The sequence below is a fragment of the Anguilla anguilla genome, chromosome 7 (assembly GCF_013347855.1).
Source record: "Anguilla anguilla isolate fAngAng1 chromosome 7, fAngAng1.pri, whole genome shotgun sequence".
In the NCBI taxonomy this organism is placed as follows: Eukaryota; Metazoa; Chordata; class Actinopteri; order Anguilliformes; family Anguillidae; genus Anguilla; species Anguilla anguilla.
Window position 1 is genome coordinate 5,984,108 of NC_049207.1, and position 72,089 is coordinate 6,056,196.

Consider the following 72,089-nt stretch of genomic DNA (forward strand, 5'->3'; position numbering starts at 1 on the left):
AAAATGAGGTGTGTTGGGAGGGCGCTGGACACGATTTGGGAAACTGATTAGTGCAGAACGAGAGAGAGAGAGAGAGAGAGAGAGAGAGGCCCCGTCAGAGAGAGAGAGAGAGAGAGAGATGAAGAAGAGGGCACCTGCCTTTGTGATACATCTGAGGACGGACCAAAGAGCGAAACGATTGCCGGTCAATCGCGTGCAGTAAAAAGAAAACACACCGCTAAAGAAGCGGTAAAATAAATAGGTGAGCGTGATTTATGAGGTGGTCTCCGTGGAGACCATAAGAAAGGAGGATTTGTGCGCGCCGAGATTAACTGATGATTAGGACATCGTTACGGCACCGAGCTGTCGATGTACACCAGGTTGTTCATTAACCAGTTGGGCACCTGTGATAACAGGCTGCCTCTGGGGGGGAATCAGGAATAAATTGAGAATTAAGGCCCCCCCCCCCTCCAGAGTTTAAAAAAACAGCCCAAGTGAGAGGCGGAAGAAATTGAATCATGTTATTTTTCTCAGTCATTATGGTAAGATAACACCGGCAGCCTTACGCCTTATTAAAGTGATATGAATTAAAACTCATCATGAATATCAGCATGGCGGGTGGGGTGGGGGGGGGGGGGGTGTTGTTGAGCACGACGGTAACCAGAAACTCCCCAGACATAAAATTTGTGATAAAACTCAACGTTCTTGTACAACTCTGGAATGACATTTGTACATTTTGTTTTACATGCCAGATGGGAACAAGGAGTATGAACATAAAAATGAAAGTGTGTTGACAGATTGGGAAAATGTTAACTGGCCCAAATGTAGTAAGGCTCATTCGCAAACTCAATATTTGCACAATTATCGACATTGCATCAAAAAATCTACAATTCTTATCTATGAATGACTAGTGATGTCATCACTGAACATACTGTACATGAGGGGGCTTGCTGGACCTCAACTATTTTTGTCATAAAACTAGTTTAAAAATAAAAAAAGTCAAACTTAACAAGCATTTTTGTTTTTCTATTTAAATTTAAAATTTGCCAATCGGGCACTTTTCAAACAACAGGTGATATTTTCTTTTTGAGAGAGGAAAAACGTTTTTAAGACTCTTTACAAGACTAAAACACTTGTTGAGATGGACTTTTTATGAATTTAAACTAAAAAAAGACTATAAAAGACTAAACCGGGTGAAACCATTAGTCTATTTATTTATTTATTTATTTATTTGGAGAGGAGCCAAAATGGCAGCTGGTTGATCAATCTGACGTGTCAGTGACAGTTGAGCCAATTTAGCAGAAGAGACACAGTTGGCAGCAGTGACCTATACCGGGTAGCAGCCTTTCTGCCGCGATGCATCCCAGAAATAGAACCACGTCCCAGTCGGGCCACATGAATGGTGCTCGCATCTTTAACCAATCAGCTCTCGTTTTTTTTCCAGAAAGAGTAACGATTAACGTTCGTTTATGTTTTTGAATATACTCATGTGATGGATTGTTACTCCTAAATTTCTGAGTCCTTTAGCTTATGTTTCCCCTCTCTGATTCTAAGGTCACACACCTTATACATAGTGTAGGAATTCATCAAAGATGGATTGTTACCCCCTTACATGCCATTTTGATGGTGCTCTTTTGAGCTAAAGCAAAAGCATATCATAAATAAGACATAGCATCTGTTACAACAGGTGTGACAGTGTCTTACAGCTTGAGACTCATAACATATCAACGTCAAAACGCCTGCCGTGATGCATGCTATGATGCACATTGACATCATGGCTTATGTTACATCCTGAGTTATGCTAACTATGATAAAAGTACCGAGCGTCACCTGTCACTTGGAGAGAAGAATACAGTCGCATCTGAGCGACCTCAAAACAACAATAAATCGACAGGAGAGAGAATCAATTTTTGGGGGGGGGGGGGGAAATCACAAAGTGGTCTTCATGCTACTTTCATCACCTACATTGAGAAAATACAGATCTGCTGAAAGTACAACTTGTGCCGAGATCAAACGGGATGGTGTGCAGACATCAAACGGGACGTCAGGACACCTGAGCACCTTTCCTCTCAGGTCTCTCAGGCTCAAAGTGCCTCTCAACGATGCGGCGAAACACTCCACTATTTCACGGTCAGACACAACCGCGGCTTCAGTAGTTTCAATTTGTAAGTAGTCTGACTAACATTGTGTACGCAAGAACGCAGTCAAGCACTCGGACTTATCCTTTGACAGCCTGCTGAAAGATTGTGTGTGGCAGCCAGATAGATAATGTGATGACATCATTGTGAGATGATCATAATCGGCTTGTGTGAGTCTTGCCTAGTGGGCATTTTGTTCACATTTTGCCAGACTGGAGCAAACAGAATCGCACGTGGGTTTCCAAAGAGAGGGGAGAGCAGACAGTTAAGGGAAGTGTAAGAAAGAAAGAAAGCACAAAAGCAGAATTAAAATGGATTCTTCATGGCCATAGGGAAAAAGTGGCATCAGTCAGCAGTTTTCGGCTAATTTGATAACAACAGATATTGATAAATAGGTATTGATTTCAAGGTTCATTAAGAAGGCTAAAGCTGAATGTATGATGTTAATTCCAAATGCATAGGCAGGTGCCTCAGCTAATTAATTTATCTCGCTTTGTACCGCACTGCTGAAACCGTTCCTTAATCACTCCTTAATTATTTGATCTGTTCAATGGGGGAACAAGCTGTAGATATGGAACCATTTCGCAATTAAGTCTCCATCTCGCGCTCTCGGTTTCAAGACCTCTTGAAATAAATGTGGCCTGGAGCTTGGTCTCAGTACTCTGTCTTACCCACAGATTCAATAATACTGATTTAGGTAGTTGAAGGTCATATGCAATTAACTGAAACCAGACTTTTTTTCTCATTCAACCAAACACAAATTAAAGCTCTTTTGAAAAATCCAAGAAACAGCAAAATGAGGCCTGAAAATTGTGGTGTCCTTGGCTGGAAGCGGAAAGTTTAAAAAAAAAAATTTTTATAGGAGGAAGTGAACTTACTATTTGGATACAGAGAATCTGATTGCCCGTCTCCAGTTTCACAATCATCACTGTTTTAATGCAGTTAATAAAATGTATCAAAGCATGAAACATAATTTAGTGACTAGGGGAATAGCAGGTACCTACAGGCTATCAATCATTGTCAGCAAGAAGTACAGTACGCCTCTACGAACCACTCAGTCACTGCCCATCTTTCACCATGGTCTGAAGACCCATCTCTTCAGACTATATCTGGACTAACTAACTATCACCACACTGCAGGGCACTCCCAATATGGGATCATTTTATTGCTTAAATCCCTCTACTTTGTTCCTATATGACCTCCAGTACGCACTTATTGTACGTCGCTTCGGAGAAAAGCGTCTGCCAAATAAATGTAATGTAATGTAATGCCTCTCCTCCGATTGGCCCAAGCTCTCATGCTGCATCATGTTGCGTTTTGAGTGTGAAATAGTCACTGGTGCTGTATACCAGTGTAACTTGGGCTGCAGTGCTCCTAACGTGAGTGCAGATGACGTGAGCGAATGAGACGTTGAGGAGAGGGGCACTGCAGTACCTTTCACATTTAATAAAGGGTGTACATTTTCATTACGGTTCATGCAATAACGATTATATACAGTACATCCTATAACGCAGGGGAGCAGGCGGAATTGTCACAGTCGTGTTTTAATTTTTTTTGAATCGCCATAATGAACGCAAACGGAAAGCAGAGGCGGTTCCGGGTACGATTTGTCCCGGTTACGCTGAGACAGCCCTGGTAGCAATACCCTCATGAAAACGGTTTAAGGATGTTGTCAGCGCGTATCGGCTCGATGGTGACATTTATGAATTCTCATCTTCAATTTCAATTTCATTTCACTTTCCTATTTATCTGCGGCGTGAGTTCTATATCCTGGGTAATAAAAGCGCACTGAATTGCGAGCCGTCACGCTTATCTCTGTGTCCCCCGTGTGTTTCGGTAACTGGCGACAATTCAAAATTCAAAAGTGTGCGTGTCGCGCCTCTGAAAACACAAAGTGGGTTGATTTGTTCCCGGGGTTGAGTCTGTGACCTCGGAAACCAGCCACCTCATTGGTTAGCCAGTACAGAGCGTCTACTTCCTGAAGACGACAGCAGTCAAAACAATACACAACAGACCAAAGGCTTCTTCATTCTGACGGATGTTTCTCATTCCAATTTCTGGTGCCAGAAGTATTCTTTAATGCCTTGAGGCACTAAACAGACTAATAAAAGTCGCTTGCCTTGTTTCTATTTAGCGTTAAAGCACGGACAGCCGCAAGTCAATGAGTGGACATTACTAGAATGTTGATATATGATTTAACAGCGTTTTGGTGTTTTTTTTCATACGTTAATAATATTGTGTATTTCCAAATCAACAACCTCATTTGTATGAGCCGAGGTACAGGCCTTTTGTTTACAATAGCTTGCTGGAGGTAGCCTAAAGGAACCTGTTCATGCAACTGCATGAACAATGGAGTCAAAATACAAATTTTTGTGTCTCTAAGCCATGGTAGTAAACACATTAGACTTCATTTATAAGGAACACAATTGACTTTGCCCTGGTGTTTTGTTTATATAATAAAGTGAAACCAATAAAACAAAATTAATTCATTAACTCCACATTTTCTTTTAACTAGTGGAAAGTCATATTTTCCCATGGTTTTGTATGTTTCTGTGCTATGGTGAACACTGAAATGAATTTAGCAACCTTGAAAATGTGCAACTCAAACAGACCTTTTGGCATAAGTGGTCTGACCAATGCATCATAACCATGAACGCTAATAATTTAATGAGACCTAATATTCATTGGCACTGACCTTTTACAGCCACCGTGGCATGTAATCAATCAACATTTGTTTCTATCTTTTACTATTAAATGCAACTTTTAACCGTTTTTTTCCCCCGCAAACTCAATTTGAGTTTGTTTTAGTGATCGCTGGACTCACCAAACTGTATGTGCATGGGGAAAAAAATATTTTCAACGTAAGTTAAAGGCAAATGTTGGCTGAATCCCAACCCTTATCTCAATACGGGAAGCCAAAGCCATCTTCAAAGAGATAAGGGATTCATCCAGCGGCTTTGATCGAGTTGCATATGCCCTTAACCCATCCAATACTGTCAATAAAAATATACAGTAAATGTAGCCCGCAAACAAAATGGTGAAAGCATTGACTGGCAGAGATGCCGCTTGAGAAAAAACTGTAATAAAACTGTATATGTCCTGTTATTTTATTGGATGGCCCATATTTCCATTTTTCTACATGGCTTTGATCATGTTTTGAAAAAACAATGACATGGCGTACATTGCCAAGCAGTCTAGGTTTCAATGGTACAGAGCGCATCAGAAAGAAAAGCACTTAACAACACAACTGCAGCCTGGATTGGCTCGCCAATTAATGTGGTCAAGAACGCGTACAGGGCTAAAAGTAATCCTACCGCAAACAATGGATTCTGTGGATTATTTCAATATAACATTTAATCAACGGGTTTAAAAGATGATTAAGCTACCAATTAATTCTGTTTCTGTGTTAGCAAGCTAATAATCTGCCATTTTGATTTCAAGGACCAGTGAGAACATTCGCTATGAAGTCTGGAAAAAAATTTTTTTAAATCACACTTGCAAAACAATGGCTTTCTTCCTCCTCTTTTTTTAATATGACTAAACGTTTGTGAACTTCGCACTGAAATAGTCAGAAATCAATGACACTTTCATGAAAACATTCAAAGGCAGGGTTTTTATTTCAAATGATGAGAGTGCCACAGCGAGGTGTTTAATTGGACTGGTTACAGGCGAGCCCGCCAGGCCCGTTCTCTTTGTCCCCACTCAGGTGGACTCACACTGAGGACCCCCCGTTGCTGTTTTCATCACGGCATTAAAGCCAGCTAAAGGTCAATTATTACGCGGCGGATTGAGATCTGAGCTTGTCACACTCCACAGATTAATAAGAGTAAGACCTCCCATCATGCACTCCTTTCATAAGAAACCCCAGCCCGCAGCCCACCTGATCTATTATGGACCCATGGTAACTGCTCTCTGTTAAGACACACTCAAACATACTGGGGTCAACATTGCACAGGTCTCAAAAACACAGGTGTCAATTTTATTGGCACCCCTAAAGATTCTTTAAAATAAAATCTAACAAAAGAAATTAGCAATAAAACTCTGGTAAATCAAGCATTATTCAGTGTTTCAGCAAACCTTTCTCTTGACAGTAAACATCACAGCTAAATACAAATATAATCTTACTCAACCTAATATACATTATTTGGAAAGAAATATTTATCTATGCTTACCCCTATCTAATGGAACCCTCCAAATACCGGCCAATGCGATCAGCAGTTGCCCGTCGCCCTATGGAGGCACAATCCAGCATTTGAACAATTCCAGCTGGATTCGAACCGAGACTGTGCACAGTAAAACGTCCAGTGTTAATGCAACTCTAACAGATAACATTTGGTCCCACGCTGACCAGAGTCATTATCTGGTACAGTTTTGAATTAACACTGTTAAGTGTTGAATTAACACTGGACATTTCACTGTGTCGGGCTCATCCATACACCGCAGCACAGGGGCATGACCGAATGAGTTACCCAGCAGCCCTCTTATCTATGCTTTCTAATGCATTTTCTCCCTTGCAGTCTCAGTATGGCAGCAGGTTGCAGTGCTCATGGAAACAGCACATTCTTTTTCTCTGCACTCCCAGTGCTCCAGGCTACAATGATGTGGGGAGCTATCTTTCAGCTAACAGGCTTGCAACTTGTCATTTTGGCGCCGAATCCTTTTTTCTCCCCCCCTCTTCTTTTCCTTCTTTCTTTCCACAAACCAAAACGAGCAGGCTGTACGGGAAGAAAAGGAAAAGCAACGGATAAATATAGCACTGAGGACTGAGATGGTTCCGTGGCGAAGACAAGATTGAACATGCACAAAAGAGCCCCCTTCAAAGACCTGAGTACAGCACCATAACCTGAAGGCAACAACCGAACAGCAAAAGGAAGCTTAATATAAAACAACGATTTCTAAAACGAGAACTGAACAGGGCACAGTTCAGTGGCTTCGAATGCACTGCTGGCCTTTTTACTACCATCAGCTAAAATTAGGGTAGCCTATCGCCATTCATAGCCTCTCCAGTCAGTCCCTGGCCCAAACCACCATTTCAGGGTTCCAGTTATAGTAAGAAAGTAAGAAAGCCGACAGTTCGTTGGTCTTTCCGTTTGGTTTACAGATTATTTCAAATACTCTGTGAAATCTTCAGTTTATTTGAATGCGTACACAGAAATATCGTTTTAAAAATAAATACATTTTTGCTGGGCTTGCGGCTGCGGTGTGAAAAGAAGCAGCAGATTGACCCCGTGTGGTTCGGAGGAGAACCGCGAGTCGTTGCCACACTGACAGCAGGGGGCGTGTATGAGCACGCAGGTGGGACATTTCCAGATTCAGGTAAAATCAGAGATGGCACGTTAAAAAAATAATAAAAATTTTAAAAAATTGAAAAAAATATTTTGAATATATTTTCTACTCTATGTTTTCTACTGAATTTTTATTTTATTTTTAGTTTTCTTTTTTTTTTTGTGGCGGTTAGTGATCAGGGCCGAAGGCTTGCTTGCATTTTGAATTCCATGCCTCTCCTTAAACCCCATTCTGACGAGATTAGTTTTACCAAAAGATGTTCTGTAATTGGAATTATTACCTATTACTCCCGTGACTTTAATCCCCTGAGAATCTGTTATGTCGGTAATTTTCACCTGGCTGTAAAGTAAATTTGCCGGATTAAATTTCCTACTGTATTTTGGGGGAGAGGAAGTAGATAACTGAGGTCGTCTGCTAATACTAGTTTTGTGTGATTAGACATCTCAGTAATTGCCACGAAATGTGCCGTTTTTTTTAATTTTTTTTATTTTTTGGCTACTGGACATTTTGATATCTGACACCCGGTAACTGGGGTGGGGTTACTGGATTTTTTTATCTCGTCAGAATGGTCCGCTGAAATTATTCACATAATCATAATTCCTTTCAGCAACATTACCACGGCTACAACAGCTACATCTGCAAATAGAATTAAACTAGATTTAGATTAGCTTTAGAATTAGATTTCAGATACATTTTAGCCCAGATAAGGCTCAAATTAACATTCTTAAATGTATAGCAAATCTAAATAAGTTTGACCTCAACAGAGAATTGAGTGGACGGTGTTCCGTTGTGACAGTTCTTGCCTGAACAGTGATTATTTAAGATTTCTAGATTTAACAGTGCAATTATAATTGTCAATTAAATCAAAGAAAAAAGTTTAACTCCGAAGTCTATCAAAAGCTATCTGTGAATGAACCAGAACACCAGGCTCCATCTTTCTAAGAGAAAAGTGGGACCAAAGCAAGAGACACGGAAAGAGAGGGGTAGGCCCTCAAATTAAAACTCAAAAGGACTGAAAACCACCTCCCATCTGGGATTTTACAAAAAAAACAAAAAAAAAAAACAAAACAAATTAGCTATTGGCAGGAGCTGATGGTTGCGTTATCTCTCGAGAGCTGGGCGTGGCGCCAGAAACTAATGATGGTAAATAGTTGAGTGACTCATACATTCTCTTCTGTATTCGTCTGCATAAATCACGCGTCTTAAATAGTACAGATGATGGCATTAACAAGTAGGTGCTGAAAATGTCTGGAAGTCTCAGTTATATATAACTACCTCAAAATGGTTTTTGTCCTGAGTGCAGCTCGGCAAGTCCCTGATGAAAGACGTTAAAGCAAAAACCCTCCAGATCTAACCTACATCCGGTAATAAAAGAAAAAAAAAATTTCTTCCTCCCAGACATTGAGAACGTTTTCACATCTACCTGAGTATCTCACGCATGGAAGAAAAGTCTAACTTAATCATTCTGGACTGAAGTTTCGATTTTGCTAGCTGCTGTATTATTGCATGCATTTCTGTATAACTCTTTCATGTTTTTTTTTTTTTTTCCATGTTATTGCATAACACATGTCACATTGCATAATAAAAAAAAATATAAATCTATGCCGCATTCCAGCAGACAAAGCAGAAATACACTACAGACCGGCAATCTGCAGGAATAAAATTGTGTACAATACTGTAAGTCCCAGCGTCCGCTAGCATGAATAAGCGTGTGGTCGAATGGCCATGGACCATTATATTGGAAAGTAAGATATGTCGTATCTGGAGGGCAAGCATTAGAGGGATTCTATAGTTAGAGTCCCCATACATGAGCCCCCAGGCCACTCGTAATGTCTGAGTTCAATCGAACTGTACCAATTTGTTTGATCCAAGATGAAGGGCTCCAATTAATGTGGATAGCATTGAGCTATATATAGCGTGGACTTTGACGGACAAAGAAAATGAGTTACATCTGATTGGTATTTTTCAGTATGTCGAGCGGAGTGGTGAATGCTTAAATATAAAACATCAGTGTTGCCTGATGAAAAATCTAAAGATTCAATTTAGTATTTGTCTCTTTTTTTCTCACAGAAATTGCATACATATAATGGCCTCATACATTTTGAAAGCCCTGCAAACACTGATAAGGATAAATGTAATGACAAAAATATGTAAATCACTCCAAGTCCCATTTTCTCATAGCCGCCAGGCAAACATTATCTTGAATAATGATATATTATTCCAATGATAAAAATAATGATTAATTACAGTGATAATGTTGTTTGTACAGTCACAGCTAACTCATAGTCATAGTGCTGAATACGCAGTAAATCCCTATCTTCTGTGATGAAGCTGATGCATCCACACTATTTTTTCATCCTTTTTTACACAGAAAAGTAACAAGGCTGGCTATATCCCCTTCCATTTTACTAATCTGCTCAGTCTGGTACATCTTTAATGATGAAGTCTAAGATGTAGGCCTCAAACATTGCAGGTCCACTAAATATTTATTATTGAATTTGGCTCACAATTAAATTCAAGGGATTAGAGTGTTTTATTTTTCTTCAGTAACACTGTGTGGCATGTCTGGCGACTAAACACATTAAATAAAAGTTAAAAAATAAATGAATAAAAACTTTGTATTGAAACAAATGCATTTATTTTGAGTCAAAGGTGCATCCAGGCTTCAGCAGTGGGATTAACCCACCAACAGTTGTCCACCATTAGAATATTTGTCCACAGGACTATTGAACTTGCACCCCATAGATCATTTTGGGTGGGTATGGGGGGGGGGGGGGAGCAGACAGAAGATAGTGTTATGTTGTGTAATGAATCATCAGCACATTCAGAAAAGGGCTCAGCATTTTCATCTCCGAGCCTTCATCAGCGAAATGATGTTAACCGCTGATGGCAGCCTTATATCGCTCACTCTCAAGCATCTCCACAAGCACACAGACTAATCACAAAGACACTCCCGGCGCTTCAGTCAAGTATTTTACGCCATGCAACAATTTAAAAAAACAAATTAGTAACAGATTGTGCTTTTATTTCAGCCCTTTGGATTAGAAACAGAGGTTCATATATCAAAGGAATTCTTTTTAAAAATTTAAACTGGTTTTTAACATCTTACTGATCCAGATGCCCTGGCTGCCTGAAACGTGTGCCCTCCTGTTACTCTTCAATCTGTTTTTTTTTTTTTTTGCATTTTCATATCTACCGTATATAGTTTGTATATTTTATTAAATCTTAACAAGATGATAATTTTTTTTTCTTATGCCATACCCAATCACATTAAAAAATCTGTTGGATGATTGGAAATTGTTAACAGAGATCTCTGTGCCGTATAGTGAAAACAAATCTAGAGTGGTGTTGTTGCACATCATTTAAATGTGGTGTGTTTCATCTGCTTACATGCTGGCCTTGCCTCTAATCTCAGAGGAACTGTTCTGAGATACGATGGATGATTCCATTCTCATCGACCATACAGTAAAAGGTCTAGTGTTAATTCAACTCCAACCGAATATTTATGGACTTACTCATTACATTACAGGCATTTAGCAGACACTCTTATCCAGAGCAACTTACACAACTTTTTACATTGCATTTAAATTGCATCCATTTAAACAGCTGGATATATACTGAAGCAATTCAGGTTAAGTACCTTGCTCAAGGGTACAATGGCAGTGCCATAACTGAGAATCGAACCTGTGACCTTTACATTACAAGACCATTATACAACCTTACTCATTATACTACACTGCCGCCTTGCAGGAGACCATACTGTATGTACTCTGGAAAAGTTGACTTGACACGGGACATTTTCCTCTGCACCTGTGACAGTCCACCAACTGATCACCAGTCAAGTTCCACCTAATTCACAACATCATCTCAATAATACTGATCAGCGTTAATGTGTTTTAACAGTGATTTCTAAACATTCTTACAACATTACGGAAATGCGGTGAGAAGGGTATAAAGTGGCCGAGTTTTGAAAATGTTCAGCTACTGAAAATGAACGCCCACAACTGACTTTCTGCAGGTGTAAAAAATGCACAGCACACAACGTTCTTCACTGAAGTGCTACGATGGTAATGTTCAGCTTTTGAGGCAATTTTCTGAGAGAAACCATCAGTGATGGATAATTTCCCGTCGTCGGTGTGAGTCTGCATACTGAGTTTGAACTTTCTCCCTCGTAGAGTACTTTGCCTGATATCACCCCAGTGCGATTAGCCTAGGGTAAGATACCTCTCATGTGCCAAATAATGCACACAGATATATGGACACCATAATCTATGCACATACAACTGTAACGCAAATATTTTGCTTTCAAAAGAAGTCTGTTCCTCTGATTTACAGTTTCAGCAGGATCTTAGAGATACGTAACTCAGTAGTGTACGGTCTGTTTTAGTGTAAATTAAAGCTGTGTTCGAATGGAGAGCTTTACTCCGTGAACAGGGTAACCTTGACATTTTGCCATTTTCCAGCAGACATTAGAAACATTAAAGATGGAAACAGAGTCGCTGGGTCTGAAGTTTTATATCGTCTGAAAGATCGCCCGTCGGCCCGCGGCTCTGAGACGGTTCTCAGATTTTTCATTCTGCCTTTGACAGCATAATAAAAACACATCAACAAAATGTCTGGCCACTGAAAGATCATCTGATTTCTATGGCACGATATCTGTTTATTTATTTAATTCATCCACAAAACTGAATTCCAGAGCAAGTTCCCTTTCTGACTCTGCGGAGGCCTGGTCTGTTCAGGGACGACCGGTTCACAGCTCACATAAAGCTCAAATACTCTGAGTGTTTTTCAGAGTAATATTGGTCAGATTTCTAGTGGACAAGGTCACTTCTCAGCAACTTTCAAAGCAGAGGGGGAAAAAAAAGGAACTCTAATGGCTCAGCCTTTATAGCAGCATTTATATAACTGTTTATTGCACAAAGACTATTTTTAAATATCCCTCTTAATTCAAACTATAAAATTTGTCATTGGACCCCTCAGTTTCATAATTCAAATCCCCCATTTTCATAATTTGGACCATCAAAAAATAAGGCAGTGGCATTTTTTCATCTCTATTGCAGTGCAAATTCATTGACAACCATCCATCCATTATCCATACCCACTTATCCTGGTCAGGGTCGGGGAGGGGGATGGGGGGGGGGGGGGGTGCTGGAGCCTATCCCAGCATGCATTACATTACAGGCATTTAGCAGACGCTCTTATCCAGAGCGACTTACACAACTTTTACATAGCATTTTTACATTGCATCCATTTATACAGCTGGATATATACTGAAGCAATTTCGGTTAAGTACCTTGGCTCAAGGGTACAACGGCAGTGTCCTACCCGGGAATCGAACCTGCGACCTTTCGGTTACAAGCCCAGTTCCTTACCCACTGTGCTACACTACAAGCATGCATTGGGGCGAGAGGCAGTGTGAAATTGGTGGCGACTCGTAAGGGCAGCAGGACTGAACCTGAATGAAGCTGCTCATTCCCTCATCGGTCGAAGGACTCGCCGCAGCAGCGACAGTTATTTCTGGCGGGTGTGGGGAAGAAGGTGTTGTAGGCTATTTTTCCCAACACTGGCGCCGTACTGCGACTGGACGACACTGCTCCTGGATGACATCACTTGCGTGTTTATCTTCGCCCCGAGGTGCAACTTTGACGCTGGTGCGACTCTCGAACGCTTCGCCGTGGCGTTCGGCAGCTGTTTTCGAGAATTAAATTTCTCGCCGTGGCGGCAGCTGCCTTCTGCCTCCGGTCGCGGTTCTCCGAGGGTGGCTTCCCCGTCCGGCGTGTTCGCCCCCACGACCGTTTCTCTTTCACCGAGCGACGCGCTTTTAAAAATTTTTTAAAGTTTTCATGCGTGCGCTGGCAGCTGCTGCGCCGACTGACGTTCTGGAAGATTTTAACGAGCCGGAGCGCTGGGAGGTTTTGGCTCGGGGGCTCGGCTAACTGGTCGCCTGCCATCGCTGGTCGTCTCGAAGTGCGTCGGCACAAAGACGCCGGAAGCTGTGCCGCTCCAGGGCAGTTTGAATGCGTCTCCTGCCCAAAAAGTCCACTTCTTTTCACTATCCTGTCATGAGCACGGGCTTTTAAACGCGATTAGACAGATGGCTAAACTCCTCTTAACATGTAAAACACAACAGAGAGGAATGACCTTCACGCTCGTTCATCGTGAAGTGGAATGGTTAGCTATCTTGCTCAAGGGTACAATGGCAGTGTCCTACCGGGGATTTTAACCTGTGACCTTGAGTATACAGGGTTAACTCCTTACCTGCTTTTTCTTATTCATGCTGGGAACACAATGTAACTTGCTTTTTTTACTGTGGTTTTTCCATATCACGGGATAGTGAACAAAACATGAAATTTAGATTGTTTTGATCACTTAATGTACAATTTAACGTTCCTGAACTCGACTAGCCTGAGCCAAAACGAGGGTCGTCCTGAGGAATAATGTCAGAGAACTTTCTGTGGGTCAAAAAACTTGAACATGAATTCTAAAATTAGAAATTCAATTACTCATACATTTCAGGGTTGAAATTAGCAGTCTGAGGGTACAAGATGATGTGCATTTTTAGCATGTCCTCTTGCAGGCTTTGTAAAAGCCACCTAATGCCATTTAATCCCTGTATTCATATGCATATACCTTGTATATACTGAAAATGAATGTGTAATGCCGCAGCGATGAACATTGTATATGCAGGTAGTTACCTATTCAAAATCCCATCAATATATTTTCCCTCTGGAGTCGTTGATGTTTGCTGCTTTGGGAAGCTTATTTATATTTGAGCTCTTACACTTTAATAAATAAATAGCTGTATTTCTTTCCTGGGACTACAAATGGCTCAAAACATTTCACGAGCATTGACACTTCCCTTCTAAAGAAAACGCTAAAAATGCCTTTTGGAATCCGTCACTCGGTGAGTAGAACAGTGTTTTGCTCCCGTCTGCAGCACACCAATACAAACTCAAAGGTTTTAATCATAGCAGCGCATGTGAATTACTCCCCGTCTGTGATGGGTCTAAAAAAAGAACATTGCACATTTCCACTTAACACTTTAAAGAGACTAAATGCGGCTGGTGTTGCTGGAGGCCTATCTTTCAAACAGAAACAAGAAAGAGCTGAGCCTGAGACTCAGTTCAGTATTGGAAGTGTTACCCGTGACGTTAACTTGGGGCTCGGTCTTTGGAAGACTCATTATAAATGGGAAATTGAGCGTGCTAAAAAGGAAAAGAGGAAAAAAAAAAAAAAACAGAAACAGACAAGACAATATAATAATCTGAAAAAAAATTATGACAGCAACGGCATATGAATGAGGACTTCTTTTTTTCAAACGCTGTTGATTTGGCATTTTCATCAGGTAAAAGTAGAAAGGCGTTTTTAGAGCGCTGTGGAACTTAGCTTTTAATGGCAATTCTGTTCAGAGATCCTAGATGTTAGCGATATGAACAAAACGGTCTGTGTGATTATTTCAGCAGTGGTCCCCAGTCAACATGCTCACACAAGCACTCGCAGCACAGACTGATTGCGCTAATAAGGGGGGGGGGGTATTGGGGGGGGGGGGGGGGGATCAGGTAGCAGGGCTGTCGCATGCATGCGGGAGCTGGAGATGAACCACATGGGGGGGGGGGGGAGTTTTCAATGCAGCACAGTTTCACGTCCAAAAGGGAGACAACAAACAACAAAGACCAGGAGACGCAAAGAGTCTATTAATCATATCGCATTGACAGTGATTCCCCTAATTATGTGGGTGGGACATGAAAGTAAGAATGTAGTTAGATACAGAAGAACAGAGATACATGAGAGAGATGGAGAGAGAGAGAGACAGAGAGAGAGAGCGAGAGGGAGGGGGACAGACGACTTAAAGACTCGACCATAACCGTCCGTCAACTTTATCAGCCGGGTATCAGTACCTGCGACCGTGCGTAGACTGGGCCCAGGATGGGGGTGGGGGGCTGGGGGGGGCTGGGGGGCTCCATTAGGGGAATACCGGGGGAGGATTTATAGCTTGACCTTTGAGGAGGCGCGGCGCGATTTCCGACGCGTTTACGGCCGTCGGAGATCGTCGTGACGACCGCCTGGCTGCCTCCGCGCGACGCGCCAGGGAGCGCGGAGAAAATGGAGACGTTCGGCCGCCGAGCCCTTGCTGCTCAGCGACTCGCCGGAAAATTGACGGTTATCCTTTTCAGGGGTAATTTCGCGAGCCTTGTTAGAATGATCGTCGGCCTTTGCGTATTCTCGCGAAATGTACACGGATTAATTAGCTATCATCCGCCTATTATCATTTAATGTGTGTGTGTGTGTGTGTGTGTGTGTCCCTGAATCAAAGCTACCCCAGAGCATAATTAACTGCCATCTGCAATTAAGTAAGTACAGAGTACTGGATTCTTCTTCTTCTTCTTCTATCAAAAAATAATAATAATCTAAACCGCAGCCTGTTTAGAATACCCCAGGCGCACTGATTATCTCTTAAATATTGTTATTTAAAATGTACATCGCATTAATATCTGGGTTATTGCAAATCATGTGCCCAATACATGTGCATAATTCCATGACAAATGCATACACAGAACACACACACACACACACACCCACCCACCCACACACACACACACACACAAAGAGAGCCACGGTGGCATCTACATAATTGAATATCTCAGTGATTATTTTTTTTAATATGTAAAATTAAAAAAAAAAAAAAAATGCTATAATATCCGTAACACTTCTAAATGAGATCGCTCATGAGGGATGTGTCTTATGCTGTTAATTACATCACACAAATTTAGGAAGGAAAACATTGTTAAACTGTTAGACTCCTGCCAAAGACCCAATCAGGACAAACCATTTTCCTTTTGGCATTGTGTTCACAACGGCCCCTGGGGCTTATAATTATACCATTCATCACGGCAATCATGCCCATGGACAAACAGAACTTTATTAGGAATTTATTACGGTCCCTTAAAGCCACAGGCTAAACCAACTCAAGTCAAGTCTTTCAATCAAAATCAATTTCATTCAGATTGCATGAAATGGCCTCAAAAATGCTATCAAGCATTTTATGTGTAAATAAATTATCTGTGGGCATTTAATTTCTTGGACTCAGTGCTTGGAGCAGACAGCAGTCATATTTAATTTATAAAATACTTTTTTTTATTCTCCATTTTTTAGACACACACTTTTTTCTGAAGCCATTTCTGGACTCAATAAACGTTTGTCTTTTGTCAGCAAGTGGAGTAAACGGGGTTGAAAATATCCATAAATATTAACTCTTGACAGGCAAACCCTTGGCCCTAACATACATGCCATAAGCCACACAGTCAAAGGAATTCATCATTGTGCAGCCCTTGCACATTTACCCATAGTATTACCCTTCTTTCTGCTATTATGGGGGGGGGTGATGTGGGGGTTCTGTAAATCTCTTTAGTCCCATGGGGCCTGGAATCCAGGCAACGAAAAATACACAGATGACCAGTCTGGGGAGCGGACACCACCTTATTATCGGCTGTCGGAACACTGTCTGGAACACTCAAATGACCTGAAATGTTCCAATATCAAAGACCGAATCTGAATCCAATATCAAATGCAGAATCCGAGGCTAAAGCACATCGGAAGCTTACCTTTAAAATAAAGATATTTTATATTCATTATGTTCATATTTTCAGGATGTAATGGGAAAGGGGAGAACATTAGTAGACTGCTCTTTTCTTTCCCCAAGTTTCTCATCAAGCATTGTGAGGACAGGAAACATTTTTTTTTTAATGTCCCATTTTGAAGAGCACAAAATGAACTGAGGCCCCGGCAGACAGCCGTTTCTATTGGAATGGAATTTAATACAACTTGTATGATGAAAACGATAATAAACTCCGGAGTTTCCACACCGCCTCGATTCCTCCTCAAGCTTTTCAGTCCAACCACTGCCAAAAAAGCCAGGCGGCAGGAAAAAAAAAAAAAAAAAAACCTTCAGAAGCAGAGAGAACGGCACTCGCATGCTAATCCCGCACATTATTTAGACATTACCCAACTGACAGTCACTGGTCCCTAATGTGTCCCACAATGCATTATCTGAAACAAATGATGCCACAAAGCACCCTAAAAGCCAACACCATTTCACACAACTGTCAGGGACCTCCGGCTCAGATTTGGAAATATTAGTTAATTATTGAGGGCGTGGGGAGAATGGATTCGGTAATAACACGAGCCGGGTGGAATTTAATTTCTTTCGCAGCCGAAATGGCATTTCTCCGCTCAGACGTTATTGGCCTATAGATCAGCCTTTTGCATCGCATGTTAAAAACGATCAGATCAACATCTATCATCAGACCACTGCAGCAGCTAAATAGTGTCTCACGGATTGTGTGATAATTTATAATAATGATGAAGAAAAGGCACCCTGTTTTTCACCCAGTCATCTAGATACGATTTTTCACAATACTATTCAAACGTATGGTCATATTATGCTATGTAAGTTATGGACATGTATAGGTTGGTCTATTTATACATTTGTACTTTTTTATGCATCTTTGTGGTCCTTTGACCTTTCAATTCAACAAGGCAGACGCATCTCCTCCATGTTGATCTTTTGTTTTGCTATTGTTGGCTTTCCGAACGAGAGCGCATAACTGGCATGAGCCCATCTATGTCCTACTGGCCTATTGGCACCACTCTCCCTCATTGCCCTCAATGTGGACAGGAACCGAGAGCACTGTACACTCCGTTGTGTGAAAGTTGTGTGCTACTCCCCGAACAGTAATGGCAAAGTACTATGGATACGGCTGAATGGCAATGAAAAACATTATCATCAGGCACCAGGGCCTGAACAGGCAGAGATAATGAGCTACTGATGGTTCGTTTAACTGCTGTACAATGATAGGGTGTATTTCTGCCTCCCACCAATGCATGCGGTGATAGCGAGCTAGCGGGTATAGATAGTGGATGTATGGATGGATGTACCAACACCCTGGACAACAGAAGCAGGTGTATAAACAAAGACATACATTATGTCACAGGCTAGGCATATGCTATTTAACATTAAGTGCACCGTGTACTTTATAGCTTGTGGATATTTTTTCTTATTTTAAAAAATATTATCCACTATGTAATCCCAGTTAACATACGCACAACCTTATAATTGCTAATGACACAGGGTGCATTCAGAGGCGCATTTTGTCTATGAAGAAAGGCACAGGCAACTTTCCATTAGGCTCGTAGCCAGAAATGTATTTTGGGAGGGATTTCTGCCTGCTTATTGGCCTTCCTGTGTGTGTAAATATTGAATTGGCTCATGGATCATCATCAATCCACTAATGAAAAAGACTGGGCCTTATTTTATGATAAAATTGGTTTTCGTTCCGTTTAATTACAAAAATACTAAAAGCGCTGGTGGCTGCTGGTTTGCTTGATGATATAAAACACGGATGCCAGAACAATTGTCTGGGGGCCAATCTTGACCCAATAAGTCCTTTGCTTTGGCTCGTTATAGGTAATGTAAAAAAAAAAAAAAACATCTTAAAATCTTAATGGGGAAATAGTAAGCTCTACCCGTTTCAAAACGCTGTCATACATAAAGTCAGTCTCAACCCCATCTTATTGTACTGGGAATCCAGTTTTATCTGTGGTCTGTTTCCCTTCACTAGCCCCTCCAGAATTGTAAGTTACATGCTATGATGATGAATCACTTTGTCAAAAAGTTTTTTTTTTTTCTTTTTTTTTTCCAACTGACCATTCAAGCTGCTGTACTGACACGCATGGTAGAGAGTGACACTGAAATAAATATCAAAGCAGCCACTGCGGCAGAGGAAACAGATCACCCGTAACGGGTACCCGCAAAGTTTACTACGGAAGTGACCGCCTGACCATGAGGTATTTTTCAGGAGTTTCGAACCCGAACCCAATCCCCCCCTCCCCTCCTCCTGCCACCCACCGCCACCCCTATTCACCCCCCTTGGAAGTTCACATACATTGTCTATTTGCCAGACAGACGGCACTCTCTGAGTCTTTAAGGTAAACCACAAAAAACGGAAAAGCATCCGAATTCACAACAGCTCGGCGTTCTTTTTAAATCACTGTCAACTGCGTGAGATCACTTGCGGGGAACCTGGAGAACACGAAGCCACTTGTGCTGTAATGGGCTCCAGCTAAAACTGCCTGTGGGCTTGTTCTGAGATCTAAAACAGCGCCGAGCTGAAAATAAGCAGTTTGACTGCACACTTTAAAAAAAAAATGTTTTAGACCTGTTTCTTCTGGGAGAGAAGAAAGGTGTTCGGTTCGGGGCTCTAGTTCAGGAAAGGTTTTTTTTTTTTTTTTTTTTTTTTTTAAACGGCATTTGTGATTGGAGGAAATTTCAAAATGAAACAGCGACTTTAAAGGAAATTGAAAAGAAAAGGGACTAAATCAAGGTTTATTATCTGTATGAGTGATCTGCTCTTTCTGATGATGGTTTGAAAGAGTCAAATCAGAGGCTGGGAAATTATACATAAAGGAGAGCGGAGACTAAAGAATAACTGCTTTAGTGAAGTAGTGCCTTTCTGTGAAGTGATCTGCATGCGCAATATGTACGTCCTGTTTTCTTTCTGAACATACAAACCTTCCTATGAGAATGAATCATATCTGGCTAAATAAAAATAGATGGTTTCAATGTTACACAAGAAATGCTTCAGTAGAGAAATGCACACAGGGTGTTCCCTACAGGATGTACAAATGGCAGAATAAAAAAATATAAATCAACCCCAATGAAAAGACAAAATCAGTAATGCATGATGCAGCAGTGATGTACCTGTGTGCATAATATGCTATGCAAGTGCTTCAAATGGTTGTTAAATAGAGCAAAAATCCATTTTGAGAATGGGAGATAACATCCAACATGACGAGGTGAAACAAGGGCTCCCCGTTTGGTCAATTTACACAATGGCCGGTGTGTGTGTGTGTGCGTGTGTGTGTGTGTGTGTGGGGGGGGGGGGGGGGGGGGAGAAAGAAAGGCCACGTGGTTTTAGTACCACCGAGAAACCAATAAAAAATCTGGTTCCAGGTCATACCAAAAAACAGCACGGATGAATTATTTTCAATTTCTGCTAATATTGCTTCTCCGCTTGTCACAACCTGCTGCTCCTATCACAGGAGAGGGAGAAGGAGAAGTCCCGGAGAAAGATGTCAGGGCCAGAAAAGCAAAAATAAGAGGAAGGCGAATTATAAATCTTGTTCCAGGCTGTCTAGACGGGTTTATATATCACTTGGCCTTTCCTTTTTGTAGTTTGAATAAGTCATGAAACCGCATTTCTATCAGCGTGTGCTGGAGGCAAACAACCATGACAGAAATAATTGAAATAATCTTATTCGCTCGGATTGTATTGGATTTTAAAATACCCAAATGATTGAGTCGGTTACCAAATGAAAAGATACGAAAATTGCTATTATTTCTCACTTCGTTTCTGAAAATAGTATTTCATTTCTTTCGCGTGTTATACACATCTGGGTATTACGGATTAGTTGTTTTTTTCTTCTTTCGTGCACATTTTAGTGCATCATTGGGTAACCCTGTTGGGTAGCTTAAGACTGGGTGGTGCTAATGAATTTCGCCCTAGTTTCTGATATGCAGAAAAACAAGAATAATTGCTGGTTGCAAATGAAACCAAAGTAGAGGGCCAGTGGAAGGGAGATTTATGAAATACATTTTTTTGTTCTAATGAGATCCTGATTGCTGCTGGTTAGATTTTTAGACTAATCTAAATGAAGGCCTAATGGTTGCAAAATGAGTACAACAATTATAATATAGTGTACCATGGGAAGGGAGAGGAGGGCATTGTGTGTATTTACTCTATATGGTATTTGTTACTATTTGTCAACCTGAATGAAAACTCAATAAATATCTTTATAAAAAGGAATAAATAAATGCAATGCAATATGTGGCAGAAACAGTACAAGTAATATGCAGGCTCGTTTTTGTGTCGGTTAGTGTACTGCAAGGATCCAACTGAACCAAACTGCAGATCTTTCTGAATTTCAAAAATCAATCAAAAGGTCACAAGAGAATGTTGTGAACATTAGAGATTATAGGATCCAGCCATGTGACCTACCCAGATGCACCTTATCTCTACCCTATATTTGATGAGCTTTCCATTTTATAGCCATTTAAGTGTGGGAAGATGAAAAGATGGTTGGACCTCTACTGTACATATGAATTCATACTACATTCAGAACCCGATCAGTAACTGTTGCTTTCAATTTGCCAGTACAAAACATATGGGATTTTGTCTGTTTCGCTCATTAGGGCATAGATGTCTCAAAGCTTTTTCATTTGCATTTGGATTGTTTACGATTCTGTTTGCCTCAAACAGCCAGCCTACGCACGGAGCGGAATCAATTTCCGGGAATGAAATGATTGCGAAATATTGTTTGCCTAGAGAGAGATCTGAGCTCCTTGTGTTCATCCAAGACTTCCCCCCCCCCCCCCTTATTTATTTGCAATCTGAATTGAAGAGTAATGGGAGCAGGGGCAGCAGCTGTTGCAGGAGCACTCTGGAGGAAAGGGGGGGGGCTGAAATTGGGCTCCCGGTGCGTAAGTGTTTGGGGTCTGTAATGGCGAGGGGGTCATAAAGGCAAAGCTGAGTGGAGAAAAGTCAGTAAGGAGTTAAAAAAATTAAAAACTCTGCATGATGAGGGGAAGGGGCCGGGGGTGGGGGAGGGGTTGGGGGTTGACCAGCCATTCATTGTTTTTTTTTTATGGAAGAAGTCCCAAAATCAGGACTGGAATGTTCACCACCCCGATCTGACATAGCAAGAGAAAATTAAGCCGGCAACGAAAAAGTCCCTCTTGTCAGTTGTGCTTGAGGAAGAGACTCTTCTTGCTCGGGAAACGGTTTGCTTCCTGCCAGAACGCTTGTACACGGCTGTACACAGTAAAATGTCCAGTGCTGATTTAACACTAACAGTGTTAATTCAGTTCTTAACAAATAACATTTGGCCCCCACTCCTGTGTGCTGTAGTTGGATACACACTCACTAGCAAATGGCATCATCTAACAAAGGGGACTTTCATCAAATATATCAGAAAAGTGACACACTGTTAAGCTAGACAGACAGTTGTGTAGTTGAGTTTATCTGTGACACACAGAACTTGGATCTCGCAGCTACAGTCACTAGTCTTGAATAGGTGATGCCAATCGGTTTTGTTGAGCCTCGCATTTGTTCTCTGTGAAACTGTGAAAATGTTAAAGTGAGAATCCGAAAGATGTGATCAATCTGAATGAATTGATTTTTTTTATTTGTTGTGCATAATTTCACAAATGCCGGTGGTTTTTAATAGTTCAGATTAGATGACATTAGAATGCTCATGAGCTAATTATCATCCTCATTATAGTATATTGCAGAAAGAGGACATTTGCCATAATTTCAGAAGGTTGATCCCATCTTATGGCTGTACTGCATCATAAGTAGATTCAAGCACCACCGTAGCTTAAGTGTTGCTAACCGTTCGTTTTGTGCAAGGCAAATCCCTCGAAGGGCAAGATCTGCCTAATCAACACCCGTGGCAAAAAGCCGAGAAAAGTCCCACTTCGGGGGATTAGGTCAACGATCTCAGCTGGACTGAACTGCCGACTCTCTCTGCCGATCCATTTTTCTCCTTCCAGTTCTTTTTTCTTAACGATCACGTTCGAGATGTCACCGGAAATTCACAGCGACAGAACGCTGGACCGTTTTCAGCACAGGCAGCATCGGGGGCATGTTAGCCTTTTTTTTTTTTTTTCTTTGCTCCCCTGCTGTTGCAGTAATTAAGGACAAACCTGGTGACAGGTCAAAATCCCCCCCCCCCCCCCCCCCCCCCGTCTCTCGCTTACAACTGAAATCATTTTCTGTGACGGCGGAGCGCGCCCGTGGCGTCCGCGCCTGCGGGGCCGAGCGCGTCCCGGAAGGGTCCCGTTAGAAAAGTGATGAATCTGTTCCTAAATGCGGAGCGCAATCTCATTCTGTCCGTCTCAAATTCCCATTAAGTGGTAAACGCCAATTTGATCGCATTTCATAATCACCTATGAGATTCTGCAGTGATCCTATGGAATTACGTTAGAGTTTTAGACTAATCAAGCCAAACCCGGCGTGCGGTTAAGCAAGCGTGGCGCAAATAGTTTATTTTAATTTTAATTATACGATTAATTAATAAAGTAATTAAGTATTTTAGCAATAATTAACTGTTCATCATTCGTACAAGGCAAGCATGATACCTTCGGCATATCTGAGCTGAGCGTGTAATTTAAAAAACCTCTCTGATCATTACGTTTAGTGGAATTATATTAAGAAAACTGCATTAACGCTAGTTGATCCAGTAAAACAGGAGACTGAACACAGGTTGGACTAATTACTTGTGCCATACACCCGGGATTTCAGGTCCTGATGCTGGAAGCCATTTTTTTTAACGCAGGGTGGATATTTCAAAGAATTTTCGGGGGGGGGGGGCAGAATCAATTGCATTCTCTTTCCTATTTCTGTGTAGTCACTGACCCCTACAGAGGACAATGGAGGTGTTGCTAATGGTCTGCTATTCATTAGGGCAATTACCAAAACACTCATCAGAAAACCGCCTTTACCAGGGAATGTACTTTCAACCCAATCTTTTCCACAAACCTCAGAACTCAGCGCTCTACGGTGGCTTTCAATGACTTTCGCTAGTTTGTGAATCCCTTGCCTGCCTGACAAGTAAATGTTTGGTTTTCTCTGCATCGAATCCTGCCCAACCCGCTCCCTCTGGCCCTCTGTCGGGGGCTGGCTCTGGCTCTATGTATATCTGCTGGTCATTAGCCCAGTGTTGTCACCCCCCGTGGTGGGCAATTACTGCATCCTGCACCATCGCGGTGTGTCCAATCCCACTGCATTGTGGGTACTCCCGTGGGAGTTCTCCCTCGTTCAAACGGAGATGCGTCTACACCTGGAATGTCAAAATATTGTCATGAAAAATAAAACGAATGAAATGAAATTTGAAATATAAAAAATAATGAAATGAATGGGCAAAATGTGGTTTCTAACAAAGCAGAACATACAGAAATATTTTGTGCGACAGTATGTGTTCTACCAGCAATTTTATGATTTGCATTAAATACTATAAATGCTCCCCAGGACATTGTTTTGTATTATGACCTTTTTGAAAATATCCACATATCAAGGGCTATAGGCTGTAACCCAAATATAATACATTCCCAAATGGTTCCTTTGCACTCAGATTGCCTTAGCAAAGAGAAATCAATGCAAATAACACATTACAACCATCACAACCTGATCTTTGTCTGCGGGAAAACAAGCTTTCGTCTGCAGTTGAGTGGGAGATGGTGTAATATTCTCCCTCTAGCTGTCAATCTTGGAGCGGGCTAAGCATAGGAATGTAAAAAATCAGACATATTGTTGTGAAACAGCCCAGTACAAAAATCTAATTATATTCCAGTGCCTGGGAGAGTAGAACAAGACTTCCAGACACAAAGCCAGGGGACTTCCTGTCATCAGATATAATTTCACTCCTACTACTTTTGCAACGGAGGACCGAACAGGCATTTGCTGAAGATGAGAGACGTCTTCTTGCACTTGCACTTATTCATCAAAGTTAGAAGACAAACGTTGATTGAATCCACGTCTATCTGAATGAATGTCTCACACACATCACTAAGCTAACCACCGCAAAGTATCGGTAATGGTAGGCCATTGTACATTCCGCTGAAGACCTCCTCATTGGTTCAATGTGCCTTGAAATACCAGGGATCACCCTGAAGCCTGGAAAATATTAAAGAGGGTAACCACTGAGGAGGCTGATAGATGCTCCTGTCAGCGCATACGTATTGTCGCTGTGAGGAAAATATGCATGAGACAAAGGCTCGGGGTCACTGTGGAAATGGAGAGACAGGCTGCACACAATAAAGGGACTCATTAAAGCAAAGATAACTAGCCTACAGTGAGTGTCCCTCAGGCTTTGAATGGGACCATGGGTCTACTGAGACAAAATCTCAATTTCTCTCCCCTTTGCGAAACTCCATCACCTTTATACAAGGCAATGCCCCTTAAAGTGACAGTTGGCTTATCCATTGTTCCTTACGCAGATATTGTTATCCAAGGCTGGGGAGCATGCTCAGTTTTAAATTCTTTAGCACTGCACCATATACGGTGCTAGATCAGAAATTAATAATGAAATCATAAAAGAGCATATCATTTTGATGATCCACAGGGTCACAACAGTGTCCCTTCCAGTAACTGAAATCAGTTCCATAAACTACTATACTCCACTCTCTCTCTCCGTCTCCCTTCCAAATACTCCTTCAAGAGGGCCAAGACCTTGCCTCTACCCTGTATATATATATATATATATATATATATATATATATATGATTCATTGAGTGGGCTCCAGAAATGTTAGTGCTCATCCACTTTGTGCTCCCGAAGGCCAATGACATCACTGTTAATGATGTCATAATGTTAATACGCGTCTCCGCATGGGTTTCACAGAGCTCAGCATGAGGGGGAACCAATGAAATTCCACGCTGGGAACTTCCACATCGGTAAACACGACCCGCCGCAATTTCATGCAGTGTGCAACCTGAGCGACTGGGTGGACGGGTACTCTGTGAGGCGCGGAATTTATCTGCTCGGCTAACAATTTAGGATTCCCAGAAAAGTATTGAACATTACTGGAAAAGGGTGGGTGGGGGGAGGGGAAAAATAAATCACCATTTGATTCAGCGAACACGTCTCGTAAAGCACTTCCACGGCACTCACGAGAGAACAAAAATCAGTCCCTTAACAATCATTTTCATTCCCCAGCCTTGCATTGTTTCAATGGGAACGTCGGGACTTGCGCACGAGCAGGCAATGCATCCCAATCGCCGTGGAAGGTTCCGGCAAGTGAACCTAGGCCTACTGTATGCTGTTAATAATGCAATTCAGTTGTTAATAATGGAGGGTGGTTTACAAAAGTGTGCCCCTTATCAATACCCCCTGAGGACAACAGACTGCGTTTATGGTGCTGACAGGTCAGCAGGGTTTGATAAAGAGACAGTTCCCTTTGTCACTCAGATACTTCCGCTGTTTGGTGTATCTGAGACGATTCTTACAATAATAGTAATAATAATCATTCACATGAATACAAGTTTCAGATGTTTCAAAGGAAATCGCATCATGTTCATTAATTCCACAGTGTAATGAAATCACCGTGATTAGGTTGAGTACAAAAATGAATTAAGATCATGCAGGTCAGAGACATTAAATATAAAATGTTTAACTGCTCTATAAACAAAGATGCTCTCTAAGCATGGATGTTATTTCCTTCAAGCCTAATTATCGAACATTGAAGAGAATTACAGCACCTCTTCCTTAAGGAAACACTTATGACTTGTCCTACTGCACCATATTACTCTGAACCATGCATGCAGTTACTGACAAATGGCATTCATGAAGAAAAAGAACAACATTTTCGCAGGTGTAAATAAATGGTCAACCGATGAAATTTTTCCTCTTCTATGCGCAAATACAGCGAATGCCGATTGACAAAGGAAGATGGATCTGATAATGCTAACGTGTTTATTTTTCAGTCAGAAATTCTGAGAAACAAGCATTAAAGCATTAATGATAAGGATGCCTCCTGGGCGCCTCCCTCTGGAGGTGTTCTGGGCACGGCCACCGGGGAGGAGACCCAGGGGCAGACTTAGAACACGCTGGAGGGACTACATCTCCCAGCAGGCCTGGGATCGCCTTGGGACCTACCCAGATGAGTTCGGCGGAAGTCACTGAGGAGAGGGATGTCTGTGCTGCTGTGCTTGCCCTGTTACCACCGCGACCCTGATCAGTATCAAGCGGTTAGAAAATGGATGGATGGATGGACATTGATGTCAGAAATAATTCAACAGCTCTGATAATAATTTGTGGTCTGACAATGGACATGCTTGTGCATTGCTAGCCCTAGTTTTTTTCATTTCAGTCAAGAAAGGTTACCTTTATCAGGGAAGTCATGCAGGGCAGCAAATCAATTCAATTTGCTCAAAATCCAAAATATTCTTAATATTTTATTGGCACATATCTTCCAAAATGACTAAACGACAGGCATTAGAGATGTTAGCGTAAGCGGGATCGGAATTTAAACAGAATGCCCCCTGACATTCTTAAAATGATTGTGTGTGTCTCAGTGAGCCGTGAGCGGGACAGCCCTGTTACTTTAACCGAAGAGAGAACATGCAATAAAAAATAAATTATGCCGACTTCTCGCGTTTAAGCACGTGCTCGACAGTAAAGAGCTCCATGCTCCATTTGCAAACTCCTCAGCCACCATAAATAAAAAGCAGATGACAGTGCAAACATCATGGATATTACGAGTCTCAGCGTGATGCCACTATTAACCCGATTAATAAATCAGCACTTTAGCGAAAAGGAAAAAATTAATTGTGATTTTATGTGACCACGTAAATGACAATCTATTATTTAAGGCCGAGCTGATATTGACTTCCACGTAAGAGGATGTGCTCAAACATGAAGCATTTCTAGTACATGCCAAGATGATTGGAAGAGAACTTCCATCTTTAACAGAGCCGAGCAACCCAGTGTGGTTCTTGTGTGAGCTGCCTCCACCGGTAATGACTTTAATATAGTTTTTCTCGGCGTTGTAGCTCATTGTAGAATGAGCAGTTGTAATGTTTTGACGTCAAGTTAAATTATTATAGGAAGTTAAAGGAACAATTATTATAAATAGCCAACAAGGTGAAGTGCGAGAAAAATCCAATTGATACAGATTGTGTAAAAAGACATTTTTTAAACGAGCCACATCTGTGAATTAAATTCTCAGAGACAATGGAATATTTCAGCATGGTAATGACATTTCAAAATGGATGATCGATATCTAGCACGTTCTTTAGCAGCAAGTGAGAGGATGCAGTCACTGAATTATGAGTTTTGCAAAAAATTGAATTTTTTGAAATGTCAAGATTCTGATAAATTGGTGTTACAAACCTTATGGAATGAAATAGCTTTGGAGACATCATTTTTATATATTTTAGGTTCACGTAAAATAATAAAATGCATTCGATTAATCATACACCTCATCTCATTCTTGTGAAATTAATCTTAATTTCCTTGTAAATCCCAATTCTCTATTCTCTCTCCGTGCACATGCTGTGTGTAGCTGTGGCAAACAACACTATACCTGAGGTTCAGAAGAGAAGCAAACAACACAAATGTAATGTCCTGAAAAATGAGGGCAAATGAATTCACAAAAGAAGCACACGATGGGAGAGATTATTTGCTTTTTATGCAAACTGAAACATAATGTGTCTAAAAATCTTCCCTCCTCAATGATGTGACTAAGTTTCAAAAAGCAAAAAAAAAAAAAATAGTTTTTTAAAATGTAAAACGACCGAGAATAATACTTCCAAACATTTTCAAAATGTTTATTTCCTAAACTCAGGTGGCTTCTTTTATGTGCTCCATAGGGGAGCGCGAATCCAGAATACGCATTAGTGTTTAATTAAATCTGTATTCATCGGAGGACTGTCTGGAACAGATCATGGTGGAAGAATACAATGGGTCTACGCAGAGAACAGTTAGAGAAAATAACGCAACGCTTTCACAGCTCCTACACGAAGGCCACGTAGATCATTGTTGTGGTTGTGCGCAATACCTTTGCGTCTTTGTGAGAAAAGGCTTTCTGAGGTTTTGTCAATAACTTTACTCTTTGTTTTCACATAAAACCATGCAACATGTTCAGGCGAGCTCGTAAAAAAAAAGGCTAGCGCAGTAGCATTAATGCAGCCCGGTTTTTTCTGTTTTATGAACTGGATGGGAATCTATACTGTGCACAGTTCTGATATGAATGACTGGGGCCAAACATTTGTCTGCCTGTCAGGGTAGTCAGGCAGTTTTCCTCAAGGTCAGCATTAGTTCCCCCCCCCCCCACCCCCTGACTATGGTCATCATCATTGAAAAATAACCTTCTTCTCTGATCGGCACAAGCTCTCCTGTAGTACTACGTGGCCTGTAGCTTGTGAGATAGTCACATGCAAGTGCATCACAGATATGACCTTGTGCATGTGTAAGTGGTGTACTGGTTCCCAATTACCAGTTCCAGACTGGGCCAAAAACAAAAGTGAAAAAAATCCATGTTTCCCATGGAATTGACTAAGAAATTGGCTAGCAATTGTAGCGTATCTTAAGAATCCAAATTTGTTGTATTCCTTTTTTGTTCAAAATTGCACAGACTTCCCTTAGGCTCTCCAACGAATGCATTCTACTCTTGGATGTGGAAAACAGAAATTCATCACATTGCATTTAATTAGCGCAGTCTCCGAATGACATACCTGTGTAGGCGGGTACTACATTGATTTCCTCAGCAGCCAAAAGAGAGAGAGAGAAAAAAAAAGAGGCAAACGTGGTAGTTGCACACACCTCTGCCCTTTCTCCTCTTTACCTCCATCACGGCCAGGTTTCAGGACACTTCCGTGCCTGAGCCAAGGTACGATACGATGATTCAGGTGCTCCATCTCCCGCTACGGAGCTCTCAGGACACAGGTGCACTCATTTTCGGGTCTGACACCTCTTACCTCACGAGAACCCCACGGGTGAGTGATGCGGTTGAGATTTAATGGATGTTTAGCGATTATATATATATATATTTTTTTTTTTGGGGGGGGTGGGGGGGGGGGGGGGGGTGGGGGGGGTGATAAATCAGCAGGTGTAACGTTATAACAGAACCACACAGCGAGAGAGAGAGAGAGAGAGAGGCAGAGTGTGGCTTTTTTCCGCTTGATTAATTAAGCCTTAGAGTCCCTAAGCGAACTTAGCAGGCCGTGATTACCTGGCGCTCCTGTCTTTGTTTATTGAAAGAGACAGCCTAACAAGTATGGAGGCCAGCTCCTGCGGTACGCGCATCACTCATTCTCTGATGTCACGTGCCAAAGGGTTCCCCATCGAGCAGCCAATGAGGGAAAGGGAGGGACACCTCAGCTGTTTTACACAGTGAGATTGGTGCCTCTGCCCTGCATGGCCCCTTCTGTGTGTATGCAGTCCATGTCTTTATGCTAAAAAAAAAAACATATGAAAGCACATTTGGGTGTACACATGCAAACACACACACATGCTAACACGCTCACGCACACATGGAAACTGACACACTTGCACGCAAACACACATCCACACGCGCAGACCCACTCGCAACACACATACATGCATACACACACACATTCACACACACACACACACATGTAAACACACATGCACACACACACACAAACACATGCACACACACACAAACACATGCACACAGACACACACACACACAGAATGGAGTTGCCTGGAGTCTGTCAGTGTTGCACTGAAAGGCTGGTTATCACTAGCTGCAGCGCTCTTGAAAACCTAGAGCTTACAGAATTGAGAAAAGGGCATCTCCTTTCTTCTCAGCTGTCCCATCTGCTGTGGCCTTTAAGAAAAAGAGGAGGAAAAGGACAGGGGAAAATACTGCCCTGCTGAAATAACAAGTAGAAAAGGATGTTCTTTCCATTGACAGGACCATAACCTCAAATATAAGTGCTTTTCATAAGGTGATTCAAGGTTCAAACTGTCTTCATTACAGTGAAGTTAAGGGCAGGTACCATCCCTGTGATGAATGGCCCAGACGCATTAAAACGGACGACACGTCTAAAGCAAGGCCCTCACAGGAAAGTGGGTGAAAATTGCAGAAAGATAGCACGTTTGCCACAAGGTCATCCCTCCCACTTATCACGGTTCCTTGTCACACGGAACGAGAATCAGACCTCGCGGCCAATCAGACCCTTGCGACTGATCGAACTCCGACGCCGACCAATCAGATCTTCTTTCGGATGTTGAGTGACACGGATAATGCGTCATTTTACAGGCACATCATTTTGAGAAGTGTCTGGCTGGGCAGTATCCTAGCATCAGGAATATATTATGAATTATAGGCAGAAAAACGCAGCTCAAATTGCAGGGAGCATGCACACAGCGATCACATGGTCAAATCGAGATTTTATTACCTCTTCTGGTTTGACATCCCTACATGTATCGAAAAGACTTAGGAGTTTCACACTTTATTATTATTATTATTATTATAAGTACTATTATTATTACTATTACTAGGAGTTTCACCCTTCTTTATTATTATTCTTATCATTCTTCTTATTATTATTATTATTACTACTATTGAGATTGAGTTACACCCTTCTTTATTATTATTATTATCATGATTTTAATTATTAATTCATGGATCTGCCGGCTGCTCAAACCCACATAGGGCGTAAACAGCCTGCTGAAGGGGAGGTGCTCACAGAGGCTGCATCACGCGGGGTGATTCTGTGACGGTGGGACACCGTGCCCCTGACAGACGCCCGTGCGCGGGCTGTGATATATGAAAATGAAAGCAATCGCCCCGGAGACCACCTGCAGTCTGCCGTGACCCCCCTCACCCCCCCACCCCAACACCCCCCCCCCCCCCCCCCACCCCAACACCCCCCCCCCCCCCCCCCCCCACCCCAACACCCCCCCCCGGCGTTCATCTCCTCTTTGGGCTGTCCTCGCCCGTCCTCACAATTTTCGATAGTGAAGCGGTGCGCGGGAAAAGAACGAGGGTGAAAAATGGCCCCCATTACACTGTCACATTCGTGACACGAACACCGCAGCCGTGACAAACAACTGGCTGTGATTTCAATGGGCACGCCTCCCCACCGCACCTCAGAGACGTCAAAATAACGTTCCGTCGGTCTCTGCAAAACAAGCCTCTATTTTTCCCTTTTCTCTCTCTCTCTCTCTCTCTTAGAAACCATACAGGTCAATAAGAAGTGACATGTTCCCTGTTCTGGACCCACTTATGTTGTCCCTAAATTGAAACAAAGCAGTTTTCGCTCCTTCCAGTGGAATGAACTGAAACACTCCAGAGAGCCTTGCTGGCCTGTAAAGAATGAACAACAAGATCCGGAATCCTTGTTTTTATACCGTAACTGAAAAGAAATGTTAGAAGTAGGTAATCTTATTAAGACCGAACCCAGTAATTAAGTCAAAAAAGAAGAATCGTTCATTACAAGACGCAGAGAATTTCAATGGAATCTAATTTAACCTGCTTATCTTTACTGTTTCTAATAAACACTCTGAGTTGACATGCTGCATTATCAAGTGAATGACGTCATTTTAAGGCACTAGATGGTGTATGCATGAAGACGTGTGATATAACTATCAGTCCTAACAGAATCACACATACTCGTGCTTACCAGTGCATAAATATGAATTCTCACTGCATTTATTAGAAAGTTAATTGGCAAAGACTCACTGTATGACTCCCCTACCCATCCAAAAAATAAAGAGAGAGAGAGAGAGAGAGAACAGATTGGTGTACCCAGTTCTCAGTTGAAAGAAATGTGGAGCTGGAGACAACCATTGCAAGCAACTTGTCCACAGAAGCAAAACAAAATAAGCGGAAAAAGCTGGGGAAAAAATTTTTGCAGGAACTGGTCTTGTCGTGAGCGCAAGACAGCCAGGACGCTCGCCCAGCAGCCTGCTTGTAATCAATGCCTGAACCCTGTGACTGCGAAACTTTTCGGTTGTGCAATTCGCAGACATTCTTTTCTTCCCCCTCGCAGCGACAGGGAAACAGAACGCCTGCATGTCGAATAGACGCGCAGCGCACAGGCGCTCCGTATCGATCGAACTCGGAAACGCCGGGACCCGCGAAAAATCTCTGTCGTGTCAAACTGATAAACACGCTCACAAGAAAGGAAACATGTTATGTCCCCTGTTACAGTATGTACAGAAATCCATCTACCTATATTTCCCATCCCTCTAGACGTCTAGATTTAATCATAGAGGGGCAAACCACTGAAAGGTGGTAGCCTCAGGAGGAATCCAGCTGTTTTGCTTCCCACGATTTTGGAAAAAAGCAGAGAAGTTTCTCGACTTGAAGACCAAATGGTTCCTTCATTTATTACACGCAGCCATACGTAACCAATGGTGTCTTAGTGCGTCTGCTGTACGCCGGTGGTGAATACTAAAGTGTATTAAAAGTTACATAAACCCCTCGAGAAGTACAAAAAAGAAATCCTCATGTAGAACAGCACTTACAGGAGCAATGTACTGTAAGGCGCAATAACCTAAGACGCAAATGTTTGAAAATACCACCTTTCTCTGGCACGGCTAATTCGGTTTATTGTCAAGCTCACAGGGGCTTCTCGAACGCATTACATTTGCAATCGAAGGTAAAAGCGAGCCGTTTTCTTTCGGGTGTAAAGACCAGACGCTGCAGTTTCTCCTCAGGAGAACGGTACAGAACTTCAGTAGCGCGCGTACAATTGGTTTGTTTTCTAGGAATTTGTGCAATTAGGAAAGCAATTAATGAGAGCATTAGAGCTTTGACCAGGTATATTTTTCTACTTCACATGGTACCAACAGGCCATTATGGCAGCAGATCTGAAGTGTTCCATAACTTCAACATCATAAACAGCGGCAGCACAACTAGTGTCATCCATAAATATAAAATGATTCTTCATGGTCTCAGAACTACTGGGTTGGTTGTTTTACAGTGAGGTGTTAAGTTGTCAGAGTGAGGGTCAGACATTTTTGGATGTTATCCTTTTTGCCGACAATATAAAAGGTGGAGGGGTTCAGCTCAGTTTGAATTTAGACAGTGTAGCATTTATACACGCAAGCAGTACATCTATAAGCAGACCAGCAGGAAAGTGTGTTAAATTGAGTGGGGAGGGTGGAATGGAGACATCCTGGTTTATTTAATTATGCAATTAAATTCATTATGGCTCCATGAGAGTGAGCCTGGCATTACAGACATTTGTTTGGGGTTTTGTCATCTTTCATAAATCATACTATAACAGTAGATCGAGGCAGCACGGATCGTCACATCAGTACTACTTTTTAAAGAATTCTTTAAAAAATGCGCCCCACACACACACACACACACACACACAAATACGCACACACACACACGCACACACACACAATGACATGTAGAAAATGTCAACAAACAGCTTCTCCAGCTGCAACAAGATGCAGAGACAGGGTGCATGCAACCATATACAGGCACATTATGGCACACAAATGAATTACTGCTATAGGACATAATTATAGGAATGCATACCCTTTGGCTTCACATGATAAGCTTACCCGGCCCATCACTGTGGATGTTAAAAAGTGCCATTTCATCACAGTCAACTCTCATTACGGAAGCTGATAATTACACTGAAATGATGTTCATGATGTTCATCAACTAACAATTTAGATTAACATTTAAATAAAATATTTCTCTTTACACAATTAACACCCAAGACCTGCCATAGGAATCACAGAAAATCATATTTAAAAATAGCTTGAACCCTGACCCCTACATCAGCTGCAGTGCCGTCATGTGATCCAGCAGTTCTGGGCAACAGAATTAGCTTTACTTCGCCTCAACCCGTACAAGCCGAATTCCTTTTTTATTTGGTCTGTAAAGTGTAAAATAGTGCAGCCACATCCAATATAGCACAGTCTGCCCTCACATATTATGTTTCCAAGATCCCGAAAAGTGTAATACAGCATATTAACACCGGCCACCGTAAATGTGCGGAGTCTTCTGTCATTCGGACACTTCTTGCGGGGAGGAACAATCATAGATTGGGCGAACACCACAAAAGGCCAGCGAAGTAATCACTGCCAGTGAATGGAGGTTCCAACATGCCCCACAAACTTCAATCAAAATCCAATAAATTGCACTTTCATTCCTGGATTCTTATTATAGTCTGAAATTTGACGTTTTTCTGAGAGAGAGAGAAAAAAAGGAATTCTTTTTTTCTTCTTTTTTTTTTTACAGCCCAGTTACAGGAATAGCCGAAATATACCCCGTGATTTTTTTTTATTTTTATTTTTCTCAGAAACAAATCAAAGCCACATCCTTTCCAGACATTTTTAAAGGAGAGAAAGACCACTGTTCCCAGGTTCAGTGGAGCTGAACGGATATTCGGAAGAGAGGAGGGGGGAGGAGAAAAAATTTTCACGTCACCTTCACTCCCCAACTGCCACTCGCCCTCACCTTTCCTGTCTGCGAAAGGGCTTTTCCTGGGGATGAAATGACACCGTCATCATCACCTTCAGGCTGGACAGGGGCCGCATTTTCGCACGGTAAGCTCCCGTTTTATCCCAATAGCCAATAGAGTTAACAATAAGCAAGGTCTAAACGTTGCAATTTCTCACTCTCTTTAGCGTTTTTAGGTAGTCAGACGTTGAAATGGGGTCTGGCCACCAAAGTCATTGATGCTGTCCAGGACAATGGATTCCTGTCAGAATGCTGTTTAGCTTTTTAGAACCCTAATAATCGCACACGGTAGTGGCATATGTGGAAACGTGGCCCCTGTGAATACTGGTAAGCCGTAAGTTATTTACCTAATTTAATTGCCACCGCAAATACTCTGATTGGTTGCAGATGTGGCCTGTTGCCCCGCACTTGTTTCACGTGTGAATAATGCATGAGTCGCATCTACGCAGGCCTCAGTCTACTTATTATCATTGCGTTGTTGTTGTGGGCCCCCTGGGGCCAATTAGCAGGAGATGTCGTCGGGGGGTCAGGACTGAGGGCTGTGGGCCTGGTCCGGTCAAGCCGGTTCAGAGATGGTGCTCCCAAGGCCTGGCACACGCACTCTCGATTCACGGTTGTTCACAGGTATCCCAGAGTTCTTAGCAACTGCCTGTCCATGTGGTGTCACCAGTGCCCCCATAGCAGGGGTTTAGCTAGGAATTCTGGGCCCCCTGAAAGAATATTGCTCTGGACCTTCCAAGCCCCCCTCATTTTTTTAAATAAAAAAAAACTTTTTTTACCTGTGGCCCACCCCCAATCGCTCACCCCCCCAAAGCTGTAGGCCCCTAGAATCGTCACCACCATTCATGCAACGTCCCCAACACCCCCCCCCCCCCCCCCCCAAATCAATCCACAATGATCCCTATTTGTCGCTGCGGGGGAATTATTATACATGCCAAGATTTATGTAGACACTGAGGTTCAGAGGCGCATTCTCAAAACGCTGGAGCTGAAGGAGGAAGTGATGTTCTCAAATGCAGCCTGCTACTTACAGAGTGTGCATGCTCCGTGTCAGACAGCCTTCCCATGGCTGCAGGGGAAAGAGAGGGCTTCTTAATGTATGCTTTGCATGTGTTGCATGCGATACTGCAGAGGAATGGATATGCTTGTATTTTTTTTTTGCCGGGAGCCAGAACCATCCTCGCCCACAACAGTTCTGAGAGACAGGGGTGCAGTACGGTGATGAATGGCGTCTGTGATCCTGTGTAATGGGCCCTTATCTGTCCTGGGTTTTGGGCTACAGGGGTGCATGGCAGCAGTGTAGAAACATCAAAGCTCGATACCACTCCAGGGAGTGTTTCCTCTATTAAAATTTTTTTTTTTCTCTTTGTTGGTCTCTTTTGGTATTTGTCGAAAAGCAACGGTTAGGTGATATTTATGATGAACTGCATACATATGGAACATAACAGAAGCAGAAGAAATTATGACTGGAAGCAGCTGGCATCCAACGTTGTTAATGAGCAGAAATCCTCGCTTTCTTTATGCACAGCCATTGATGTAATTAGGATACGCGCCACTTCCCCGGTTATCTGAAGGGTTCGGGACACTCGCGTTTTTTGTCGCGGCGCTCGTAAACGCAACGAAAAGAAAGTGCGTTCATCAGAACCTACGATCGGCTCATCTCCTTAACGCACGTCAGGGCGAGCGAGATTGATTGTGTAACGTGATATAAAATGCAAATCGTGTTGTTAGCATTTATTTCAATTCAATTTCACTGCTGTAAACACCGGTTCAGTGAGCAAGAGCCAAGGGAATAGTCTGCGTTGTCAGAGTTTATGAAACTGTCTAACAACTCACAGCTGAGCTTTATTCTCACTGGAGCAATTAACACAAATGAATTAACATAAATTCTTGATGGAACCATAAGATGCTATTAGCACATATGATATTCACGTCACAAATAAGCATGAGAAGATCGTGATTTCAACATAAGTGCATCAAAACACTAAATATTGCATTAGCAATGTTTCTAATCCCTATGCAAATTCAAAGAGAGTAATGCATGATTTCGAAGCTCGGGCCGCAGTCAATCAAAAACCTTCTCTGGCACATTAAAATGAAAATCATGCACTCATTCATGGGCAAAATGCCTGCCTCTTCCCCAAGTGAGGGGAGGCATTTCACTATGCTCCGGGATTGCCATTTTGTCGAGAGACTTGGGGTATTCATTTAATTTTGTCAAAACCCCAAAATGTGCACGGGGGAAAATTGCACTAAATCCAAATTCAGAAATGCGTACATATGGGGGCACTGCGGGCCTCGTTCCGCTAAGGCCTGGGGTTACTCTGCTCTGCCGCAGACTTTGCCATCAAATTCCGCCAATACCAACACCAGCTGTGGCTGGCAGCTCTGTGGGGCTTGTAATTGGTTTAATTGAATTGTCCTCGTTCGATTTGGTAGGAGGAACTCCTCCGATCGACCGGGCACCTGCAGTCGCATCCTTGGCATACCGACCGCTGAGGCAGCAGGTGCTCGGGGTTGAATCTTTAATTCGGGAGAATTCAATGCGCTTGCTTTTGACTCTCCCGAATTCACAGAGAATGCTACAGTGATGAGACAGGCCTGCAGATACAACCGGACATTCTTAGCCCTTTCAAAAGCAGGTTTTTCGGAATGTTCGAAAATTCTCTGAGTCAGTGTTCTAGAACTCCGTTGCTTTGAGTAGTCACCAGTAGTGACTGTCACATCAGCATTAGAATGTTCACATAAGAACATTCTAATCACATATTAAAGGATTAATTGGGACAAAAAGGACAAGAAAAAAAAAGGATTCAAAATATGTCAAAAAGAAAAAAAAAAAAGAAATGTGAAAATGTGCGATGTGACTCCGCTCCACATCACGCCACTGGTGCGGTGAGCAGATGTCTCTGCTTGGCATGGATTTGGCCGCTCGCGCTCCCCTTATCCGTTTACACAGCTGAATATTAGCGCAGCTGCTCCGGGGATGCCACCACGCTCCGAAGAACACTAGCAGTGTTTCGCAAAGGGGTTCGGAGCCAAGCTTCCCCGAGGGAGCCAAATCCACCACCCTCACCCCCCAACTAAAGCCCTTCCCCTAAGGTATCAACAAACACCCTCTGTCCACCGACTAACCCTCACATTCTTCATTTTCACAGTGGTGGAAGAATTGCTCAAAAACATGCACGTTTATATTATGTACAGGTACGACACCGAGTAGAAAAATCAGTTCTGGTTGAATAAACACTCTCTGTCCACCGACTAACCCTGACATTTTTTCCATTTTCACAGTGGCGGAAGAACTGCTCAAAAACATGCACATTTATATTATGTACAGGTACGACACTGAGTAGAAAAATCAGTCCTGGTTGAATATTGCACCACTGAAAGGATTACAGTAGACTGCTCTGTATTATGTTTCATTCCAGTGAAAGAAAACAATGCTAATCTCTTTGCTGGAGCCTATTCTGGGGTTTCCAATTTAAGAGCTATTTGAAAGCTCTGGCATCTCATATGTTTAACATTTGTTTAATATATGTTGCCATATTTGGGCTCAAAAGATTTTTGCATTTGTTTTGAAATAAGCCTTATTAACTATTCTCAACAAAGCTAAATCCGCTCTTATATGCATCCAGTAATTTTTATTTCACGTCAAGGTAATAAATTCTTAGAATATATTACTATATTTTTTTAAAAGTCATTGATCAGGGCGGCCCAACCCTGCTCCTGGAGATCTACCGTCCTGCAGGTTTGCACCTCGTTCGACAGCTAGAGATCTTCTTGAGCTGCTAATTTGTCGAATCAGACATGCCAAATTAGGGCTGAAATTAAAAACCTACAGGACAGCTGATCTCCAGGAACGGGACTGGGCAGCCATGTCTTAGATTCATCCTACTTTTGGTACGATGGCAGCTGTGTCCCGTAACTTTATACTACAGGTCAAATTAATGAATGGCAATGCTGAGGTTCAAAAGCGAGAGACACTATATATCCCGCTTGACCTTGTTGTGAGCACCTTGACCAGCTGAGCCAATCAAATCCTGCTCAAACATTCTTTCTTTACAGTTCAGCTGTTGTTTTAAAGATGTACAGTAGTTGGTTTTTTTTTCTTTCTTATAGCTGTGGATAAAATGGAATGCATTAGGAAAATAAGGTCCAACACTCGTATTGATTATTTCTCATGCAAATGAAAAAGATTCATTTATGCTTATGTTTAATGGGGGGTTTTTATTGTTTGCTCAGACACGGTGTACAGAAGGGAAATCGACCGATTAAATGTAAGCTGAATACCCGTTCTAGTAAATTTCTTGACGTTTATGTGTGTACAGTGCTTAAGCACTGAACGCTAATGGTTTTCGAAAGCCTGCATAAAAAAAGCAGCGCTGGTTGGTTAGCCTCCGGCACATTCCACCTCCACCCTCCTGCCAACTCCTTCATCTCACTGATCCTCCATCAAACCACTCCATTCGATGCCCGTGCCCGTCTCTCCAGACCCAGGTGAAGGTACAGACGTGAAAATGTCTGGTAGCGTGGTCTCCAGTGCGATTGAAAGCAGTCCCGATGTTTGTGCGAACGTTCTGCAGTCAGTTCGGATGCTTTTTTTCTATCTGCCAGTGACGGCAAAAAAAAAGAAAAAGCATGCTATGTGCTTCTGTAGTAGACTGCATATCTGCATATTGAACAACAGAGCAGTCTGCTTTACTGCATAGCATTCCAGATTATTCATTTTTTAATTTTACGTGGTGGTGGCTGAGAATTTCAGCATTTTGACAGTGGACTCATTAAAAACGTTTAAACGCTTTACTGCCATAGTGTAGACCAAGCCTACTGTGTCTCTTTTTTCCTCCATGCTCTGTTTATGTATGTGAAGACAAACTCATGTGAATGCCTGCCAGAATCCTTTTTCACCCTAATTTCATTTTACAATGAAGAGCCCAATCTCTTCTATCAGCATATATTGACCATTAGCCCAGAGCAATAAAATATTGGGTTTTTTTTGCTTGTGATGTAAGTCTATAGTACGCAGCATGGGGAAGAATAGGTTGACAGTAACCTAGAAAAAGTTCTTTGTAATTTGTGTAAAAATCAAAATGGCAGAAAAATGACCTACACTTGTATTTGTACAGACACATTTAATGTTGGATTTTTAAAAAAACTGATTTTGGATCTTTGCATATTTAGGTACATTACATCACAATGGTCTCAAGCCTATACTGTTAACAGTGTTGAATGTATTCAAAATACCACAAAGCAAGGTACATAGCAGAAGAGAAGCAGGACACTACGATCCAATACCCTATGACCCCTGGCTGACCCCTGACCTCATTTTCAAAGTTTATGCCCTTCCAGACATGCACAAGATACAAAATTATGCACTGCAACTTTTTCTGAGCTCACAGAATAGTCACTCACATCTTTGAGTGACAGCAATGAGGTCCACAAATTATAATTAAGGATGTGCAATTTTAAAAAATTAATTAAATAAATGATATTCCTATGACATGTTGAGCTGCAAGTACGCAAACCTCATTGGTATTCATCTAGGAGTGCCTATATAGGACACTAATGAGATACAGGCATTGTTATCTAAATGAACTTAATTAATTACAAAGTAAATTAGGCATTCTTTCACAAAGGGTGAGTTACTATGACGGCGGTTGTAATCAGAGAGGATTGCAGGGGCGCATAATAATTTCATATAGCCTCATCTGCTGTAAATACGTATAACATGTGATTTATGGTAATGGAAACGCTGACATTGTACAGACAGCTTAAGAACAGTCCTCGGTAGAGGTTCCAGACTTAATACATGCAAACCCAAAGAGATATCCTACGCTTATAAAAACATTAATGGGTCTTAATTAAGAACACTTGAATCGAAATTCAAAATAGGATCAGAAATGATTAGGGTAATCTGGATGTCAGTGTAATTTGCTGGCTTGGTACGCCTATCATCTAGTTTTCACGCTGCAGAGTGGGTGTATGGCAAAGGTGTGTCTTTGCTTTGGCTGGTCGGAGATAAATTTAGCTTCACAGTGACTGGCATTTTCAAACGTCTCTCCACTTCAGGACAAACATATACCTTTTAAGAGATATTTCTGTAACATTTTCTTAATATTATACAATGTTGTGCCAATGTGATATCAGCATTGTTACAATATGCAATGGGAAACTTTTTAATTTTTTAAAAATCTAACATTATTGGATGACAGACTAGTCTACTACGTGGGTCTGGAGGCTATCCCAGCATGCCGTGCAGTGGGCGAGAGGCAGGAACACGCCCTGCACAGTTCACCAATCTATCACAGGGCCCAAACACCATTCGCTTACACGCTCATAACACCAAGGACAATTTAGATTCTCCAATTAGCCTACTGCATGTCTTTGGACTGTGGGAGGAAACCTGGCAGGAACACCCACGCAGACACGGGGAGAACGTGTGAACTCCACACGGAAGGGCCCTCGGCAGGAATTCGGTACCCTCTTGCTGTGAGGCGACAGTGCGACTCACTGCACCACCGAGCCGCCCTGGCCCGCTTATAATCACGCATTTACTATTCTAACATTATTCTAGAAAATATTAAATGACAAAGTAGTAGTACAGTGTTTTGGCATCGTCAGAAATAAGTGTATGTTTATTTTATGTGGTTTCCAGCAACGTAATTTACATTTTGACTTTATGTGGCTTGTGTGACAAATTTGTTTACCCATTCATTCAGCATTTGTAGTTTTTATTGGTGTTTTGCCTGCAATAACAACAGTCATCGTGTAATTATGATTTTTGAATAGTGGCAGTGAGAGTAATTCACAGAACGAGACATGTTAGCATTAATAATCCAGAGGGGGGAAAAAACTGAAGAAAATCAGTGCGTTTCATTTTTCTCTTAAATGTAGCTTATTGGCTGTGGAGCAGCATTGATGGCCCTGTATTCCCTGTATGATTGGTTGCTGGCAGAGGGACAGAATCTTCTTTATTTGCCTGTTAAAGATCAATGACTTATCTTTGTGAGCACTGAGCCCACAGAACTGGTGATACGAGGCATTGTGGTTCCTGTGTGTAAACACTGGCGGAAGAGAGTGCAAAGGGGCAAAATTAAACGAAGGTACAGGACCTAGCACGATGCTGCGGGGCATAAATTGAATGTTTTATATGCCTGCTACGAGGGCAGCACGGGATGGGAATTTGATTAGGTGAGAGTTTTTCAGTGTTACTGCAGTGACTCGGAGGGGGAGATCGGAAGGCAGTGCAGGAGGAGCCATTTTGTTTCTCACTGTGATCGTTGACCCCGTGAAGCAAAGCTGGCTTACAGGGACACGTGTGGCAGTCTGCACGAGTAGGCCTCGATGGCTCTCTCTGGAGATCCCCTCCCGTGAGTTTCATCCAAACAAAAACTGATTGATCAACCGCCAGAGTGGAATGGCGAGTCTGAACCTGAATCCTCTGCCAGTTTCTCCGGATTAGAATTCCCATTGTTATTATATGAGGCCTCCTGTTTAAAGAAATCTTCACTTTATCCAGGCCTACACATCACAGAGTTGTTTAGGTCGTTCTCTAAAACCTTAAGACCTGAGAATTGCTGAAGGCTGTTTTATGGAGGGTCAGGTTATTTGATGCGAGGGGGGGCTTAGTCTTTGATGTGGTGACCAACACCCCAAAAAAAGTCTGAATCTTACTGGTTCAGATCCTGCTTTTCCCAGAACTCCAGTCCAGCTATTTTTATATGGGGCCCTACAAGTGTTCTTTTGGTCACACAACAGCCTTCGGTCTCGTAAACATTAATATTTGTTCAGCAGATATTCAAGGTGACCTATACATTGTTGGGTTTTCAAAGTATGTTTTCTTCCCGAGTTTTAATCCAATAACCTTCAGGTTCATAGTCCAGTGCTCTGACCCCCAGCCGATACATTATGCTGACCCAAAACAGATTTACAGCATGCTTTGAGTCGCACGCACTGAATGCATGTTCTTAAAATAGTATCAAGACTGGCCTTCAAAGAAAAGTAAGGTCCTGAATATATTCTGAATTTTTCCATTAATGCTGGCCTTTCCTATATTTCCCACAGTTCGATGAGTCACAGGCGAACGGTACATAAGAGTTCACAATTCGCGAGCGAAACTGCAAAATCAACGGCAGTTTGAGGAGCTACAGGAATTAGGAACTTTATAAACACTTCACCGTCCAGCTCATCCACGGAAGATCTCATCCATATTTCATCCAGATACATGCAATTATTTGATTGTATTAATGTAATGGAAAATGAATTACGGAAGCATCCATTGTGACAGAGTTTAATAATTTAGCAATATACGACCATAAAGTGAATCTTACACGGCGGTACTGCCGCAAAATAAAATTCAATAATGCAGATTTCCCGCTTTGAAATGGTTCCATAATACTTTAAGCACTGACTTTTGCTCGACCCCTCTTTCAATCTGCCGGTCGTTTGATGAAATCACGGTTGTCAGTTATGGTTTTCAGGGCCTTCCCGCGACAGAAGGAGTGCGTTTATAAAGACCGCAATCCCCATACAGCCCATGCGCATTCTGAGCTGGAACCCTGCACAACGTGTTCAAATATAAAAATGATAAGAAGAAAAGGGCCATTCGGAAAGACTCAGAGAATGGAGGCAGTGAACGCATTCCCAGGTCTGCATGCCCAGGTTTGGCCTTGTAGGAGCAGGTTCCCACTTCCTTCATCTAATTGCAGCGCTACGATACGGAGTCACCACTGGCCTGGGATCGTTACTAGCTCACAAAACCGACGGATGCACCAATGATGTTTTATTTTTACCTGTACTCTTTTCACCTGGCGTGAGACGTGTCTGGCTTGCGTGAGAGCGTGAGACGGAGCCTGAAAGCGTGCATCTCACACTAAAAGTGCGAGACTGGGAAACTCTGAGGCTACTTAACGCGCCGCAGGTTATTCGCGCGACGTCTCGCCGGTTTGCGTCCGCGCCCCCCCGCCGCTCTGCGGAACCCAGCGAAAGTAATCCCCGTAATTCTCTTTGCAAAACGGCGCACTTACGCCGGGGTTCCGAGACGGGATTTAACGGAGATTTGGCGAGGCTTTAACGGAACAAGGGTACGAATTTCCTCCCCGCAGTAAATTTAGTAAGGGCGCGAGGAGCATTCGTATATAATGGCGCCGTTACGTGTTCCGAAATGAAATTCAGAGGTGACTCAGGGTTCCACGCCTTCATTATCTGCCTTATCGGATGCTTTCCCGGGATCGTCTAGTTCCTCAAATTCGTTCTGACGTGGGTAAAAGTGCGTTTAAATTTTCTGCCACTGAAACACTTAATGTGTTACGTAAGGAACTGAAACTTGACACTGTTTTAACTCTTGGTCAGTTTAAGGCTCTGATTTCAATCTTAGTTACAATGAAGCGCAATTGTTTTTAGAATTTTGTTTTAATCATTGTCCTTGTGAATTTTTATTACCTATGGTATTTATTTTCTATGTATTTATTGTTACTGCTATTGCTGTTATTTTATTATTCTTTTTAAATTAGCGATTTATTTTAAATAACATTTCACTTTTTCATTATTGTAATTGTTTTCGTTGTATTTTGTAATCTCGGCACCATTGTAAAGGAGTGCTCGTTCCCTCAGTGTCTCTTCAGAGAATTAAATGAAGGTCGATCGATTGATTGATGATAATGCGCAATGTTCCATTGACCTGCTACTCGAGAAACTTGGCTTGGACGCAGACGTTCACACGCAGCCGCACAGATCCGTCATAGCAACGTACTCGTACACACAGAGTGCCCAAATGCCTGCCCTCTGCGAAGACATTCGGCTTGTTTCCGTAACAAAGTCGTTCAACCCCGCCTCTCGGCCACGAAACAATCCGTAAAGTGCGGGAGACGTACAGCATAGGACAAAAGGGAGACTCAACGCGGCCTCCCTGCCACAATTAATTCGTTATCGTAGCACCCTCGGTTATATTTATACCTTCATTAACGGGGGGTATCCGTCAGCGCTTAATCACACATTTAGGCGCGGCGCCCCCTGTTGACCTTCGAAAGGGCGAGCGAGTAATCTCCCGAGCGCCGCGGCGCTGGTGATTAATACGAAGGTCGCGGGCCGAGGGTGGTTTGAGCGATGTGTTTATTACGGGCTTGGGCTGACCGAAAGTCGGCGGTCATTTTAACAGAACGCACCCCTCCGGCGGACCTAAATTACACCTGGAGAAAGTCCAATGTAATCTGTTATTTCCGAGGAGGAAGGGAGAAAAAAAAAATTCACCTTCCTCCTCCACCCCCCCCCCCCCCCCCCCCACAAAGCCAGTTCCATCGGCGGTTTCGAAAAAAATGAAAGAACACTTCAAGGTGAAGTGTCCCCTGAGAGCACAAACTATAATTTTGGGATTGGGAGTGCGTGCGCGTGTGCGTACGGCAGCGGAGAAAATAAAGGCGTACAGGGGAGATCGTCAGGTTCATGATTAGGGTAATAATTATGCCATTCTACACTATAACGCGGCACGCGCTGTCTGAATACAGTCTCATGCCTGGCATGACTAATTTCTGTCATGCAATCTTTCATCATTAATATGTCGAGAGCAATGTACCGGTTTCTCATGGTGTAAAATGCTCCCTTGTGTCAGCAATTTCACAGAGCGGTAAGCTCGGCAGATCGTCAGGCCTTGCATTGAGAAAGCCTGCCAATCAATCCTGAGCGGGCAATTTTCCTGTGGCCGATCGTGAGACAATGAAATATGTTATTATGGTTTAAGGCCATTACTTTGTGCGGAGTCCATGATACTAATTTCATGACCAAATTGCAGCGTTGCAGTGAATATCTGTCGCGATCGATCATTCATAAATCAAGGACAAGCCCTCGGACCGCAGTTCACTTTGCGTGTGTGATTTCCTTCAGAAAAGAGGCCAGAAACAGAGTCGGGTAAGATTGTTTTGTTTGTGTGAGTGTGGGGGGGGGGGGGGGGGGCAAAAACTATTCACATAATTTGCAACTGTGAATAGGGCTGCCTGTACATTTCTCCCATCAATTACTCGGACCGGACATTAAATTGTTTGGTTGGGACTACGAACCGGACACTTACAAATGATTTGAAAACTGGACAAGGTAAGGTAAGGTAAGGGAGTAAAGGGAGTAACGTAAGAGTGAAAGCATGTGCGATTGGTTGCTATCAGCTGTGATAAATAATATAATGTTCTGGGGAAAATATGTTACTGTTATGGGGTTTGCGCTCATTGTTTCAAAATTCTTTTTACTGATACAAAAAGTTGAATTTTAGCAAGACAGATTCCTCCCCCCAGAACCCCCCCCCCCCCCATACTGGGGCACCCTGATGGTGTGAGCCCATTTCAACAGAGGCAGCCGAAATATATCTAAGACCTGTGTTTCAAAGGCACACTGTGCCTTGCATGTACTGTGGGAAAAACCACGCTACATGCATTATTAAAGATGTTTCCTCCTGCCCCACATGCGCGTCAGTAGCCAAGGGAGGCCCGACCGCTGAAAGAGAAAAGATGAGAACAGGGCAGAAGTTCCTGTTACGCTCCGGCTGGGGGGGGGGCGGGGGGGGGGGCCTGGGGGGGTACTACACTCACAGATAAAGTAATATGTGTGTGAGAGAGAGAGTCCTATGGGCCCATCTCCAACGCTGGATGTGTTGTTAAGATATATTCACTTGAACTATAAGAGTGCACCAAACCACAATTCAGTTTCTCTTTTTTTTTTTTAAACGAAGGTTCGTTTTATATTTCTTTTCTTTTTTTAATTAAAAAACAGCAATGCTTGATTCTTTACTAATATGTTTTATTAAATCACTTATAACATAAAAGACATTTACTGGCCTTACTTAAGATAGATTAAACTAACTTCCTCACTTATATTTGTATTAGTTTTTATTAATTGAATAGTAATTATAACTAAGGCAAGGGAAAGCCTCACTGCGGTCAAAAAGTAAAGGATGTTGTATTGGTGTGGTCAATTACTAACCACATATTTGTGGATATGCTTTAACTGAGCTTGAAGTTCTTTTTCAGCAAAGGGAGAAGGTTTAGGCATCGTACAGAAGTAAAGTTAGCGTTGCCAACTCTCAGAGACAATAGCCTCTGAGCTTGTTCTTGGCTAGATGACATAATACATCAATTCTCATATTACAGTGGTAATAGTTAGTCAGTTGCTATATAACAATGCCAGGGATCAACAATAAAGACTCAAACAGACAACTACCTGCCAGTTGCAATGAACAACTAGCTGCTTAGCTAAAGGACATACAGACATTGTTGGCAAGCACTCCAGCCTTGAAACAGTGCTGCAGTTTGATGAATGTTATGTGCACAGACATGGACACAATGTCCTCCTGTTCAGTCATATTAAAGTGGTGATTCATATAACATGGCAATAACTGCATAAGTTCTTATGGTGAACTGACTATGCCCTGTTCCACATGTTTGCAAGTTTGGTGTTTTTGCCAAATCACCAGAAATGGACAAAAAGGTGTTACTGAAGATGGAAGAAGAGATAGAGACTATAGCGCTATATCTAAAAAGTCATTATAACCTAGTTTAAAAAGGCAAGGCAACGCACGATAATTTTATCCTTAATATTCCCTTCCTTCCTGTGTTCATTGTGGTCATAGAAATGGCTCTTCTTAGTGACTCACAAGAAACACAAATTATTCATTATTTGTAATCAGTCCGACCCTTATCCCATGGAGAAAGTGTATTTTATCTGGCCAAAAAATATCAAGTATGCTCTGTGAGTACCATACCCGTGTCATATCTCAATGTCTCCTTTTTTTTTTTTTACAGAGCTCTGACAGAAACATGCATTATCATTATGTTCAATTAGTGTGAAAATGGGTCTTTTTTAAAATATGGGAAATGCATAATGAATGGCGATGATTTATTTCTAGTATTTATCGGCCAAATGACCTCCACTGAAAAAGCTACTATTACCAGCTGTACAAAATGGAGTGTAACAATCTCCGATCATGTAATGCGTCTAATAGTTTAAATGACATTGCTAGCACGGGCGGTGTTCAAATTAAATTGAAAGCTGAGCTTGTCCCCGGAGATCATCCCAGGCTAGTTATCTAGATGGACCTCAACAGTCACCATCTCCTCCAGTGCCCATCAGGAATCTACATACCCTCCCAACACAGTGGTAAGGATCATTCAGAACAACTCTTGTCCCTTGGTTTGCCATGACCTTGGTCTCCTGATGATCACAAAACCCATGAATTGGACGTCATGGATAGTAACATGAAGGTTGACAACTGAACTCTATCAGGCCATGTTGCTTTGTCCTACAAATAACGCCAGATGTTCTACATCCCTTCTGCACCAATCTCCCATGGATAATGATGAGAAAGGGTGGCACCTGTTTGGGGCACAGAGCCAATTCAATGTGGGGAAACGCAGAATTGTCAGGTGACAAGGCTGTAAACTTACAGGTACATCTGAAGGAAACCAGATTTTGGAAAGTCTACAACAACAACCGCAACCCCCCCTAAACTAACTAAACTAAACTGCTAAACTAACACTGCAGGAAGTTACAACACTTAAAAAAATAAATAAATAAACCTGTCACTGTTTGAAGCACGACATTTAAAGAATGTCTTTGACTAATTATTCACACAATGCACATGGAAGGAGCAAACACCACCTGGACTGTACAGATGTTGTGAATGCTTTTTAGTTCTGTTTTAAAGGGTCTCAACACAATCCTTCATCTGATGGCTCTGAGCAAGTAATTTCTTTACCTTTTTATGGGGTTTTATGGGGGAGCTCACTGGAATAGATGGTTCCGTGAAAGAGCGATCCACTCAAGAGTCTCAAGAGATGGTCTGGTGACACCTCTCAAACAAGCAGATGGACCCGTGACTCCTCCGTTGTGGACAGAGCTCGAACGGGATTTAAAGATGCCCCCTCAAATTCCTCCCGAAAGCTGGCGTTTATCCGTCGCATTTGCAATTGTTTACCTATGACTGTCTTAAAGCCTGGGCACTTGCTTGAACTACAGCGTAGCAGCTGTCTGAAAGTCCAGCATCAGATGGAGCCCGTTTGCACTGCTCTCAACACAGACGGCTACCACGGTGGGAGGCGTTGCATGGTGGTTTAGTCAGGATCTGGACTTTCCCCATCAGTGCGGTCAAAACTCACGGGAACATGAACACGACTCTTGCTCCTGGCCTAGAGTCCTCGGTGTATTGCACTCGTGTGACGAGTCCCACCTAGAACGCTGTTTTGAGGCAGAGTGCTTGTGAGTTCTGAGGCTTTCCGAGCGCACTTCTAATTTGGGAGACGGCAGGGGAATGCGCCGCTGCAGTGTGGGCAACGGGGACACAAATTCTGCCGCATAAATACAGAACTACAGAATACAGTTAACTGACTTAACTTGCTTAAGGCAGTTAATTTAATTGCTTAGGTACACGGTAACTCGTCTATACAGGTTATGAAAGTCTGAAAAGATGGAAAACCTTAAGAGACTTTTCTGATATTGCTTATACCGTCACCGTATGCCGAGCGGAACGCATCGACTCACGGAGGGAACTCGTCCGTACCAGAGGAGCGCTGCCGTCTCTACGGGGCGGAGTAGGGCCCAGGATGCAGCCTCCTCACGGAGCTGCCCGAAAAAACACGTAGACCACTCGGGAAGAGGAACCCACCGCTCCCATCTGTCTGAGGGATACAATGGACGAAGGGGGGGGAAGAAAAGATTAAAAGGAAATTATTTCGGATCCTTCCAGGGTCCTCTGTTACCGCCTGAGTCCCCTTCTCTCCCCTCAGGCAGATGCTATTGGGTTCCCAGGTGCAGGCTAAACAGATTTAAGTGGCCATTTATTCCCCTGTCAATCCAACTCCTCAGTACGTCAATGGGAACAGAACTTCAACAGACGCAGGCTGACAAGTGTGCTGTTGCTTATGTTGCCGTCATCGTTGTGTATGGGTTTTGTGCGGCATTTTTGCGACAGTGCTCTGTGTGTAAGACAAATTCTCCTTGGGGAAAATAAAGCAAATCTTCTTGATAACAAAATTCATACACTGGGTACTTTCACTGGCTTTTGAATCTGCATAAAGCAGAATTTAGAAACACTTATAGAAAGAAATGCTTTTTTCCTTTAAAAATGATCTGTAATTTTATCTGAAAATGGAAAAAGGCTAAAACATACCAACAATAGTAAGAATAATAATTGGTAAAGGTCTCTGCACTGTTAAATCTCCTTTCAGGATAATCCTTTGGAATTAAACAGGTACCGAAGGACATCCAATGAAATGCTGTTACCCCATGATTCCAGGGATTTATTTCTGGAAAACAGATAGCTGGCCGGGTTTATAAAAAACTATTTTGTGAATAGGCTTATATTTATTATAATTCAAAATATAAAATATAGAATAATTCAATATAGAAATAGCTCTTATTAATTTATTTGGTGCGAAAAGGAGAAAATAATATTAAGCCCTACAAGACAACCACGACCTCTCGTCTCGTCGGCTTCTGCTGCCACCATTTCAGATTACGCTGTGGCGTTATGAGCGAGCAGGGCCTGGAGTTCAAATACGCAGCATATTGCAATATGCAGCATTCATAACAACATGGTGCATAAACACAGAATCTCCGGCGGGCAAAGGGACGATGCACTTCTCATCTCGTGCTCCGAACAGACATCGCTGAACCTGAGGAAACTGGGTCGCGCGTCTATTATGCGCCCTCTTACTCACACGCGTCATTCTGCGGTCATGTGACTTTGTCATTTTTTCCCCCATCCTCGGTGAAGATCGCCAGCCCGGAGGCCTTCGACGCGGCGCGGACTCTCCTCGGTCGTCCTCGGCAAACCCCCACCTCCAGAGAGTGAAATGCTTCCCTGCTCAAAACCCTCAACCTCACCTAGACGGCAGGACCCAGGGGTTGCCCTAAGGGGGGGGGGGGGGGGGGGGAATCTTCTCCGAATCTGTGCTCTCTTGACCGCAGTCGTCATCGGCCCTCACCACACTGAATGTGGGTGGGAGGGTGTTCGGGGGGTGGGGGGAGGGGGGTCCGGAGGGGGCTGGGGACTGCACCCACTTTTCGCCCTCCTCTTCCTGCAGGCTCATTGGTCCGCCCAATCCTCACACACCGCACCAATTCCACACTCATCCATCACACTGTTACCGCAAAGTCATGGGAGTGGGAGTTGGAGATTTATCGCCCTATACTACGAGCGCGATCATGTGATCTCAACAGGAAATGACAGCGTTTGTGCTGTGACACGCTCACAAATTCAGCCTTACGTATTTCAGCGCAAAGCCGTACAGCAGGTAGGTGTGCGCTGCATAGAGTTTTCTCATTTATTCATTTAGTGGCATTAGGCAGTGAAGCTATCGAGAGCGACAGATCATCCAGGGAGGGGTGCTTTTATTTAAAATGTCAAAATAGCACTCACGATTATGAGCCACCCCCACTGGTGGGCTGAGGGGGAAGTGGTGGTGGGCAGCGCATTCACTGGAGCATAGAGCATTGCTTGTCTCGGAATATTGCTGAGCATTCCAAATCAGGATAAACAGAACACGGAAAAAAAACTTACAGGAAGTATACTTCAGGGTGGAATGATTTTCAGTCTTGTCAATAAAAATCATTGTCTGTCTCAAGTTAAGAAAATCCTGAACATCAAATTATGTAGATCCATTTTATATGAAGGGGCAAAGCACTAGAGGCCGTGGTACTTATGGCAATACGCACGATGCGCCACGCCTCCCCCTAGCTTTATTTACAGCTACTGAATGTCAAATAAACAAAAATGAAGTCAGGTGACAAACAGCGCGGCGTTTGATTGGTTATAAATCTGCCCGAAGCACAAACGAGCCACACGAGTAGAAATGGAAAGCAGTGCAGCAGGGAGGAAGTCTGTGGTTGTTTTTCATCGATTTTTATTTATTTATTTATTTTTAAACACAGCTTTCCTCTCAGTTATAAAGCACCAAAACTGCACATTTTGACTGCCTGGGGAGGCATAGCATATACCCCCCCCCCCCCCCCACCCCTTAAAGAGGCATCTGAGTTTGGTAGCTATTGCTCACATAAACGTCAGGTGTAAACATATGGGGCAAGAGATGTTTCCACCATACTGGCCTTTTGCCGTACCAAAAAATAGCATTACAGGGGATCTTTAAGAGAAGTAAACCTGCAGGTGCTGATAGTGTATATACCATGACATCATCGACAGACTGCTGACGGTATTTTTACGCACTCTAACAATTGAAGAATTATGAAATGACCGGTGGAAACAAAGGAGGATAATTATGTAAGGTTTGTATCAAAGGAACTTGAATGAAAGTTTATGAGCCAACTGAAAGATGCTGACATTTTACTGCAAAATGACATATCCGTAAACATCACTGGTATTCCTGAAAAGGACAGTCATATCGTTGTGTGTTGGAGCGAATGAGAGATTTTAGTAAAATGCCACGGACAAGGACACATTTATGTTTACATTTTCAGTAAATCTGATCATGTGGACAGATATACATGCTCTCTCTCCCTTGGGGACCTTTCTGTTGAGCAACTCATTTAAATAATGCAACTGTGACATTTTTTAAAGGGGAACTCAGGAAACCATAAAAGCTGTGCTGGATTGATTTGTGCATTCATTTTACATTCCTTTGGGACTCTGTTAGATTGATTTTTGACTAAAAAATATTGTTCTGAAAAAAGAAATAGCACTGAGGAAAGTAAAATATATCAAGTCAACTAAATTTATATGCGGCCTATCATTAATATTTTAAAATGTTTTACTTTCAGTTCATTTTTTAAAATGAATTTTGTGCAAAATCTCTAAAAGAAAATTAAATAAATATAGCAATATACCATACACAGAAAGGGTTTTTATTTTTTTATTTTTTTTTAAGACCTCAATAAAACTTGAAAATTTGAAAACAGGAACTGAGGGGTTCTCTCTGATATTTTGTTCTATCATAAGTTTCATAGCTTAGAGAGATAAGAAAAAAAAAAACTAAAAGCAGCCTCCCTTCCAGTTTAATGTATAAATACAGTATACTTTACAGCTTTGCCTGGTTAGTATGGTATATGCGTGGATCTTCTCTTCCTTTATGGCTTAAAGATGCCGTTCACTTCAGCTTTTTTCATTCAGAGATGAAGCCTACTTCCAAATGGGAAAGTAAGGGGAGTCATTTGGAGCCATTTTATGACATACAAGAGCTTCTACGACACCTCTTTTTATGATCCTTAATAGTCCTCTCTTATGGGCAGATAGCGAGATTGATGGTAGAGCCATACTGAATTTTGGAGCCCTTAAAGACTTTATGGCGGTTAAATGCTTTGGCAATTTTGAAAGTTTGTCATGACAGTAACACGTGCAAGTACAGTGAAAGCTCAGGGATAGGAACCCTTTAAGGCTGGGGGGGTCATTCGTAATCAGGAATTCAGTCACAGTTAGCACGTTGAGTACAAACAGAAAAAATTTTGAATACAACATTCTCTGTTGAAGTTGTTTGGGCAGCATCGCTGTTTTCACGGCAGCCTTGATTTGAACACCATCACAATAACAAGTGCATCCTTGAAACGCGTGGGATGACTTAAAATCAGAAGAACAGGTTCACATTTGTGGAGTCCGTGTGCGGAGAATTTTGAGCGCTGTAACCGGGCGACAGGAGGCAGCTTCCTGATTACGGGAGGCCCGTTGCCATTGCATTCGGCGAGATGCAGTCAAGCGCATCTCCACGCAACTGCCGTTATAATCAGCAAAGATCTCTCCACGCGAGAGCCATCGCTGTCCGTATATACTCCCCGAGAGACGGACGACTGTACCCAGTGCGCAGCAACATGGCGCTCTTTCGTACCGAACAAGAACCGCCGGCTGTCTCTCCGGTGAAGTGGACGGAGTGTAGCACAGTGGGTAAGGAACTGGGCTTGTAACCGAAAGGTCGCAGGCTCGATTCCCGGGTAAGGACACTGCCGTTGTACCCTTGAGCAAGGTACTTAACCTGCATTGCTTCAGTATATATCCAGCTGTATAAATGGATACAATGTAAAAAAGTTGTGTAAGTCGCTCTGGATAAGAGCGTCTGCTAAATGCCTGTAATGTAATGTAATGTAATGTAAAAGTGGCAGAGGCACTGCAGTGAAGAGCCAGGCTGAAATGTGAACAGCAGCACTTTCAGGTGTGTTCCTTTTACACACGTGCGAGTTCCGAATAAATTAAGCCACCGGCGAAATTATTTTCTTGGCACACTTAGGAGGCTACGGTTACTCTGCGGATACAGGTGACCAAATTCGGATTTTTTTCTATCGTAAATGACACGGTTGAGGTGTTTTTAGAACGGTGCGAACAGTATAAAAAAAATCATATGGAGTCACATTTCTTTCTGCTCTGAATTGTGTCACATCTTTATGGGGAAAATAAATCTGTAGCCACAAACCTTGCTTGTGTGGACGCTGAAATTGGAATTTTACAGTCCACACATGCGTTCAATACACTCACTGGTGTGCACCATTTGAGTGGGGTATGAGTTTAGTCAAAAAAAGGAATGCCTAACTGCCCTGTCTAATTAGAGGTACACTCTCCATGCAAGAGGGTAATGTTGCTAAAATGTTTTAATTCTCTTTCTTTTTTTTTGATACTGAAGAGTCTGAACACGAAAATTGGAATTGACCAATCAGGTCTGCAGTCTGAATGTAGCCTCAGTTTATGATCCTTTCTCTTTGTGCACTTCTCACTGGAAAGTTTTAAAATGGTGAAATTTTGAAAGGTTTACTGTCTGTTGTCTGTCATTTGAAGTTTTTACCTTGAGACCGAGGATCACATTGGAAATAAGCGTTGCCAAAGCCTTTGTGTGTCATTGCCTGAGCAGAACTTGCATCCAATGATGTTTGTATTCTTTTTACCAAAATAAAAATCAATCAATCAGTCAGTCAACCACAAACTGCAATAGGTCAGAATAATCTACTCAGAAACTTGCATGTCACCTATTATAAAAACATACCGTACTGTGCTGCATATTAATTGACGGCCAGGTAGACTAGTACTTATTAAAGAACCCAGAGATCAAGCTCATTACCGGAGTAACATCACCAGTCATTCACATGGAATGTCCTTGGTCCTTTGTGTGGGGAAAGTTTCAATTAATTTTTCTGTTTCTAATGAAACACACACAGCATCTGCTCAACAAAGAATTCAGTTGTATTGGTTTAAATCTCATTAAATCTGTACTTCGTCTTTTCAAAAATGTCCCCATCTCTTTGATTTAATCACGTCATGAATGAACGAACTAGCAGCTCCTAGAATTTTCTGAGAAGCACCTATTTAATCATACCGCGTACATTTGTATGGTGGTTAAAAAAAATGTGCAATCGTTTGTGGTGCAAATTCCAACTAGCATCTTCGAGCGAGAGGAGGATAAGTCGAAATTAGATAAAATGCCATAACCCATAAAACGCTTCATTAACCCATACATTGAGGGGGGGGGGGGGCTGACCTTCCCACAACAGGAAGCAGAACTCGGGAGTCACACACCCGACGTAAACCTTTATAACTGCAAACCATGAAACAACACTGCAAGCAGCCTGAACGGGCATGTTTCAGCTCTCACCCCACCCCTCTAAATTTAAAATGCACCTTTAAATCTGAAGGAGGGCACTGAGTTTAATCAGCGAGGGAGTCGGCGTGAGCTCCAAGTCTGAGTCAGCTCACTCGCTGCTCCCTCCTAATCCTACTCACGGCGCATCTGTCAATCGTCTGCACTGACTGGCCTGGCCAAGGGGATCCCGTTGGACCTGAATGATTTATCCAACGTTGGGGGCCCCCGAAATGGATGCTCTTTGAACTCACCGTCAATTATGTCTCGTTCCAATCGCACGGAGTTCAAAAGCGCAGGTTAATCTCCTTAATGAGCTGGAAAAGGTTAGAGCCCACGGTGAGGCTTCTGTCTGCAAATCGCCCCGCAAAGGGGGCGGGGCAGGGGAGGGGGGGGGGGGGGGGGGGGGAATTGGCGGGTTTTCCTCGCGTCTGTCGCGGCGCGCAGCGCGCGGACGCGCGTCTAATGGCCGGAGAGTCGGTCTCCACCGCTCCGATGCAGCCGGCTGGACGAGTAGATGGGCCTTGGGATGGAAAGGATGGAAAGGTCAGGGAGGAGCAAGTACTGAGACTAGCAGAGAGAGACACAAGTATGGGGGTTGGGAGGACAAGAGAGAGGCATTTTGTGTGTGTGTGTGTGTGTGTGTGTGTATTTGAGCACTCCCTACAAGGTAGAATAGTCAGAAGAGTGGGGACAGATTTTGGTTCCCGCTTTGCGTGACATTCTTGCACGGTTGGTGTGTATTCACACACGTGTTTGTGCACAGTAAACATGTCCGCTGTTAATTCAGCGAACACACGAGTCCCCCTCTGGACCACAGCAGGACCATAGGACCTCTGTAAGAGTTGATTTAACGCTGAACCTTTTACTGTGTGTGTGCGCGCGCGCGTGTGTGTGTTTGTGTGCACGCGATGGAGGGGGAGAAGGAGGGTGAGAGCACGAGAGAAAGAGGCGCCTCGGGCAGTGTGGAACTTGCACGGCGACGGTCCCTCGTCCGTCCGCCCGCTACGCCCGGGCAGCCCCCCCGGGGGGCGCCGTGCTGCTTGTGAACCCGCTCCTCATACGCAGTGTCACTCCGTGTCAGACGCTTCAAAGGGAGGATTATTTAATTTAATGCGCAGAGGCTCGCTCTCTCTCTCTCTCTCTCTCTCTCTCTCTCTCTCTCTCTTTCTCTCTCTTTCTCTCTCTCTCTCTCTCTCTGCCCTTGGAAATAACCTCTTTCTTCCCTTCAATATTTCATGGAGAAAAAAAAGCGAAGATCAGTCGTGATTACGACTGAATTGAATGATAATGCGAGAGTCACGCTGAGAACTCAGCGACATTATTCCTGTTCCCTGAATGGGCTAGATTCACCCAGACCCGAAAAACACTTTCATATATTACTCTCAGGAAGGGGATAATGGCCATTCAGTGAGAAACCAAATCCATATAAATCTACGAGTGAATCTCCTGTAGGACAGTGAATGCCGTATAGTATGACAGTAAAATATATTTAATTTTATTGTACAGCTTGCACGCAAACTTGTTTTGCACACCTGCTGGAATAAATGGCACTTAAAATGGGAGAGGTACATTTTGTGCTAATCATAACTCATCAACACTTCAATAGCTGGGTTGAAAATGCTTACCTGTGCCCTGTTATTACTCATTAATTATGGTTTGTTCCATCCACAGACGGTCAGTGTTCCTTTAGTGACATGCACCTGTACGCGCAAACAGGACCATTAAAACTCAATGATTCTTTTTTTTTTTTTTTCAGATCCTAAAATTTCATGTGTCTGAAAAAAATTATTTATTTCACTAGTAAATTTTTCCCCTCCATTCACTTGTAAAACTGAATGCAGCCGGTCGATAAAGCACACAGCTGGAAAATAAATAAATAAGTGAAAGTAGTGCTTTTCGGAGAGGGCTGTAGCTTCCCCTGGCAGGCGGGACCTCTCGTAAAAACAACTTTTCGGGGCAAGCGTGCCACAGCGGAGGACACAAACCTTCGCTCCACTCCGTTGGGTCTCATAACGACTCCTTCCCAGAGCGCTTCTGACGCGTTTCTCCTTCATACATGCTTTTACTGTCCCACGCCCCGTCTCTTCAGCACCGCGCTCCTGCCCCCCCCAACACCCCCCACCCCCAACACCCCCCACCCCCCGCTCCTCCCAACACCCGAACGGAAATTTCCAGAAATCTCTCCTTCTCTGTCCATTTTAACCCAGCCCCATGGCATGAATGAGAGAATGGAAGGACGTGACATTCAAATGAAGCTGAACAAGACACGGAGTCGAAAGCTGTGATCCGGTAGCCAGGTTATCCAAAACGGTTACGAGGACAGACTTCCCCCTCGGAATGCTGCGGTGGGGGGGGGGGGGGGGGGTGACGACCTTCAAACGACCTTTCAATAAGGCACCGTGTGGGGAAGAGCAGACTCGGTTATCTTGTTAGCAGGCCGGGAGGGAGGCTCGGCTGGGCGTTTCGTTAAGGCGGGGCAGTCCCTGGAAACAGAGCACACTGCTACACTCCGAGTCTCCGTCTTTGACCGTCCCGGGGTCTAACTGACACACCCCACAGCCAAATAGGCTGCCGAGCGGGTGTCAGAACCAGCGATGGGGAAAGCCCACTTTTCAACATAATTACGCTGCTTTGTTGAAAGAGGCAAAGTTGTTTGTTGCCGGTAATGTGCGCCCTTCATTTTTAATCCCAAACAGGAAGTGCTTATTACCGAGACCTTTATTGCCTACATGATGACTGATTGACGCTGAAGTGAAAGAGAGGAGAGTTTGCATATCAAACTGAAGAGATTATTCTCTGTTCCGCAGAGAGCACATCGCTCTCAATATGTAAAACCGAATCCTTGTCCATGCAGGTATACAGCAGATGCGGCAATGTAGCACAGTGGGTAAGGAACTGGTCTTGTAACCTAAAGGGCACAGGTTCGATTCCCGGCTAGGACACCGCCGCTGTTACCCTTGAGCAAGGTACTTAAGCTGCATTGCATTCAGTATACATCCAGCTGTATAAATGGATGCAATGTAAAAGCTATGTATGCGGTGTAAGTCGCTCTGGATAAGAGTGTCTGCCAAATGCCTGCAATGTAATGTAATGTAGTGACTTTACTGAAAGAGCAGCACAGAAGCCTGTGCATTTTGCTGCGGATACTGCGTGTGCTCACCTTCATGTGACTTTGTTGGCAGGCAAAGACCGTGCATAACCCAGCGAAGGGCACCACCACCATCATCGTCATCATCGTCATCCTGACTGCGCGTGTTCGTATTTGGTTACCGGTTTCGAGCATGCCGGGCCTCTCTCTACCTGCAGAAACAGCCGTCAGGCCGCGGTGGGTTCAGCTAGCCTCCGATTGGGCCGCGGGGCCACGTTTTGGGGGGGGCAGAGGCAGCCGGGTGGATTAGCAGTCGCCTCGTCTCCCCTCTTGACGCCCCGCTCCGCGGACCCGGGACTAATGCGTCCCATCGGGGGGGCCCCCGCCTGCGACATCTGCTCGGCCTTCCGATCGCGCCAGAGAGCTCATCAGCATCGGAGAAATACTTACCCGTGCATTGCCTTTACTCACATCTGTTTCCCTCTAATAAGCTACGCAAGACGCAAGAATTAGAAAAAGAATTTAATTCCACTGTTATATGCAATGTGTACTGTAATTATTCATTTAAAATAATTATATATATATATATATATATATATATATATATATACGGAGCGCCATAATGTTTGGAACAAAGAAATTTTTTTCCTCAGTTTGGTTCTGTACTCCACAACTTTAGATTAACCGCATATCAATAGTTTGAATGCCAAAGTGCACATTCTCAGCTTTTATTTAAGGGTATTTTGCTTCCCACCGACTGCCTCACATCCACTTCTGGGAAGCGTCTAAGGACAGACCAGGCCGATCTTGCGGAACGCTCGTTGCGTTTATTGCAAGCCAACACACGGAGGATGAGATTCGAAACCACAGAACTCCAAGCCCTTTTATACTGATCTAGGCGGCAACACTGCAAACTGTGACATCACAAACATATTGCTAGCTCCACTGTGGCTAGCCGGTTACACTACTGTCAAGTTACACGATAACATTCGGCTAGCTCTTCATATATATTACAAAATAATATTACAAATTTTAGGACCTGTATATTTTTTGTCATTTTTGTTTTTAACACACATCGACAGTACCCATATGGCTCTATGTACTGTCAGAGTTTCATAGCTCAAGAACAAGTAAAGTTCAAAAAGGTACAAAAACCCCAAATGATGAAATCATATTCCTTGATGGCAAACAGAATATTCTATTTTTATGCACAACACTCTGTGCTCCCTTATTTCTGAATGACAGTCAAAGTCAAAAAAGATTTTGTGCTGGAAAATGAGTTAAATTTCTGCATGTGGTGTCTGGAAATGATCAGCACATCTGAAAGGTAAAAGGAATGGAGGGTGAATGCTGATTCGCTGGTTCAGATGAGGTAAGGGATGGGTTATCTAGGGAGGGCTGTTTTTTTTTTACAGAACTTCAAAAGCTACATTTCCTTAGAAATCTAATGTGCGCCATTTTACACCATGCAGAAGGGAGGCTGGTGTGAAACAGTCACGCAGAGACTCGACGGAGGTTAGGTTGGTTTAAACACACCACCACATCACAGCCACTATCATTTCAATTGCATGTGTGCAATTATAAGTTAACTAGTGACATCCTTCAATATTGTGCAGAGGTAAACTGTGAATTGATAAAAGAGACTGCCACCAAAACAGAGTTTATTTTAATTTTTTTTTTTTTTTTTAAAGCCTTGTAAAATACAAAAATGAAAAAAAAAAGTGAAGGTGCGTAAGTGCGTGTATGTGAGCGCAACTGCAATTATCAGGCATCCAGCGGCACTGTTTAATAATGTAAGATATTGCTAAATTGTGTTGGTATCTATTATGAATTTTAAATGAATGTTATATTGATACATTTTACATGTTTGAGCATCATTGATTCACAGGCTTCCAGCTAAATGCAACGGGTTGAAAATATTGAAAGCAATACCTTTGGTCATGCCTTCGAGGAGCTCGGTAATACTTATTACCCGTATATCTTAGTAGATAATTGACAGAGAAAGAGATTGAAAGCAATTTGAATGCAGGGTAGAGAATAGACCCTCTGGAGGAGTAATGACAATGAGTTCACTGAGACTTAAATTAATCTCTACGCTCGTTACAATTCACAGCACTGCAGTCTAACTGCTCTACTCTTCCCCTTCTGTGCAGAGACGTATCCATTTTGATCTCCTACTCCTTCTGTCTATCCTTGCGTTCCACACGTGCACGCACACGTACACGCACACATGCACACACAAGCACACACGAACGCACGCGCACACACACGCACGTACACACACACATACGCACACACACACACACTCAATTGAAACACATACAGTCTCTCTCTCACACACGCTCTCTCTCCCTCTCTCTCTACCCCATCTCTCTCTCTCTCACTTCCCCCCCCCCCCCCTCCTCTCACAATAGAATCACACTGCGACCCTCCCTCACCTTCACTGCTTCTATCGCCCGGACCCGATCAGGCCTGTAAGAGATCTACGGCGCCTGTCACGCACAACCAAATATCTGTCCCCAGATCTGCCTCGGAAGACAAAGCCTGCCAAAGCAACAGCAGCAGCAGCAGCAGCAGCAGCAGCAGCAGCAGACACATTCAACCGACTATTCAAGGGCAGCGACTCCACACCAGATCATTAATTAATACCACTCTGTGGCCACAGATGACATTGCATGGGAAAAAGGACAGTATGAAAGCTTTCTAATTACGGAAACCGCGCGGGTTATTATTTGTAATATGCCCCTTCAGGCAGGATAAAGCACTCCTGGATAAAAAAAAAGGGTTCCAGATGAATTATGAGAGAAGGGTAATGATGATAAGGTGTAGCGAATTTCCACCAACCTCATTCGAATTCGCCCCTAATGACGACGGCGTCGTAATCACTCTGTTTGCCCATCAGTGTGGGCACCGTGCGTGGCCCATGCCAGGCACCACTCGCTTAAGCAACAAGGCAAACAACCCATGACCGGATAATTGTGTCTTATCCCGCTGCCTCTATCCCCAGGGGGGCATGGAGGAGGAAGCTGATGCAGACACGGTGGTCCCCGCAAGGGAGGCTTTTCGAACCCGAGTCCTTCCCCAAGGCTCACCTGAGAACAATAAGTCCGCCAACGTCGATTGCGCTGCCCAATGTCAGCACTTGGACTTTCAAAGTCATTCTATTAAAATAATAATAATAATAATAATACTAATAATAGTAATAATAATAATGATAAAATGCAATGCATGAGTGAAGCACACAGCCTAAATCCTAATCTCAATCTTTCCCAAAATTCAGATTTAAATCTACATCCAGACTTCTGTGATACAAATGTTTTTGAAGTGCACATCCATTATTCAATACACCAGTACTGAATGGAAAAGTTTAACACAGGTCGAAACAACAGGATTTAAAAAGAACACATCAGATATTTTGCCATTACGTCCACAGCAAATAACAAATAGCAGTACTATCTTTAGAGTCCAAAGTTATCTACTGAGTGTTGAATTAACACTGAACATTTTACTGTGTACAAAGCGGCGAGGAAAGAAAATGTAACACCACCATCTGTAGCATGCTACCGATTTTCTTGCCGGCACTGCAGCAGCTAAACCCGACTCGGTAGTATGAACCCTCATTGACGGACCTCTGAAGGACAACATTCCACAAGTCCTGGAAACCTACTGCGCCGTGTCAGGTCACCTGAGACAGGAATACAATGCAATCATTTTTCATATATATTATATTGTCTGATTTCATCTACACGGATCTATAAGGTGCGGGGTAGCAGACATGGTTAAATCGTTGTTGTTTTTTTTTCTTTCTTTCTTTTTCTATTCGTTAATCTATTCACAGGGGGTAGTTGCAGAATGAGGGATGGGGAGGGGGGGGGTGGGTTTTTGTCCGGTATGCAGATGGGGGGGGGGGGGGTAGCTGAATTCCCCTGGACACCAGATAAAAGTCTCTACCCGGTTCTCTTCTCGCAGACCGATAATGAGCAAAGAAGAGCGGAAGATTAGCATGCTTTATTTAAATTCAGGGCAGGTTTTAGACATGTAAATTATGCCGGCGAAACACTCCACGCGCTCTCGAGAATTACAAACGGACAGACAGCATTCGAGTTAAGCAGAAGGTGCCTTCTTTTCTAAAAAAATTCTCTTCCCTTTCCTCGAGTACAGCATTTGTTATTTGAGCTGCCCATGGTCATTCATTGGGCTGTGGATTGTCTCTTTTGGGTTAGGGGCAGGGGGGATTGGATTGTCTCTTTTGGGTTAGGGGCAGGGGGGGATTGGATTGTCTCTTTTGGGTTAGGGGCAGGGGGGATTGGATTGTCTCTTTTGGGTTAGGGGCAGGGGGGATTGGATTGTCTCTTTTCGGTTAGGGGCAGGGGGGATTGGATTGTCTCTTTTCGGTTAGGGGCAGCGGGGGAGCCAGCCCTGGGCCTGGAGTGCCACAGAGTCTGCTGGAAGAATTTCGGATTTTGGATATTTGTGCATGGGAAGGTGTCTTGTAATCCAGGGAAGGATGAGGTAACTTGTTCGGAATGACACTTTAATTTCAAAAAAATTCAATTCATTTCAATATGAAATACGTTTACGACAGACATTCAAATGAAAAACATAATTAAAAATGTGATGAATTTTATTTCGCAGGCGATATGCTTGTGCTTAAGAAGGAATTAACTGACAAATTTAGAAATTTACTGATGAGAGACATAATCAAGGCGTGATTAGGTACATCATTAACAATTATTCCACATTCGGCAGTTACTCAGTGCTATCATTGAAATCACAGCCCTTAAATGAGTTTAAGTGGGTAATTGCTCAAACTCTGTACGGTCCCTTCCTTCCATATTGATAACAGTTATAGTTCCTTTTGGATTTTTACAGCAGTGCAACACTGGACACAACAAATCTCAAAACAGCATCAAAGAAAGGTTTCTTTTTTTTCAAAATTGCTTTTTTGTCAGGAAAGAAAAAGGTGTACTGTACTATGTGATTCGAGCCCCTGGTTGGGTATGATGCGGCTGGTGATGAATTAGTAAATAATTCACAGAAATGGTCAGATTTTAAATTGGAACCAAGGTACAAGATAAATTGTGCTAGTTACAACTGTAATTACACCTGTGATCAGCAATGACTAGAAACCAAACACAGCATGGCAGCCAAGTGGCATAATTTCTTGTGTATAATAGGTAAACCATATGTTGATATAGGTTATTGTGATGCTTCTGTACATCTTATTGCCATCGTATTTGGTAAGCAACTTGTCAACTTTCTTTTGGTTCAAACACTTGAACATTTGCACTTGGAACTGACTGGCAACAATAAGCCAATATTGTAATTCACAGCAACTTCACAATGACGCAAGAACATCTGCCAAAGATCCTGCACACCACGCTTCATGTTATAATGAGCTACACTTCTCAAGGTTAAATTCTGGCATTACTCTTAAACAAAAATTGCTTTACTAAGTGGGACGTCATTCGTTTTCTTCTGTTGGCTGCATCATGTTCAAATGTGACGCAGCATTAATTTATGGCGCAGTACCACTGAGCACCAATTTTGAGTAAGACTTAAACAAATGTATAGTGAGTCTTTTGTGCATACATTTCTACGTGCTGTAAATTTACTGGCATATGGCAGCCTGTTTTTTTGTTTGTTTTTTTTTCACGTGGGATTTTATTCCCCACTAATTTTGACAGATCGTCATACAAGGATGACTCGTGTTTAGTTTCACGGCAACTGCCCTTTCGTTCTGCGAGGAGTTGATTGTGAAGTATCTGACTGGTGGTGATACAAAATGTCCAAATCATATCACTTATGCAAATCGCCCCTTCTGGATGCCTCGAGTCTGGATAGACGCATATCAGCGAAACGGTGCAGGAGGTGATGCACTTTTAAATAAGAATCTAATTTCTAAATATGCTAATTACGTCCGGAACACATTAGCCGATAATTAGCCATTTTGCACACAAAGACGCATAAATTCATGCTAATGGAACTGTAGCTGCGATTGCAGCTTTCCCTTGAAAAGAAGGATACCGTGAGCCAACTATAAAGGCACTTGAATGATTGGACTTAAGTCCAGAGATCAAAAATGATGACGCCACCAAAGGGAAATAGAATGTCCAGGGTCACGACTTCCGTAAGGTGGCGAGATCGTATTGATAAACTGGAGGTTCTAGCATTAAATTTACGCTCTTGTAATTTTCGTTTTGCGGGACCCGCTGTCTCCCGTTTTATCACCGCCGTGTCTTTACGGTGCCTGGCGAAATCATTTCTCCGTTTATTTATTCCATCAGGCCTGCTTTATTTGGTCCATTTGTCTTGCCGTTGCCTGTGGTGTGTCTTGAAAACAGATCAGATTATTCTCCTCTCGCATACCCATTCCACCTGACACGAGAAAAAAATAAATAAATCTGCATGCTGCATTAGCTTGATTTGGTTTAGAAGCATTTGGTGAAATACGTAATGGAGGAAAAAGTCATGAATATTTTAAATATCAAGATGTGGGGGGGGGGGGGGGGGGGGGGGATATGTTTGAATTCAGGCTGTTTAATATTAAGATCTGTATTCATGATTTCTGTAGCTTACAAAGCAGGCTAAATGGTTCATTATTCATTGTCTATCCGAATCACTAAAAGATTAATGTTTAATGAATGACAGGTGTACACGGATCTACTGTATATTCTGTAGCACTGCCCTGTTGTCTTTTAGAAAGATCACAGGAATTATATGTAGTTCACGGTTGAATTATTTTCCAGTAAGGGGTTGCTCTAGTCTCAAGTGCTACAGGGTTAACTTTACATAAATCAATGACTCCTTTCCCATTTGTGACTCTGCAGTCAACTTTCAAAAGCGGATACATGTTCAGTGTTAAATCAACACTAAGAGTCCATTTGGTTGCAGTTGTACTCATATGCACTCTGTTAGAGTTGAATTAACACTGGACATTTTACTGTGTAGTTTCTCATTTCAGTTTAACATTTAGCCGTTTGAATGGCAAACTGAATGAAAACATCAGCGTTGAAAGTCGGACAATACACAATCTTGAGTTTGGGATTGAAGGCAACAGGAGCAATAAGAAAGGTAAATGCCATGTGGAACAGAATGTCAACACATTACATTTCAGCTGTTTTGCAAGCAGCGGGCTCCATTCGACTCTAAGGGACATACTTATTAAAATATTCACAGTGGCTTAAAAATAGCCACTGTCTGATGATGTTTACGGTTGCTATTTTTACTGACCTCAAGAATTCAGGGCAAACACGTCAGGAGTATGAAGTCTAAGCATTGTTTGGTTTTTAAACAAACAAGAAAAATACATATGTTTTGTGTAATAAATTTAGTGTATGTGCGTCCTTTCAGCTTTTGAGTAAACTGGGCAGTTGGCGTCATAGCAACACCGTTATGAGCTCATAGAACCTGGTGCTAACTTGGCGAAATGTGACAAGCGTCTCTTTCAAACGGCTGCCAGGGCTTTTGCCAGAGACATGCAGACACCCTATACGGATCCTTGTGCCCTCTGCCCGTGCATCTGAATGAATGGACAGATGTGCCTATGTGCGCGGGCTCCACAGAGCCCTGGGTTTTCTTAAGCATATTCTTTATCTGCCCAGCTGGGCCTGGCCTGGGTCCCCCAGTCCCGCTCATTCTTCAGCAGTCAGACGAGGGTTCAGGAGCTGGAAGGGGAGGGAGTGCGAACTGCGCTGGTTCTAGGTTATGGGGGATGAAAGGACAAAGAGAGAGAGAGAGAGAGAGAGGGAAAGAGAGAGAGTGTGTGTGTGTGAGAGAGAGAGAAAGAGGGGGGGGGAGAGTGAGAGAGAGAGGGAGGTTGAGAGAGGTTGGCAGGGTGAGTTATTCACAGAGAAAAGCACTCTAATAGGCTGGGGGCAATGTGTCATCTCTCCTGGATTAGAATCTGGGTTGTATAAATAGGAGGACTATTTTTATCCACACTAACTCCCCCCCCATCCCCACCCCTCCCCCTTCGCTCTGAATGGTATTAATTACCCGCTATCAATTTAGCCTAATAATACATTTATTAATGTTTTAATAAAGGTCAGCTGCCAGAGCAATTACATTTCCTTTCCGGGTGCTCGAAACAGTTGAAACGCTGCGGTGATGGTTGACCCCCTATGGACACGTTGTTATTGGATACACGCGATCAGACCTTGTTTTGCTGTATGAGAGAGATGCCTTCGCCATAGCTGTGCGGAAGACTCGTTCGGTCTGTCGGGGGAGAGGCGGGCCGGAGTCGGCCGGTTTAGCGCACAGACCCTCACCCAGATGGTCCGAAGGAGGAAGCAGAGCCCCGTTAATCACCGGCTGCATGCCAAGTCACGCATCAAGAGAAAATGAGCACCTAATTATAGGCCCGGCTCTTTCCAGAATAAAAGCTTTGCTGTTCAATAATAGCTAGTGTCGCGGCATAGCATAGGCCGGCTATTAATACGGTGACGACACGTACAACCTCACATTAAAGCGTCAATGCCTCCCTGTCTTTTTGTTTTTGGGCTTTTTTTAAATAGCTCTGACCAAGCACTAAAACAAGTGCTATGTCTCATTACAATACCCAGCTGGTGGGGATGTAGTCAGTGCTTGCTCATTGTTACAGTAGATAGCAATTAAAGTAGCATTTTTTTAATGTTCGCTTTTGCAACCATAAACTGCTTGTTCGGTGATACGACCGTCCTCCGGGCCGTTTCGAATCAAACAAATGCTTGCATCCGCTTCCACCTAGTGGTGAAAGATAGGCACTGCAGTTAGCGCAGAGTGCTGTAGGGGAATGAATTGGGCATTGTTCCGTGTGACAGCACACTAAGTGGCGCATGCGGCATCTGTAATGATCTATACACCGACTGACTTTTCTTCTGGCATTTTTAGTCCTTTTTGGATATTCTGTTATGTTTTTTTTTCTTCATATTACTACCGCTTCAGATTTTCCGGTAGTGTCTTGAATTTGAGCTGATGTTGAAGGAATTTTTCGCCAGCTTTCCCATTATAACTGTGCTTGTGTGTTGACATTTTATGATAATTAGGGAAGGGATCCTTGAATGCTTTGATGGTTACAGAGATGCACTGTTTCCATATAAATTAGAAGCAGAGCTAAAAATGGCAGCAGTGCATCGCTTTTTGATGTCCTACACAAAGCGCATTGGCAGCTTAGCGCACATCTAAAGACACCATTGGTACCGTACACGCGCACTGATTTAAATACTCGCATAGAGCTACGGCTGCATGTGATCTGTTGTAGATGGTTGCAGTTCTATGGGCCCGGAAGCCATATGGAAATTGCCCACAGGTGAACACTCCCATGCAGTACAGCACCGCACCCTTTTCACAACCCTGAATATCGCATCGAGTAAAGAGACTGAAATAATTCTAGATGAGCAAGATCAGGTAAAAGACAGCTTTAGTAATCCATATAACATGTCAAATATCAGCCTATGTTGCTTCGAATCTTGCGTACACTACTGTGTCACAATCCCACAAAGACCACTGCCACTAAAGTCATAGCCAATATAAAATATATTCGCACCTAAATTCACTTTTTATTAAATAAATCAAGGGCACATACTAGTTTCTGTGAAACGCAGCTTCACTGTCAGTTTAATTTAGAATAATTTATTATCACAGCCCTTTTAAAATAATTTGCTCAGTGATTACTAAAGCGTTTTTGATGTTCATCGTGGAACTGTAATGTAAGTGTTTATGAAACAGTTTTAATCAAAGCAACATCCTACCCGGGAGTAGAGTTGATGTGTACACTGTTTTTGGGTCAAAATATCCGTTTTACAGTCTACATTGAAGAAAAAAAACGGCATGTTCTGCAAATGTTTCCACATCATAACTTTAGAGACATTTGCACTCCTGTTATGAGTCTAATTATATTTCAGTGCCTGTGAACTAGCAGGTACTTTGAACCAAGCAATCACACGACTGCATGTGGCTGAAAATAGACAAACAACATCACGCCTCCTGCGAGGAATACGTTCTCACACATCCAGGTCTGTCTCCTGAGTGTGCCGCACACGTCCGCGAGGTTGAGCAGAAATCACTTTCTCGGTAGGCTAGATGTGCTCTTCCTACCTTCCGTCCGTGTAATTACTTAAATTGCAACCGAAGACATCGCAAATAGCAATCGCATTTTAAATTGTCTTAGAGGTAAAACTTAAGACGGAAAATAGCCGCGATGATCGCGCGAAGAAAGCGACGGGAGGGAGGGCCGGTACGGCACGCGCTCTGCTTACCGTGTGCGCATCTCGCCCGGCAGATTGAGCGAGCGGCACTAATGGGTTTGGGTCAGACTTCGCCAACCCTACTGCCCCCGCCCCCGCCCCCACCACCCTCGCTGTGCGATTTTCCGGGCTCGCTGGGCTTGGTTCCAGTGATGTAACTCCACCGCTCACTTCTGACGGGAAGGGAGAATCACGAACGCGGTGATACGGCGGTTCACACTTATTAGGAAATATTTAACACTTGCAGGATTTTATTAATTTTTTTTTACTCCATGGTTTTCTCTAGCGGAAGATTTTTTAAATTGTGATCAGAAGGATCATATGTCCAACCAGGGGCAGCACCCACCGAAACATTCCGGGGGGGGGGGGGGGGGGGGGGGGGGGGGGGGGGGGGTCAGCAGATGCTTTTGAGGGGCATCACCGTGGGCTGCTCCCGGGCTTCAGGTCCTGAGGCAGGAAAGAGACCAGAGTGACCAGAGAGACCACATGGTAACTCTAGACTTTAGCAAGGTGTGCGAATAATCATGTGGCCTGTAGTACACACACACACACACACCTAATTTTTTATGTTCATCAAATCACATTGTAGTAAAAAAAATAAAATAAAATATGGAGTGGACAAGAAAAAAGCTGACTTTATGAAATATGTCTGATATATTTTTTTAAATCTTTTTCTGTCCATACAGCCAAAGCAGCAAAGGAGCATAAATAAATTATTGCTCTTTTTTTTCTTTCTTCTTCTTCTGGCCATCATGGCCATCAAAACACACCTGAAAAAAAGCCATGTGTGTCCACAAAATCCAATATAGCTGCCAAATTTAATAATCATAAAAAAATGAATCTACTGTAAGGTATATGGGCCTGAAACTTTGCATACATATTGTCTTGGGCATCCAAGCACACGTATTTTCAATTTACATGGTCCAAGTCCATCACGCTGAATTGAGTTCCATTTTTGTGAAATTTGTATCTAGCTTAAATTAAATCTTCTCCGAACCGTTACTCTGAATCACAAACACAGCATCTTGAGACACAACAAAACTGGCAATTTTATACATCATATGTAAGTATTTCTGATTTTCTAGTGATTTTTTTTATAATTAAACCCTGCTAATGTGCCTGTCTTATGTAAATGAGCCTGTCTTCACTTTTTTGCATGAGTCAGACTTGGAGTGCCTGACAGAATCCATTACATTATATTGACACCTCGAGAAAAAGAAGATGCATAATTTAACAGCCACAATTCTGTTCCCCAGGGCTACACTGAAAAATCATCTTGTCATGAATCACTTTACATACAAAAATCAAATTGGGCAAAAAAAATATCCGAGGGTTATTCTTTCTCAGATTTCACAATGACAAGTTTCTAATAATATTAATACACCCAGAGTTTTATTTGAATTGTACAGAAATTCTCATATGGCTTTGATCATTTTTTTTTGTGTTTTGCTTCATGGTAAACAGTCTTCTGTGTAGGTCACACTGTGCTAATTTACCCTTTGCTAAATGTGTATACCGTATTTAACACTGTGGTCAACATCTTCCATTCAATTTTATTTGTATAGCGCTTTTTACAGAGAACTGTCACAAAGACACTTTACAGAGTAGCATACAATTCAGTACGACTGGTGTCCAAATGGTTTGTGAGTACCGGACAGTTGTGTGGCAGTTGGTGTGTTCTGTTTGCTCTGGGAGTTGGGAGCTTTAAAATGAGTGAGAGAAAAATTGGAAAAGGGAAATTGCAGACATCAGTGGGATTAACCTCCAGAAGATTTTGCACAGCGCAGGACGTAGCCTATATGCATAAATCAAGAGACAAGTCAGATAAACCCAGTAAGTCCTTGCTTTGTTGACTGCATCAGACCCATAAAGATCAGGGGGGAGAGCAGAAACAGTTTACACTCTGAACAAAAATCTTAGCTGCTCATAAATTCTGGAATCAACACCAACCTACGTCCCCAAAATGCAGTACAATAATGAAAAAGGGATTCGTTAAATCCTATTACACATTTGTGAAAAATGCGGCCGCAGACAGTTACAATTTACATTCAAATTACATTTATTTAATATCCATTAATCCTGATTGCCTTTTTGCTCATTTCAATTAACAATCATGGCAGCATACTTCCTCTTCCTCGCTTGTAATATTTTATCTCACCCTTGAGTCAGATCAATTTCACGATCAATGTCAAGCAGTTGGCTCTGGGAGCAGGATAATAAGCTTGCAGCGGGCCGGGCATTAAATTGCAAATGAAATCTTCAAAACATGCTTCGGTGCGAAGGCTGGCTGGACCTGGTTCAAACAGACTCCTGTGAGCGGTTATATCTGACATCCACACAGCAGGAAACTTTCATGTGCGGAGAATATAAAAGGCACAACAAGGCCTCTTCACTTTGCTCAGGCGAGACCAGACAGCCTGCTACAAAAGAAATAGGCTAAAGTTTGCGTTCTGCAGCTGACAACAATTGTGTCCGTTTCCTGCCTTTGCCCTCTGCACGAGAGCCACAGCTGCCCTTAGTTTCAATGCGTTTGAATCTACGCAGTGTGTCACCCAATCCGTTCCACAAGCTTCAATTCCACGTTGTTTATGAAATAATACTTCATATCACCGAGCTGTTTTTTCATATCACCATGTATCAGTGCATCCTTTTGTACAGCTTCTTCTGGGCCCTCTTACAGCCAGCACTCAAACTGCAGCCCTTGGGAAGGGTCCACACAACTGCAGCCACACAGGAAGATGTCCCCAACGGCAAATACTCACTGCTTGTGCAGTTCTACAAACACTGATTTTACATTTGCAGTCCTTCCTCCACCC

The 72,089-nt window shown here is 42.8% G+C and overlaps 1 long non-coding RNA gene across 1 annotated transcript; it reads right to left on the reverse strand.

The window, feature by feature from the left end:
• Window positions 1-5,715: 5,715 nt before the first annotated feature.
• Window positions 5,716-56,277, reverse strand: LOC118231805. Its single transcript, XR_004766152.1, has 2 exons — window positions 56,211-56,277; window positions 5,716-6,832 (listed from the first exon to the last, which is right to left on the reverse strand). It is a non-coding gene; the product is annotated as an uncharacterized LOC118231805 (long non-coding RNA).
• Between the last annotated feature and the right edge of the window lie 15,812 nt (window positions 56,278-72,089).